Here is a 70775-nt window from a genome sequence, read left to right as displayed (position 1 = left end):
CAACGTAAGTGAACCCTATTTGTTCATATATTTGGATGTGACTGGCAAGGACCCTCTGACCATTATTACATATCTTTTGTCTCAAAAACTCAAGGTAAAATCAACATGTGTTAATCTCATTGGATGTTGAAAAATTGTGATGACAGCTGCTCCAAAGGAGTCCTTGTGCTTTGTGATATACGGGTGCCTTGGTCTTCATAAAAGTTATGGTCAATTTGAAAGCTTCACAACTGAGTCTGTGCTGGGATCATAAGGGAAGGCCTTGGAGAAGAATAAACTGGAAAGTAGTGAGATGATACATGAGGAAGAAATGGAGAGTGTGGTAGGCAATAGAAAGGTATGGACAAAGGAACAGTAAATGGGGGGGGGGGGGGGGGGGAAACACACAAACAACAGATGTTCTCAAACTCAAAACTTATAATATTAATAAATCATATATATATTTTATATATTAGCCATAATTTGTCATTGCTGATAATGTGAGATTGATATTTCCTTGACCAAATATATATATATATGTATAGTACCTGTGAAAATACAGTCTTTTCTTAAGATACTCACCTCCGTATGTATATAACAATTGCCTGCACCAACATTAAGCTTTTGACCCCATTGCTGAGTCTGGTGTTTTGACCGATATTTGTTTAAATTTGGTACTCAAACAGGCACACGTGTGGTTCTAACACTACAGTGGATTTGTGGGATTGGTGCAGGACTATTTTCACTCTTTATCTATTATGCAACCTACAATAACACAGCTTCCTGTACAGGTAGCGCTGAATGAAAAAAATGTCGGACAAAATAATCATTGTGGACACCCGGAGCTGTACAACACAGTGAGCGTCCAATATGAGCAAAAAAGGGGGCACGCTTGGAGAAACTGGCGGGAGAATGTATATCTGGGAAGTGTATTTACTTGTTTACAGCTGTTTTATTGTGATCCAAAATAACAATAGCATTTAGCATTAGCCAAAATTTTAGCAAAAACATTTCTTAAGAGGAGATTAAAAGAGCACAAGAAGCTGAAAAAAAGTACCATTTAAGTGGGCTGAACTTTGTTCTCCGCATTTGACCCATCCCCTGAGATATGTGGTGAGCAGCAGCAAGGGTCAGGTTCAATAATAATTTGGTGATCTAACCCCCCAATTCCAACCCATAATACTGAGTGTCAATTTAAGCAGGGAGGAAAATGGGTCCCATTTTTATAGTCTTTGGTATGACCCAGCCAAGGAATGAACCCAGAACCGCCCAGTCGCAGGGAGGACACTCTACCACTAGTCCACAGAGCTGGTCACGCCAGCTAGTAATCTCTCTAGACACATATTTTAAACACTATTATTTTTAATATATAATATATTGTAATCACTTATAATAATTAATAAATACATTTAGAATACAATAAATTGATACAATAAATATATTTCCAAGTGATCTATCAAGACTTACTTGCTATTGTAACCAATTTTATTGGTTGTTTGGCTAACCAATAAAATTGGTATGCCCGTAACCACCAGTAACTATTGGTAAATCAAGCCAATATGAGCTTAACCTACTAGATTGGTATTATTATTATTATTTTATTTTTTTTGCCAATCCATTTTTAGAGTGGACCATTGTGTCATTTTCTCAGGAAAGATGTGTGTTGTACACACTGAAAGGCAAGGTCAAAGTTTTCCAAATTATTCAGTCTGGGACTCTGAAAAAATGATCGGCATCAGTCTCCAAAATACCAGTTTCAAGTGGATGACGTAAAACGACTGTTGAAACAGCATGTTCAATAATGTCCATTGTTACTTGTGCAGGAAGCAGGTGAAATAAATGTAATGTTACAGGGATTTATTCAAATTAAAAACAGAAACAAGACCATTGAGATAGTATGGATGCAGTAGATCAGGGGTATATTTCACAAACCAGGTTTAGTGATAACCCTGGGTCAAGAAACCCTGAAATGTGGGAAACTCTGCGTCTTCCGTTTCAGAAAGGGAGTTAACTGAAACCAGAAGGAAAGAGGTAACTCTAACCTGTTTTATAAAAAAAAGGTCATTTAAGCTCTCGGTCAGTTACCATAGCAACATTGTCCATGAATCAAACCTGGTCGGTGGTACGTTTTTCACAATGAAAAAGTCCGCTGCGGCGAGTTTTTGTGTAAATACAGTTATAGTCTAGCGCAGGGGTGGCCAAGTTCAGTCCTTGAGAGCCCCTATCCAGCCTGTTTTCCATGTCTCCCTCCTTCAGCGCAGCTGAATCTAATGATGAGCTCATCAGTAAGCTTTGCAGAAGCCTGATGACGATCCTGATCATGAATCAGGTGTGTTAGTGGAGAAAAACATGGGAAACAGGCTGGATAGTGGCTCTCGAGGACCAAACTTGGCCACCCCTGGTCTAGAGCTTAAAGTCCACTTTTGTCACAAACATGGCATGCCCTTTTGACAATGACCCTGTTGATGAAGGTGCCGCATTGTTGCGCAGGGAATTAAATATTTGTTGTGAGATTGTTATCAGACCGCGCATAGATATGCTGGCATTTCCGGACAGTTATCTTTATGAGCGCTACCGTTTCACATCACAGTCCATCATCTACACATCATACACAACTTAATCCGTCCTTACATTTGCAACGTTACCGGCGCCGTAGTCATGCGCTCACATCACAGCATATATTGTGTGTTGCGCTCCGCTTTTTTCTTATAACCGTTTGAATAATATTTTTATATTTCATTTTATGTCAAGTGTGCTTCTCCCACGCAGGGTTGCACCTAAATGAAATGAATTAAAGAGCTACAATTCAGCAGGTTTCCCCTGTAATATTATTGTGATTGCAAAGGACTACATTTAAATTTACGCATTGACCCTCGCAGCAGCGTTATCCCATGCCGCCTTCCTCTATGGGGAGCCGCTGCGGCGTTGCACTTTATTTCTAAAGAATAAAGTAAAGGGGTAAAAAAAAAACAACAACGCGGAAGCAGATGGTGGCGCCGCACTGTGGTCTTTTTAGTGTAGTGGCAACGCCAGGTGAAACTACTCTACGTTGATATAACTACGTCAAATCAGCTGTCCTGGAACCGAGTTTCCTCTTTCAGGGTATGTCAACTCGCTGTTCAGGATTATTCTCGGTGTTTGTTGAACATGCTTGAACATGAAATGGACCCCAGGACTTCGTATTGGCAGATACTCAAAATCAAATTACTCAGGCTCGGTTTCAAAAACATTTGAACGGAACTTCCCTCCTGGTCATGTTAGGGAGGCAGTACCCCTATCCAGCCTGTTTTCCATGTTTGCCACAGCCAACACAGGTGTTTCAAACGATCAGCTAATCAGCAAGCAATGCATGAAGCCTGATAACCATCCTCAGCTGTGTTGGCTGAGGGAGACATGGAAAACAGGCTGCAATAGGGTAATCGAGGACTTGTGTGTTAGGGAACCCCAACACTTTTGCCCACATATCAGGTATCAGTTACGCTAATACACTTCTGATTTACAGATTATGAAATGCTCTTTTTGGGGAGGAACCCGGTTGCATAATCTGAACGAAAAAACAAAAAAGCAGTATTATGATGCTTTGAGCTCCAACCCATATCCCACACAGCAGGCTACAAAATAATTTTTGGTTTTCTGAAAGAGGACCCCTCCTAGTGAAGAAATCCATAAATTCATGAGCATTCACACAAAAAGAGATTGTTTTGAAAACAGATTTTAATGGATACCAATGAGGGGAAAAAAGTGCAAGAGGGACCAGTAAAAAAAAAAAAAAAAAGGGTAGAGAAGGCAAAATAGGTAGAGAGAAGAGTGACAGGAGACACACAAATGGTGAACAACAGCGTGAGTGCTTGGAGGGCCCAGCATGAGTCTGCTCTGAACCACTAACAAATTCCGTGCCTGAAGACACAGGCAGAAGAGCAGTCGTATCAAAATTCTTTGTTATTATCATGCACCCTCACAGACAGAATCAGGAGGTGATTTTGTCAACACATAAGTCACTAAATGCTTGGCTTTTATTTTATGACTTTAATTCACACTCCTCATGTTATTAAAAATGAACCTGATAAATGGAAGTAAATAAAGTGGACAGTGTTATTAACGAGTTGGTGCAATTAAGACAAGCTTTGATTGACTTGTTTCTGTGAAAGACATTTTAAAGGATTGAGTAAGTAGTTGATGTCATTTCTATAAAGACTAAATGTTTGATTATCATGGCTTGTTACAATTTTAAAATAACATCCACTATATTATTATGAATCTATTTACTGTAAGTGATGACATGAATGTTTTACTGTATCCATTCATACAAAGGCCTTGTCTGCCTCCCTTAGGCTGGTAAGTAAATTACACTCCTTAAGTTGTTGAGCGGTAACAAATCATTTTGTCTGGCCTTTAGAGCCACAATGACATCATCCAAAAATTATAGGACAGTACAGATTTTTTTTTGTAAGGTATATCTTTCTCTGCTGCTGTCAAGCTTCCTTTGTAGTCATTAACTGTTCCCTAAAATAATGGCAGAGAAAGAGAAAAGACAAAATTCCAGAACATTTTAGGTGTGAGGTACATTTCTGATACAAAGACAAAGAAACAATGTTAGCCATGTTGGTCTGGTCAGTTTAAGACCAGGCTACACATTATATTTGCTGAAATGAGAAAATACTAATTGATTATAGAACATTTGAACTCAACTCAACTTTATTTATAAAGCACTTTCACAGCGACAGATGACTGTAATGTAATTATTTAATGCAATGTCATGTTTTGAGCCTGGAATCATAGAGCGTGAACTGTTCTGACCCTTTCGGGACCCTTAAGGTGTGAAAACAACCTTTGAAAAGTATGTGGAGTTTCTGATTAACTACTTTCCTTGCTGCGACAAAATTACTTCTCCTACCAAACATGCACAACTAGTATTCAGGCCTATATGTTCTGGCTACATAATTTTAAACCGTAATTCACCATTTTAGGCTGTCATTAAAAACGTAACAAAGTTCTAAATAATTTATGCTAACGAATAATGTATTTCTTCAATTACTCCTATGGAGCTAATTCAAACAAATAGTTTCCATGGCCATTGCTTGTCAATTGTTAATTCAATTATTCGTCTTGAATCAAGTTAGGCAAAGAACTAATTGATTGTAATGGAAATGAGTTGACCACTCTTGTCATAAAATGCTGTTGCCGTGGCCCCAACCTCACCGTCTCTGCACTGACGGCTAATTGTTGGTCTGATTTGCTTGGCCCTCCAGTGCTGTGGTTCTTGATGCTAATGGGCTCATTATTGAACAACAATGTAGGCCTTGATAATTCAATCACTGTAGACATTAATGAACACACCATCCAATAACGAGCGTTTGCTATTTTAATTGTGTTGCTTCAGTATTTGACAGAATGGAAGGCAAATGCCAGCTAGCTATAGAGCAACAAACATTGTTGTGGAGAAATGTCTTATGTATAATACAACAACATCATGTAAAGTGTCGCTGTCCTGTGAAAAACATCAATTTTTAGTCTATTTTTATTTTTTTTATTTTTATTTTTTTACATTTTTACGTTTATGGGATGAAACTGAATGTCGACATCCCCAAAACATAAATACTACTACTACTAATAATAATAATAATAATAGTGGACATACGTGTTTTTCACAGGACAGCGATGACATACTACATTTAAAAAAAATAAAAAAATAAAATAAAATAAATAAAAAATAATAAAAAAGCTTTCTGTCCCAGAAAGTTGCAATGACCAAATGATTTTTTTTTTTTTTTTTTTTTTTCTCTAAGAGCTCAGTATTGTTCATTCGGAAATGTCATCATCATTGCTCTTTTTTTTTTTTTTTTTTTTTAATATATATATATATATATATATATATATATATATATATTTTTGTGTGTGTGTGTGTGTGTGGGTGAGTATGTGTATGTGCGTGCGTGCGTGCGTGCGTGTATTTGTTAGCTCACCAGAAAACCTATTAGAAAAAATCTCATACCGTTCACCTAAACCGAACACCAGGAGACCCGAGGGGACCGAAGAAAACCAAGGAAGGTGAAATCCAGCACCGACCAGACACCCCCCACCAGAACTCCTCCCCAGCCCAAGAAACATCCAGACCCCAACAAATCCAAAAAACATAAAATCAGGGAGGCCTCAAGAGACCAAAGTAGAGACCGAGAAAAGGAAGGAAGGACAGACGAAGCCGCGTGAGATCCGCAGACACCAGACTCCACCGATTCAATAACCTGAGGAGGAAACAGATTGTGTCTGAGTTTCGGTAGATGCTGGTGTGGTGGATCTGGCATGCATGAAAATCTCCACCAAAGAGGGGAGCCGTCGACCCCCGCCGGAACAGAGCAAGCGCAACACCTCAGGGCCCCCCAGGCCGCGGCAGCGCCAAAGGACGACCCCCGGGCCCCGCCAGGGCCACCGGCCGGAGAGCAAACCCAGGAGCAGGAGCGCCCCCCGCCCCGACACGGCCCGCGCCCCCGGCCCAACGCAGCAGGACGGGGCACTGCAGGCCCACCAGGCACCCCACCGGCCCCCAACCCCACCCACAAGTTGTGTGGTGTATTAAAATTGGAGGGGAGTTGTAGGGTGAAGACGGTGTTTCCACCCTACCCCACCCCCCAAAGTGTGTTATGTGCCCTATATGTCTATAAAAGTGTATTGTGCAAACCTAGTGTAGTGAGTTAAGAGGAGTGACCAGCGGGGCCCTCCCCAACCGGGCGGGGGCAGGAGGCGCACCGGCCCACCAAGCCCCCACCCACCCCACCAGGACCCCGGCGGGCATATGGGACCCGTCCGGCGGGGCGATAGGGCTCGCCCCCCGGATACTGGGTCCCGCCCGAGGTGTCAGGACGCCCACCGGAGCGGGGCGGGCACGACACAAAACCCCAGCCACCCCCTCATAGCACCGAGACCCGGGCCATGGATGGAGCCCCCGGCCCAGGGGAGGGGAAGGAAGGCGTACCGGGGAAGGGGAAGGGAGGAGGGAAGGGGACGACAAGAAGGGCAGGGGGCAGCGGCAGGGACGCAAGGAGAGGGGGAGAGGAGGAGGAAGGGTGACGAGGGAGAGGGGACAGGGAGGCGGAGGACGGGCGGGGAGAGGCGAGGAGGGAGAGGCAGCAAGGGGGAGGAAGGGGGAGGGGAGAGGGAACCACCGGGCACCCCGGCGGCCCACAGGCCCCGAACCGCGTCGCCGGGCCCAGAGCGACGGACCGCGCCGGAACGGCGCCGCCCCCGACACCAGGGAAAGCCCCGCAACGCAGCACCCCCCAAGAGACCCAGGGAACGGCCAAGACGCAGCCGCCACCCAGCAGCCAACAGAGGGGCAGACCCGCCCACTCCCCGCCAGGGGGGACAGCACCCACAGAACTAACCCACTGGCATGCCGTGAATCCGAATATCAATCCCTGGTGCCCATCGGAGGTGAATCCGCTCGATCCCGCTGGCAGCAGCCGGGTTCCTGACTATAGAAACACAACCATTAGTTACAAATTGCCTAATACAGAAACATCAATGGAAGTTATAACGCTGCTGTGGCTCTCGCTAACAGGCAGAATTAAAATCCAAGTTTAGGTTAAAAAATTCTATATACGTAGACCATGTTTCTTTAAATTTTGACATTTGGTTTTTATTTGAGGCAGATATTTTTTCCATTAAAATATGATTTGTGAGGAGGTTAGACCATTGGTCGATATTCAAAGTTTGTTTATTTTTCCAGTTAACAAGAATTGTTTTTTTTGCGATAGTAAGGGCTACAAGTATAGATTGAAATTGTTTATGTGGTAAGTCAATTGTTGTTAAGTCACCTAGCAAACACAAGTTTGGAGAGAACGGTATCCTACAGTCCAAGACAGCGGAAAGTTTTTCTAAGACTTTAGTCCAGAAACACATAACCGGAGTACATAACCATAAAGCATGAAAATAAGTGTCTGTAGTGTTTTGTAAACACTGGAGACAAATGTCGGAGTCTGAGAGTCCCATTTTCTTCATCATATATTGAGTAATGTATGTTCTGTGAATAATTTTATATTGGATAAGTTGTAAATTTGTGTGTTTTGTCATTTTAAAAACATTTTCACAAACTTGAATCCAAAAGACAGATTCCGGAGCTATAGACAAGTCTGTTTCCCATTTTGAGATGGGTAAAGACGTTTTATCAGTATATGAAAGTAACATATATTTTTGAGGTTTTTTGTTGTTGTCGGAGAAAGCTTGGTAATATCTTTAGCTAAAACAGGCGGTTGGAGCGTACCCTGGAGTGTTGGAATTTGTTTCTTTATCATACTTTTAACTTGCAAATAATGTAAAAAGTTTCCGTTTTTTATTTTATATTTTTGGAGCAAGGATGTATATGATATAAACATATTATCTGAGAAGAGATGGTGGAGATGTGTAATTCCTTTCTGCTCCCACACATTCAAATAAAACGATTGGTTGTTAATTTGAAAGTCGGGGTTATGCCATAGGGGAGAAAGCCCGCTGGGCTCCACTTGGGCTTTTGTCATTTCTAGTGCCTTCCACCAGGCAGTCAGGGTGGCGGAAATCATTGGATTTTTAAAGCAGTTATGTCGCTTAATCGATGTTGTAATAAAGAGTAAATCTAGGAGTCTGAGGTTATTACAATCCTTCTGTTCTAGTTCCAGCCAACAGTTAGTATCTCTATTGGGTTGTGCCCATAAAATAATATATTGTAGCTGGTTGGCTATATAATAGTGCATAAAATTTGGTGCCTCTAGACCTCCTTTGGATTTATTTTTCTGAAGAGTAGATAGACTAATCTTTGCTTCTTTTTTTTTTCCAGTAAAATTTTGTAACGGCTGAGTCCAACAACTGGAACCAGTTAGCCGTAGGTTTAAATGGAATCATTGAGAAAAAATAGTTTATTTTGGGTAAAACTTTCATTTTAATAGTGGCTATTCGTCCTATTAGAGAAATAGGAAGATTATTCCAGCGCTCCAAGTCACTATAAATGCTATCCAGAAGTGGAGTGAAATTTAAATTAACTAAATCAGTTAATTTAGGTGAGATTTTTATGCCTAAGTATTTTAAATTACCTATAGGAAATGAGTAGTATGGGTCCTGGCTTGCAGGGTTCCATGAATTTTCTGTAATAGGTAGAAGTGTTGATTTTGTCCAGTTAATAGAATAGTCTGATAACTGTGAGAATTTAGTTATTAAGTTAAATACTTCCCCTAACGAAATAGCAGGCTTTTCTAAATAAAGTAAAATATCATCGGCATATAGATTAATTTTATGTTCTGTTACCCCAGAGTGAATTCCTTGAATCATTCTTTCCTGGCGTATGGCTAATGCAAGCGGTTCAATAAATATTGCAAATAATAAAGGCGACAGTGGGCATCCCTGTCTTGTGCCTCTCTGTAGAGTAAAACTCTTAGATATAATCCCATTAGTAGTAACAGTAGCTTTAGGAGAATCATATAATACTGACACCCAGTGAATAAATGACTTCCCAAAGCCAAATTTATTTAAAACAGCAAAGAGGAAGGACCAGTTAACTTTATCAAAAGCTTTTTCTGCATCCAATGATATAATAACTGCCTTTTTATTATGCCGCTGTGACATACTAATAAGGTTAAAGAGCCTTCTAATATTATTAGTAGAGTGACGCTCTTTAATAAAGCCTGTTTGGTCGCTATGAATGATTGTCGGGATTACTGTTTCTAATCTAGATGTAAAAGCCTTAGTGATAATTTTAATATCAGTGTTAATTAGTGAAATCGGACGGTAACTTGATGGAAGGGTGGGGTCTTTTTCTGTCTTTAATAAAAGTTTAATTGCTGCTGTATTCATGTGTGGGCGTATGTGACCATTAGTTTTAATTTCTGTTACTACTCTTAAGAATAGTGGAGCAAGCATTGACCAGAAGTGCTTTAAAAATATAGCCGGATAACCATCCGGGCCGGGTGCTTTGCCATTTGGCATACTATCTAGAGCACTGTACAACTCGTTTATAGTAAGTGGTGCATCTAACATATCTTTATATTCAGTAGTTACCTGAGGTATATTTAAGCTACTGAGGAATGCCTCAATATGCTCTGGGTTAGGTTTATTAGTTTCTGAGAATAAGTTGTGATAATAATTATAAAAAATTTGATTAATTTCTTCTGGTGATTGTGTACATTCACCAGTTGTACCTTTAATAGCCGTTATAAGCGATTTTTCCCGATTACGTTGAAGTTGGTTTGCAAGAAATTTACCTGATTTGTTATTATATTCAAAGTTGTTGTATCTCAATTGTTGTATTATAAACTCTGTCTTTTTAGTTAACATATCGTCTAACTGTATTTTTGTATTTTGTAAGTCAGTCCATATTTGGTTATTTGGGTTTATTGCGTACTCATCCGTCAGTTGTTTAATTTTATCTTCCAAGTCTTTTTCTAATTTTTGATCCTGTTTCTTTTTATAAGATGAATATGATATAATTTTACCTCTAATTACTGCTTTCCCAGCTTCCCAGAGAAGAGCTGGAGATAGGTCTGGACAGTCATTTATTTCCAAAAAGTCTGCCCATTCTTTTCTTATAATTTTGTCAAATTCTGCGTCGTTTAGTAGTGAGATGTTAAAACGCCATGTAGGTGGTGGTTTAAAGGTATAATCAACTTGTAGGGAAAGGGAGACTGGTGCATGGTCGCTAATAATAATAGGATGTATTTTTGTAACGGTTTTATCAGCAATAGAATTATTTGTAAGAAAAAAATCAATTCTTGAAAAGGACCGGTGCACAGCGGAAAATAAGGTAAATTCCTTCTTATTTGGGTTTTTAAGTCTCCAGCTGTCGACGAGGCCAAAGTCATCCATATATTCCCCTATTACTTTTGTGGATTGTGATCGCCTTATACATGTTGTTTTATTAGAACGATCTATTAATGGATTTAAGGTTGTGTTAAAGTCTCCTCCAATAATAATAGTAGAGTTCGCTGCTAATTCAAACAGCTTAGAGAAAAATTCATGGAAAAAAGCCGGATCATCATTATTAGGGGCATATAAATTACCGAATGTATATATTTTATTAAATATAGTCACCTGAATAATAATGTATCGGACCAAATGATTTTGTTGACGCCCTTTTTCTCATGACAAGCAAAACAAGGCTCTTTGATGACTAAATCATGACAATTCATGTGCAGGGTTTCGTTGCCAAAGACAAGGCGGAAATGTTAGTGAGTGGTTCATATTGTGCGCTAAACAAATGACTCATGGTTTGTTTTGTTGGCCATGCAATGTTCTAGCAGCTTATCCTTGGGTGCTCCGTGGTTCGTGATGTCACAGTCAAACAAGTAAATATAAATGCTGGTCCATTATGTGCAATGTTGAATCGTATTTGAATTGTGCAATAATGTGGCGTAAATTTAGAAACTTACAAACATAAATTGTGTTAGTTTTCCTTAAGAGCTATGATATGTATTTTTCCCAGCATGTGTGTCCATGTTGGTCATATCTTTGTGTAAGAGATGGGAAAACCAAGTCAATAAAGTAAAAACCCTGCCAGAGTTTGGCTTTAGCCACGGGTGCTTCTCGTAATTACCTTGTTTACCTGCCGGTTGAGCACAAGCACTTGTAGCTAAAGCCCAACTATGGCAGGGTTTTTACTTTCTGGACCTGGATTTCCCATCTCTGCTTTTTGTTGGCAAAGTTTTGATCGATATGTGCTAACATTAGCATAGCTGCTCTATGTTAGCTAAGCTAGCTCGAGACGGGATTTGTACCTGCAATTTACACCTGATGCTGTTCCCCACACCAAAAACACAACAACAAAAGAAACATCACCCTCCCACCATGTTTGGTGGTCCGTAAATGTTCCTTTTCTGAAACAGTGTGGCGTAAATTTAGAAAGTTACAAACATAAATTGTGTTAGTTTTCCTCAAGAGCTATGATTTATATTTGTCCCAGCATGTGTGTCCACGTTGGTCATACTGTATCTTTTTGTTGGCTAAGTTTAGACCGATATGTGCTAGCATTAGCATAGCTGCCCTATGCTAGCATTATAGCACAGCTAGCTTGAGACGGGATTTGTGCCTGCATTTTAGACCTTATGCTGTTCCCCACACCAAAAAAAGCAACAAAACAAACGTCACACTTCCACCATGTTTGACTATCCGTGAATATTCCTTTTCTGAAACTGTGCTGCGTTCCGTCAGATGAGACACACAACTTCCAATAAGCGTTTGAAACCATTCAAATGCTTACGGTTATTTTGTTTTTCTCTCAAAAGTAACACGAGACTTTCCGCTTTTTGGTCAGCTATGGTTTTCAACTTGGAACTCTGCCACGGATATCATTTTTCCCCAGTCTCTTGCTTACTATTGTGTCCTGAACACTGACCTTAACTGATGCAACTGAGGCCTGCAGTTCTTTAGATGTGCCCTGGGTTCCTTTTTGAACTGGTAAATGAGTTGTCGCTGTGCTCTTGGGTTGATTTCTGTAGACTAAGCACTCCTGGGAAGGTTCTCATAGTGGTTCGGTGAAGATCGAACATTTTAGGAAATGCTTCCTTCGTAATCCTTTCCAGACTTGTAGATCAGTTACTTTGTTTTGCATTTCTTCTTGAATGTATTTGTATTACTGCAGTTTGTTGCAGCTTTTTGAGATCTTTTGGCAAACTTTATTTTGTCAAACAAGTTCTATTTATGTGATTTCTTGATTGAGCCGGTCTTGAAGTAATCAGGCTTGGATGTGGTCAATAGAAATGAACTCAACCACAGTTAATTCTTGATTAAACACGGGGTAAGTACTGCATTTTATGTTTATTTGAGATATCTTTCGCTTTATGTTTATTTGATGATCTTAAACATTAAAGTGGAAGGGATACTATGCAAAAAAAGGGGAGATTTTTAAGGGCAACAATTTTTTCATGGCAGTTTACGCAACACAGACGCTTAAAGCCATGAGTTAAGCATTCTTGAGCCACGAGAGGCAGTTTTTGGATGTGTAGACACTTGCAAACACAAACACACTCTTAAGTGTACAGTATAGTACCGCTTTCTTACAATTCACCTTTACCCCCAAACGACCCTGAAGCAAAATTTTGTAATTCATTCATCCAGACCTCCTTACTGTGTGAGAGAAGGCATACCTATTGTGCAGCAGCAACATGTGTACCCCAAACTATCAAGCACTTGGGCAGATTGCAGGAGACCTGAAACGAAAAGCCCTGTCTCCTCTACCACCATCATCCCATTCCCATTCTCCCCTCAAAAAAACCAACAACCCATAATGGGGTACTGCAGGCTGTCTATCCATTGTTGCCAAAAGAGGAGGGAGCAAGAGAGGGAGAGGGAGAGGGAGAGGAAGATGGAGGGAGTGAGGGAGAGAGGGAGGGAGAGAGAGAGAGAGGGAGAGAGAGGGAGAGAGAGGGAGAGTGAGGGAGAGAGAAAGAGAGAGAGAGAGAGAGACCAACAGTGAGCTCATCATCCTTGATTAGGCCTGTCACCACCAGGTAGGAGGCAGCAATTAGCCCTGGCCAGGCCTGTTCCAGTGAGACATGCACATGCACACATGCCCGCACGTGCTCCTTCACACACACATGCATAATTACGCCGACACAACTGACACTCACGCAGCCACACACTCATACACTTGGGAGACCGACTGAATGGGGCCGGCATCTGTTAGAGAGCGATTTGGCTGGTGAATTTAAGAAAAAATGGCTGGATGGATGCGTGGTGAGAAATAGTGTGGCACCATGGCAGGGAGGGGTGAGGAAGAGGAGGGAAAGTCATGATGAAGGACAGAGGACGAGGACGGCGGGGAAAGTTTATTTTAAAAGGTGGAGAAGAGGGGACGATGAGAAGAGAGGATGAGGGGAGGGACAACATTTTGAATAATGTAAAGCTTTGTGACAAAATGAACAGACAGAAGAATGAGCTTTAATGAGTGAAAGTATATGGGAGAGAGGAGGAATCGGGAAATAACTGAAGAATGCTGCTGAGTGAAATCGATTGAATTGGGACAAAAGAGCGAATGATGAAGAAAGACAAGAGGGGAATGAGTGATGAGGTTGGGGAAAAAAAGCAGTGGCGCGACAGTGGGAATTGAATTTGAGAGGACAGATGGAGTGGGGAAAAGGGTTTGGATTTTTTTTTTTTTAAACCAGGAGGCGAGATGGGGTGAGAAGGAGCGAGATGTCGAGACGGACAGAGAGGAGGAGATTGGTCGTTAGGTTTTGATAGCATGTGCCAAATCGATTGTAGCTGACTAATCCAGTTAGTTATGGCAGAGGCATGCAGAAGAGGCGCTTAAGGGGGTGTTGAGATTGTAATGTGGGTGATGGTTTGCCTATTTGTGATTGTGTTATGTCTCCTATCTGCATGTGTTTGATTGAAGCATGACGTCAGGCAAATCTGCTGCCATGGCATGCTGAAGTTTTTCTGTCTTATATCAAAACATTCTTACACAAATATCAAGTTAACAGAATGTTACGGCATCCGGATATGATTGCTCGGAAAAGTAGATAAATTGGTAACTTAAACTTAGAAGACTCTAAAGTAAAAAACAACAACAGATGACCTCATGCGTGACGACGTGTCAGCAAATCATGTGAGTTCACATTCACTCATGTTTGCCAGCACCCGCATGACCCTTGTGTGGAATAAGGGTGAAGAAAATGGAAGGATGGGTGTTTTTTTCTTTGTTCTGTGTGTGTTTTGTATTTTCACCAAAGAAGTGTGATTGTAGTATTACCAGTGATTCACATCCCTCTCTCCTTGCAACTCAATACAATATAGCTACATACAGTATATCAACAGCACACTCTAAAAACAGAATACAAATCGGGTTATTCAATTAACCCAAAAAAGTTGGGTCAAATGAATAACCCACAAAACAACCCATTCAACAGGGTTGCTTTGTGGGTGATTCATTAATTTTGACACAACTTTTTTGGTCATATAATTCAAAAATTTGGAACAGATCATTTTTGATCCAATTCAATTGGATTTTTCAATTAACCCCAAAAATTGGGTCTAATGAATAACCCACAAAACAACCTGCCCCAAAAATGCGTTGGTTCATTTTTGACCCGATTTAATCGGGTTATTCAATTAATCCAAAAAGTTGGGTCAAATGAATAACCCACAAAACAGCACATTTAATAGGGTTGCTTTGTGGGTGATTCATTTAATTTGACCCAACTTTTTGGGTTAAATATAAAAAAAAAAATTGGATCATGGGTCAAATGAATGACCCACAAAACAACCCAAAAATGTTGGGTCGGTTGATTTAAAAAAAATGTTACCCAATTTTTTCGGGTTATTTACTTAACTCAAAAAATTGGGTCAAATGAATAACCCACAAAACAACCCCAAAAAATCGTTTCAGTTAATTTTTGACCCAATTCAGTCGGGTTATTCAATTAACCCAAAAAGTTGGGTCAAATGAATAACCCACAACAAAAAACCCAAAATGCGGTTGCTCTGTGGGGTATTAATTTTATTTGACCCAATTTTGGGGCTAAAAACATCAAATGGCTATTTGGGTTAAATAGAGTTAGGTTGGTCCATTATTGACTCAATTTGGGTTATTTTTGAGCAAACTGTTTATAGAGCGTAATCTGTGTAATAAAAGATGCTGCATTTAGTTGGCATGTGAAAGAACTCACCTCAGAGGATCTTTATGGCTGGACTGTTGTATAAATGACCTTTACTCCAATGATGCAGAAGCAGTGCACATTTAACTTTCTTTCAGTACTACATACTTGTGGGTAACATTTACTTTGTAAATAAGATGTCAGAAAACATCGCACAACAACAACATTGATACAAGGGACTGACAATGGTCAGCATATGGAAACTACGACCTGCACTTCACAAAGAGCCACTTTTGCTGAGAAGTGGAATGAATGTTAAATCACTTCATCTATAATTGCCTGCGTTTACTTCTCCTTGGAGGGCAAAACATAAGAAATTCTCGCAGGCCCAATAAATGCTACCATTGAACGTATTCTGATTAGGGTCTGGGGGCTTAGGAAAGGACTTGGCGCTCATTTTTCACAAACAATTTTACCATGTTTTCTTCACAGACAGTTGGCATTAGATTAGGGCAGGCTTAAGAGAGGCATGGCTGCTAGCAAATTGTGCAACTTGAAGGGCAAATGCCCCTCTGAATTTATCAACTTATAGCTCCAGTGAGCTGCGAGGAATGGTGATGACCTTAAGATACCCTCCTAAGGATGGTTTTTACCGTCATTCCATGTTGCATGCATGTTACAGGGTAAGTTGCATTTTGTCAGACTGAGCATTATGTCCCCCCCCCCCCTCACAACCTGCCATACAATTTGGTAGTGGCTGTTCATGTACGCACTTTTGCGGTTATATTCTTGTGTATCAATATTATTATTATTATTTTTTTTTAATATTGACACCTTCTTAAAAATAATTGTCTCAGTCATTGTTTTCAATTTTTTCAGGAAACACCCAAAAATTTACCATTTGCATCATGAGGAGATGATTTAGGCTTTTTGGGGGTTTTTTTGCGAGAAAAAAAAATGACTTAGGCAATTACCGGTATTTTTTTTAAAGAGTTTGACGATATATATTATTTTAACACACCATCAGCCGGTAAAAAGATTTATTGCATTTTTGAGCATTATGGTAGCGACAGAGCAAATTTGTATTCATTTCATCTTCAATCAAAAAAAAACCTTGAAGCCATGCATGCAGAGCATCACAATCATGGACCGTAGCCCATGTATTATCTGAGGAGGAATACCATAACTGATAGCTGCATAATGAGAATAACATTAATACATATACAAATATGACATGGTTATGGTGGTGTTACTCTTTTGCAGTCATTTATTGTGGCCGTGATTATTCTATAATATAGCTGAAGCATCAAAACACTAATGAGAAGTTTGGACTGAAAAGGTCACGCATTAAATGGAGAAAAAGCCGTTTAACTGTATGCCATGGAAATAATCGGCAGGGCAGTAAAGATATCAAATATTAAATCAAAATTCCAAGCCTATCGAAATGTTTTTTTCAAGATGAAATGCTGTAATTTACAATGGTGCTCCTTAATACACTTTTTTTTATTATTGAATAACCAATTTTCTTCTAACATTTTAATGTTCACATTGTGCAATACGGTAAAGCCAACGATACCAAGCGTTATGCCATGACGTGCCGAAATGTGCAAACTGGTAAGAGACTAATTCACTAATGTTGTGCAGTTGTCAGGAGTTGTTTCCCGGTTCATACTGTGTCCCCTTTTAAAGCACAAAGCTTGAGCCTTGTCTTTCCCCACCTCCTTCCTTATGTTTTTTTTTTCATCTAAGAAGTCAGGGCGCTGAAAGGCAACCCACCAGGCTTCTTTGTTCATTCTACCCTTGTTGGTCATTGTTGCTTTCATGTTTCTTGGCCAGGTTGTGCCCTTTGAAGGATCAATAAAATAATCTGAATCTGAATCAATTTTTATGAATTAGGAGTATTACAGCTCAGAAATCAAATCATAGATAAAGCATAATAACTTCATTTTTAAAAACAAAAAACATGCCAACAAATATTGCTAATGTTTAAGTAATTTTCAAAAGCTGTTCCTAAATATGTGTGCAAGTTATATTGAAATTTATGATCGATTTTGGCTTTGGCTCATAATGTACATGCTGAAGCCTGTTGTTATAGCAATCTGTATTCAGGGGGCCATCTGGGATCACAAAATCAGAATCATTGTAACTCTACATTCCATAAAGATATCACATCATCATTCATGTATGCACACCGCCCCTAAAGCACAATCTGGAGCTGTTCCAGAGGTTGTTTGAGTTGATACATGTGATAATTCGCTTTCTTTGGCACGGTGCAGTATTTTAGGATTTGATGTAGAACACTGCTACACATCGGAGACTGCAAAACTCAGTCATGCATGTTTGGACTCAAGACAGTTAAAGTATATTTTCATAAGGTTGTATTGTCAACTATTATTACTATTCTGCATGAGAAATCCCCAGGCATAATAATAGTTTACTTTCTTTCATACAGTAATTCGATTGTTGCCTTTTTTTCGTTATATATCTTGTTTAAAAGGCAACATTATTGTGAAATATAGTTTGAGAGCAAGAGTGTCTGAACATGCAAAATAATATAGTATTGATCTAATATTTAATAGTGTTACTACTTACTGGTATTCCATTTTAAACACAGAGGTTCTTCAGTAATTAACTCACGATTATTCGCAAATTAATTGCACATTTGATATCTCAATTTCAATCAAAATGTACAATGAAACATTTTTTTTGTAATTTTTCATAGTCTTGTTAACAAAAAAGTGGGAAGAAATATTAACCTAATAGAAATATGGTTGCATTTTTTTTTGTCATTGATACAGTAATGTCATTAAAATTCATAAGATTGTTTTCAAATCGGTTGGGTCCCAAACACATGTGATATCCAGTATTACAGGATTCTGTTAATACAAGCCAACATTCTTTGATGGTTCTATTTCATACATCATTTTGATACAAGATTTGTTGGAATCTCACAATACAGTATATGTGAAGGTTTTGTGTGATGTGTAGGGATTTTTGTGCAATTTCAGAAGTATATTTTTCACATGAATTGACATGACTCCATATTGTAAGAAAAAAGGACCATAAGAAAAAATAAAGAGAAATGAATCATTGTGGTTGAAACATCTCAGTTCTTGAAATGATGACACTTGTTTGGCTGGAAAAGTACTTAGCCTAATCTCTGAGAGGAAACTACCGGTACATGAATAAAAGCAAGGTAAATCAATCAAATCAAATAAATTTGCTATTGAAAAACCTTGCAGAGTTCAGTAATCAATGGATAATTTCCACCTTTTCATGTCCTGTGGACTGTGGTGTCAAATGCAATCAAAAGTGTCAAAAGCTTAGTGTGCGTATACACGTGTATTTTATCCTGGCACTCAATATCCACACTCCTCGCTCACTGCACCGCACTGCACTGAACAACAAACGGAACCAACCACTGTGGTGAGAATCCAATTTTCAACACCCAGTAGGTGACATTGTGCGCCTTATGGCAACTTTCATCATGCCCATTCCATTTGCATCATTATAATTAAAACACAATTTTCACGTTTTCTCATTAAACCAGAGGTTAAAATGAGGTCTTACAGGATTTGGATAGATAGACATACATTTGTATTTACAATACAGAGATTTGTTATTGCTGCTCATAATCGGAATGCTTTGCATAATGCCAGCAAGCATGCAACATATGCCTAATAACAAGTTGCAACTACATCACTATACTTTAAAAACTAATAACTGCTACAATATATACAGTATTTAATCTTTTCCTTCAAATTTGTTTTGTTTTTCATGTGCGCTAATGACATGGCATCTCTTTGCAACGCCTCACTGTGGCAGACAGCGGTCCCTCAGTAATTAAGTGCAAATGCTAGAGAAAGAACGAGTGAGAGAGAGAGAGAGAGAGAGAGAGAGAGAGAGAGAGAGAGAGAGAGAGAGAGAGAGAGAGAGAGAGAGAGAGAGAGAGGGAAAGAAAACGAGAACAGAAGAGGCTCAGCTGGTTCCTTGAACATGAAAATAGGTCTAATTAACAGCGCTGACTTCACACATGAGATTGACTCAAAGGGGAGTGAATTTCAGGCAATTACTCATACAGCAGAATATCATTTAAACACAATTCATTTGAAAACTTCTCCCAATTTAATACCCTTTAGTCCTGGGCTGATTTAAAAAGAAAATAGATGTCCTACATTTTGTAAACTTTTCATGCGTTTCTCGCAGTTTCATGAATTTTCATGCCTTTCACGTAGTTTGTCTCAATTTAATGACATCATCTCCTGATGTGAAACTTTGAAATTGTGGCTAATTTATAGCTCAATTTGGGCCTGACCGATCAATCGGCCGACCATTTCAACCGGCCAATTATGGCCTTCCAAGCATCGGCTAAAATCATCGGACGTTTGCTGATGATTTTTTCCTTTATGTAGCCTCCTCTAACCATTTACAGCAGTTGCACAACTGTGACACTGCTCTTATTATTTATAATGAATGTATCTATACTATAACTTTGTATACCTGAATACTAATAACATTTGCTGATAAGGTCATTCTATGGGTCACCTGTCATTTATAGCAAAGCAAATCCTAATTTTGAAAAGCAAAGCAAATTGTGGAAAGAACTGATCTTGATGTCAGTATTTTACACAGAACCTAAAGTGACAGGTTGTTTACAACGTAAATCATAAACACACACACACACACACATATATATATATATATTGAATCATTGATGAATAATAACTGGTTATCTTCCATAGTGATTATGATGTGTTAAGCGATTACATTGTACAAAAATGTCGTATTTCCCTTTTGTTTTAGCTTTCTGTAAAGTTAATTATAACATTTCAAAATGGGTTGTAACCAATGTGTGTGGATTCCGCTTTGTCAGCAAGTTTATCTGACAAGAGATAAACACCCAAATCCCTTCTTTTTTACAGCGAGGTGTGATAAATTGCTACTCAGCATCCCGCCAGCGAATAAAATAAACTCGGCTTTTTCTGTCCGTCCATGACGTGCCTTTCTGTGTTTTGCAAGTATACTCCATTTTTTTTCCTCCACACATCTATATTTCCTTGCATTTTAACCCTATCTTCCCTGAGTAAAGAACATTCATATCTCACCTTTCTTCTCCTCCTCCCACTTTGCCCACCAACCCCAAGCCAACATTATTCCAGCAGAGGAAGCGGCGAGGGTTAAAAGGCGACCGCGGCCTAGTCTTCGAGGAATTAAAAGGAAAGAGCTCGGGGAAGCGGGGGATAAAGACGGGGCCTGTTTAAAATTCTGACACCTCTCTGCTATAAAGTAGGATTTCTGAGCCACTTGGGGCACAGGGAGGAGGAAAGAGACTTAAGCAGATGCAGAGGGTAAATGCAAGGCTTTGTTATTTCTGACAAGCACACAGAATGGAAATGTCATTAACTGACTGCAAATATTCAAACTCCATCGCTCACCCTCTGATGGAGGTTTTTACCATGTTGTTTTGTCTTTAGGCATAAGCAGAGATAATCCACATTGTGCACAGGGAAGAAATTCTTTGAGTCTTATATCAATAATTCAGGCATATACTGTAGGTAAAAAAAGAAGAAGAATGAAACGCCTTCCCGCATAGAATTATTCATTTCCAAGCTTGTTGTTAAGTTTGAGCCTTTTACACTTACAGAACTTTTAAATGGGAGCAATGTCTTACATGGTGTAAAAGGCACAAATGACAAAAACGTATGCTTAAAAGTTGAAACTGATGAAATTGTCATAAGAATATTTATTATTTAAAATGCTTTTGAGTCTTGAATGGCGCCTTCAGGGGTTCTCTTAAATAATTGCAGCACACTCAAACAGATATGAATGATTAGCAGTGTTGGGTCTTTTTGATTAGAATAAATAATACATTTATACCAGTAGGCCTATCATGTGCTCTGATGTCTTTTGCATCAAGGTGCAAACTTATTTATAATGTAACAGTCCATTGAATGCAAAATTTGAACCTACTGCTCTTCTTTAATGAATGTCACAGTAATTGTCATTTGGCTTTCAAGTAACTACATTTTTTTTCCGTGAGATGGGAAACCCATAAAAGTTATATTCGTAAGTAAAAGCTGTAGTCGAGAGAGCTCTTCTTCAACATGGTCAATTTCCACTAGTTTCATACGCAGCCATTAACCTGTTTTACACCGCTCACCTGTTTTCCTGGGTTTGGTCACGTGACGTTTGGCAATGTGAGTCGAGGGCTGGACGTCAATTTCTGTCGACAGCAAGTGGCAGTAGAAAGTTAAAATGACTGTGCACCTTGATGGATGAAAATAGGTGGATTAAGTCACAATATTAATCAGAATGCCCTGTTTTACGGAAGCATGGAACCGCCAATGTGGAGAATATTTTTTCGACTGGCATTTGAACGCATTTGCAAGTACGTTATGCTCAAATTTAGCCTTTTTTCCCATATTGTCACAGTGCATTGACTTGCCCATGCGAATAGCCCGTGGCATTACGGCAAGAGACGACAAATGGAAATCGTGCACTGCAGATATAAAAATGTATCATAAAAATTACCAATACACTTTTACTTACTTAATTTCTGAACGTATTGGTGTAATTTAGGCCAAATATTTGCAAGTACTTTTGAACGCATTTATATATGTTAAAACTAGGGGTGTCAGGCGATTAAAATTTGTAATCGTAATGAATCGCATGACATATATCGAGAGTATCAATACCATGACAAAGTGATATAGTATCCGGATACGGCATGTTGGTATCGATACTTTTCTATATATCGATACTTTTGACAACCCTAGCCACTAGATGGCATAATTGCATTTGTAAGACATTGGTGAGAGCTAAGTGCATTTTTCTTTTCATATTAAGAGCTATCTAATCTTTAACATGCAGTAACGTGTGAAATTCTGCACATTTTTCAAATTGTAGAATACAAATTGACCCCAGTCTCCACAAATACAGTATATGCATTCTTATTCTATTTATTACAGCTAAATTTTGATGTGAACGTGTTTGCTGCGTTGCAAATGGAATTCCCCCAGTACAGGCTTTCCATGTAGGCGGCGGTCATTAATCGTGCGTTAAAAAAAAATTGTGCCGTAAAAGGAACTTTAACTCTTTGACTGCCAGCCGATTTAAGCATTTTGACTGATCTTTCAAGGTCCACAGAAAATGTTCTGTTTGGACTATGGAAACACACATACTACTAAATGAAAGATTGAACTTTCATTTTTCATTAGAAAAAAAAGTTTGTTTCTACCTTATTCCGTTCTTTAGTAATCAACAATAGAAAATGGTTAGTTTCACCCAAATGCGCTTGTTTTGGACCAAAATATGGAGAAATCAAGCTTTTAGTGAAACAATATTATTTCATGCACTCTAGTGAATTTTACACTTCTTTTTGTCCATGAATGATGCCACAAACACCTAAATAGTGCTTTACTTCTATAAAACACTACCACCAAGAATGAAAAAGTGTTTTTTGATAGCAAAATACGTTTATTTACATTCAACAGTGTAACAATTTGACAACAATTTGGCAAACTATTTACAAATGTGTGCAACTGTGGTACTATTTACAATTATGTGGATGTTTCAACGACAGTTTTCCTTTTTGTGAAACACTCCCCTGCATCCAAGGAGACGCAACAGGATTTGCACAACAGATTAGTTTCACTGCGATTGCCTCTTCGCGTGCAGAAGCTACACTTTCTTGCAGGCCGTTTTTTTCCGGGGAATAGCAAGTATATACTGCAGTGTGTGTTGCCATCAAGTCTAATATCAGGATCATGTTACGGTTACGTTACGGTGGTGTTACGTCTGGCTTCCTCATGTCCTTCAGTTGCTATACCGGGTGGTAAGAGATGTTCTGATCCATCTTATCCACTCCATTCATGGTGGCATCGTAGTCCAGAACCAGTGTCTTCTCCGTGATCAGACTGTATCCGCTCCTCCGATGAATATGCATTGGACTCTGGGTACTCTTCATTGTCCGATCGAATGTCCGCTTGTGCAGCTCCGGCGATAGCAGCGCTAGCCGGTGAGGCTTACTACGTGATCATAACGGTCGCGTCAAGGCTTCCAACTTTGGCGTCAAGCTCGGAGTCATCATCATCGTCGACATCAATGCGCTTTTTAGTATTGATCGATGCTTTCCGTCTTTGAAAAAAATGCTCAAACGTGAGCTGCTTGCAACCGGTCGCCATTGTTGCTTCATCAGCCATTGTTGCATCATCAGCCATTGTCCCCTCAACACTCTAGCTCCGCCTCACGTCTTCTACTGACGCCCACGGTGGGCGGCCCACCCAAAGTTGTCCAAAGAGAGTCATCGCTGCCATCTAGGGGCCAAAACGAGTCATTAAACTAACTAGATCTGTTTGATACTTGATACACAGCTGCCCAAGGCTTTCCTCCACCCGTTTCCAAAAAAAAACAAAAAAAAACATAGTGAACGTCTTTTAACGTCCTCGGCGCCCCTCCGTAGGTTTTTACTAAACGTTTTATAACGTTTATGGCGGTCAAAGAGTTAATATAGGCCTAACTTAAATTAACGCACTAATTGTGACACCCCTAGTTCAAACATATTTGCACGTAAGTTTGAACGAGCCAGTCAAAAATGTTTTCTAGACATTGGCAGTTCAACGCTTTCGTACTGTTTAGACTAGTGGGGGCACAGAACATATCAAAAATCAATTTTGGGGACTTGACTATCTGCTTTTTGTATGTTTTCCCGCCCCAACGTATGTTAACAGTACTGGAGACCTTGCACTTGAGGTTGAGACTATTCTATTCAACTCAGACTGTCACTTTAGTAATTGTCTGAGAAAATAAAACCCAAGAAATACTAGCACAATAGTGCACAAAATAAAGATGAGAACAAAAAACAAACAAATACTATATATAACAAGCTACATATAGTTGTAAATGTAATAAAACATTGCAAAACCCCCCGCACATAGAGTGAAGCAATTGGAAGTAGATACTGTACACACAATAAACCAGGAACAAAAGAGGCAACCCGAGCAGATGACAACATTTTCAGCCAGCATCTTCAAGGACAAATAGAATAGTGCTGGCAGCCACAGAGCACCTGAGGGCAGCCAGCAGAATCACTCTCCACCACCAACAACATATATTTGTCATTTAGCCTGTGGCAATTCGGTTCCCCTGAGACATTTGGAATGCCTCATCAAATGATGCCGATGTTCCCTTTCGCTGGCTTTGTGTTGTGCCCAAAAGCTGCAAGGCACATTCATCTTTGGAATAACCCAATCCCGCTTTCACTTCCTCCCCTTGTGGCTGTGTTGGGAGGTGTGCTGATGTGGGTTATTTGTCCCCTCATGCTTTCAGGGAATGGTTATTGAGGTTAATAGATTTCATTTTGAAACATGAGACAGTGAAAAGTATATATATATATATATATATATATATATATATATTAATCAACAAATACAATATGAGACAAATATAGTCATTGCTGATCTATTTAAAGTGATACATATATTAACTGTACAGTCAGCAGCTATAGCGCATGCAGCCTATTAAAAAGAATGGAAAGGCATCAGTGGCATGCATGGATTCCTTTATGAGCCTTGCACAGTTAAATTGGTGACATTTGGCCTTTAATGGGCTTCATGAAAGTTCAAAATTTTCAAACTACTGAATGAGGACTTCTATTGAATGCCCAACCAGGAGAGCGTTAGTGACCGCCGGTAGTCACTGAACTGAGGCACCTGTGAAGTCAATTATTAAGGTTCCCATCAACAAGTCATACCTCTATGTTTTCAACCTGCTTTTTTTTTCTTTTTTTTCTTTTTTTACAAGCACAGCTTCATACATTAAATATGCTAATAGTATGACCCCATTGTGCCAGTAAAATTGCAAACGTAAATATATATATATATATATATATATATATATATATATATATATATATATATATTGGAGCTGTCAAAGGATTAAATTTAGAATTACGATTAATCACTTAATTAATAAGGCTTTTTTATGAACATGTTTTGCCCATCAAATTTGAAGAACACCTGTTATGTGTTAATTCTTTGGACATTTAATGTTATGAGGACTTCTTCAAAAAAAAAAAATGTATCCACTGCACACACTCATCCTCCCTTTTCATCAAATTCGTCAAAATTGCATTGAACAAGTTGCACCAATTTTTAGACATGGTCTGCCAGCAAATTGTCACTTTGTGTTGTCTCTCTTGGGCACATCTCCAAGAACGCACCCTCGCAGATGTTCCATCTAGAGCTCTAAGTGTTATCTATGAAGCAGATGCAGTACATGCTCAAATGTAAAGGAGGCGATGATGGCACTGTGACCCTGGACAGAGAGATGATAGGAATAGCATGTCAGAGACATGCACACAAAAGTGATTATTAAAAAAAAGAAAGAATTGTTGGCTTTCTGAGATGTTTATTATACAAATTAAAGTTGAACTGAATCAACGCTCTGCCTTAAATATTAAGTACATCTTAGAAACAGCCCCCCCATGAGGGCTGCCACTGACCCCCCTGTCCCTAATGTAAAGTCACCACTATATTGACTTTTCCATCACTAAGAACCGGACATCGGGACCAACTCCGACTCATTGATTCAACCATCTGTAAAGTTGCTGAGGGGAAACATTTACCACGTTTTATACTCTAGCATCACTTCTCATGCTTTAATGTTCCAACATGGGTCTTTGGTATTGATCTACGAGCAATCTGATTGGACGAGGCGATTAATGACCTCAGATGAACGAAGTAATTCTCTGAGGTCCGTCCCTTGAAATGCCACGAGATTGCATCTTGCCCCTCTGCCAGAGCTTCATCATCAGTACAGATAATAAAGGGGCGGGAGGAAAGAGCAAACGATGACCCCCTGTGTCACAAGAGAGCACTGTAAGTGTAGATCTAAGGTAATTTTTTGTAAAGAGCATGGTCTCTCTTGCTCTTTCCGTTATCCATTCATTCCCTCACTCTGTCTACATCCTGATCTCTGTGTCCTGGCTTCACTCCCTTTCTTTACTCACCCCTCCTTTTCCTCCTGCTCAAGTCCTCAATTATTTTCAGAGTGCCAAGCAAGGCACTGCGGGGGCACAGGGGACCATTTGGACTTAGTACATTAAAGAATTCATGATTTGAAACCACCATAGCCCACCCTGACGACTTTATGATATGACTTTTCAGTGCCCGAAGCTCCTTCCTGTCCCCCCACCCTTTTCCACCAGACTGGCTTTCATTCCCCCTTGACGACTGACATTGATCTATCCTTGAGTCTTTTAGCTCGGGGACTTCCGGACCGTAAACTTCTGACTCCTGACCATTAAAAGAAACAGAGCCGCTGATATTTATGAATCTGTCCATAATGATTCCCTTGTCCGTTTCCTGTGTCACAGTCTGTAAATTGGCCTGTTGGTAACATGGCACAAATAGTCACACATGACAGCAGCCCGTCTGAAAAATAGATGGAATGTCCCAGCGTAGCAAATAAGAAATCAATTGCAAAAAAAATTCCATGTCCAAAATTGGTCTTTTCCAATAAAGGTATATCCAATGTTTGAAATGTATATGGCGACAATTCTCCAGAACAGTGGTCACTAATTGGACAGTTGACATCTGCTTTCATTTAAGATGAAGGATAAAGATCGACCATGTCCTTTTGATACATTAAAAATAAAAAGTCATACAAAGATACATTGAAAAAATAGCCCTCACATCAATACAAAAACATTTTGACCATCAATATGTTTAATGATCGTGTTATGCCAAATCACCAAAAACATTTACCAAGAAGATTTAGATTTTAATGAAACATGTGTTGGTCGTGATGGGAAAACACTGAATCTTAAATTTTAGGTCAGTCGGAGCAGGAGTTAGGGAGCAAATTTTCGGCAAGAAGGGCGTGGCTGCCTTTCTTTGAACCCTTATATCTCAGGAACTACTGAGTCAATCTTCACAAAACAGGTATCGTTGGAAAGGAAATTCAACAAGGATTCCAATCGACAATCATTTAGAAGACTATGGTGCAAAGTTTAGTAACTTGACCTTTTGATTTATATTTTGATCTCAAAATTGACTTCATCATCATGTGATCTTGACAACATTTTTCATGAAATGTAATCTCTCACAACATGTTATGTCAAGTTTCAGAGATGCACAATGTTTTTGTTTTGCAAGTTGCAACAATAAGGAGTGAAATTATCAATACCCTCAGACTTTCATTGAATATTCAACATTCAATTTTCAATGAACATTTGACCTTATTTGACCAGCATAAGTGTTCATACAAGGTGGCAAAGGGTGGCAACTGCTACCTCCACCAAATGCCTCGCCAGCCCAATTGCCACCCCTACTGTTGTCAATGAGTCTATGAATACTAAATTCCAATTTTTATTATAAATGTTCCGGACGTTGTCTCCATATTTTTTTAATAATCAGGCGTAAAACTTGCCAGGGGATGCAGAATATGAAACCTGAATTGTACATGCGTTTGTGTGCGTAATCATGTAGGGGGGTTATAACTAGGGCATTAATCATGTATTAACGCAAATTAATCACACTATGATTTTTGCCCGCTTATGATCCATTTAATAAATGTTTGCGTATGACATTCAGAAAATGTGTTCACACCAAACTATCGGGGTCATTTTTTTTCCTATTTTAAATTATGCAAGTAATTAACTGATTGGAAAAAGAGGAGGATGAGAGCGTGCAGTGAATCAAAAAATGTTGAAGATGTCTTTATAACATTAAATGTCAAAATAATTAATCGTGATTCATCAAAATTCTAAGATGTGATTAATCTGATAAAAAATATATATTTTTATTTTTATATGTTTGACAGCTCTAGTTATAACCTGTGCCTTCCCACCTGAACCACCCCAGGTAAAACAGTTTAGACTCTAAACTGTTTAGTGCTCTTGGTGTATGGTGTATTTGAAACACCAACACAACACACCACACACATAACAATGTTTTCATTGTTATTTCGCTGAGTTTTTGGTTAAATAGCATTCAAATGTACTTTTTCAGTCATAACAAGAATGTGTGATCAAAAAAGAGTGAAATTGCAATGACTGATCAGCACTTTTACTGCTTGTGTAAACAGCTAGCTACTCCTAGTAAATTGGAATGACAGTAAACCAGTCAACAAATTGTGGTATGTAAACACATTTAGAAATTAGGCCTGTTGTTAAGCCTTTTCAATAGACTTAAGATCAGGGAGTGTTCGCACACTAGGTCGCAATATCATTGTTACTTACCTCTGCTCTAACTTAAATGAAACATTTCATCATTCATTTTCAGGGACATAAATGATTTTCAAAATGTACAAAATAATGAAAATATAAAATTTTAAATGAAAGTTTTTAATGTACGGAAGCGTATTCCATTCACTTGGGAAAAAACCCTCCTGTTTTTCTGACAATTTTTTTTCAGGGAGCTTTGTTTTTTTGCGTGTAGTTTTTTCTTTTTCTGTTTCAAATATGTTCTTCTTCTTCTTTTTTGTTGTATAATCAGAAAAACAGGGGAAAAATGTATTAAATATTTAAAAATCAGAAAAAATACTCTGGTTCTCTGAAGCTGTTTCTCAGTTTTTTATTTTTTATAACCCCAAAAAAAAATTTATTCCAAAAGACGGAGAACCAACTTCTGTTTTTAGGAGTAATTTTTTCTCCCGTTTTTTTTTTTTATATTCCTCCCAACCCCCCTGTTTTTCGGAATATTTTTTATGACAGAAAAAAATGCAGAAAAATAGGGGGGGGGGGGGGGGATTTAAACAGGAAATAAAAAAGATATACTTTTTTTTTCAAGTGAATGCAATACGCTTCTGTATTAATTGTAATTGGCAATGAATGTACCCTCAGGTGCTTTGTGAGTGCATGCCAGTTGGCCTTGTATTGCTGAATCAGCAAATAAAAAGCATTTACTTAAATGTAGCTCTGTCGTTCCATCACTACACCAAAAATTTGAAGCTCAGAACAATCATATCATGAAACTAAAATTTGATTGACAATAAAAAGGAGGGTCAAACAAAGCTTAAGAATTTAAGTAATAGATAAATAATTAAATAAACAAAGCTCAGAATAGTATATTTTGGCGTTAAAAAGCACATAATTGAACAGAATTTCGTCGCTGTCCTGTGAAAAATACTGATGTATTTTCTTTCTTCTTTTTTTTTACATTTTTGGGGATGTCTGTCTGCATTCAGTTTTATCAAATAACCATAAAAATGTAAAAATAAAAATAAAATAAAAAAAGACAAAAATGGACATAAGTGTTTTTCACAGGAAAGCGACAATTTGTTCAGTTCTGTATATGTTCAGTCAAGAGTTTCCTATGGGGTGGTGGTGTGGCAACACGTTACATCTATGGCAGCTGCAGAAGATAAACAACGATGACATCATCATTTTCCTATTACTGCATATGCTGTACAACTGCACATAAACTAAAGTCCGCATTAGCTTTAGGAGTAGGCAAATACTTTTATTATAACAAATATTTTGTAAATTGAAATTTGAGTGTGAATGATTGATGACTTTTAGTGAACAAGCAGGTGTACATCATTAATGGTGCAGTGGAGCAGAGATGGGAGCTGCCACATACCACTGTTAGGAAAAAGTACAAATCAAAATGTAATTTGAGTAAATATTTGAACTCATGGCTTCCAAAAACATTTACAAATCTAAACTTACTGCTGGTTTGGTAAATAATATACAACATTCTATTCCTATTACATTTCTAGTTACCAAAGGGTTTATAAGTCAAGATGTTTGTAGAGCAAACATCATATAAATGCCAGAGGGATAGAAGTGTCATGCATTAAGTCAGGCAGTCATTCAGCATTTACCTTTCCATTCAAGCCCTATGGGGCATCTCATTTAAATGCCTCTTTTCAGGCATGCTGCATATCTATGATTAGGTTAAGATGCAAGATTCTTGCAATACAGTGGTAACATAGTGGCATCTTCTGGCCAAACTGAGTACTTTCATCCCCATTCCAATTCACATCTATAAAGATTGGCTGCAGGTTTGAGACATCTGGTTGCAAATAACATTACTCCTGGGAGTCTTTGTCAACTGTCCAGCCTGCTGTTTCTACTTCACTGAGACATTGTGAGCAAAATAAATAAATAATGTTTGTAAAAAAACAACCTGCATTGCAATGTTGTAGTCAAATACCACATGCCCGAGCGTGTCTCAAATGTAGGAGACATTATTTCATGGCTGGAACGCCTCATTCAAAACAAGCTGTCCTCAACGTGGGCGGCGTGCTACTCTCAGTGTGAGTTCCCTAATGGCCGTAATTGAGGACAAAACCATTTATTTTTTACAGGGGGTGAGGTACGTATACAGCTACAATTAAGGAGAAAAAACATCCTGGTGCTTGTCGAGGGCAGTAATGTGACTCTGGGAGTGATGGACGCTTGGGGAATGAGTCTCGCAGACCAATGGGAGTATCTTATTATCTGAAGAAAGTGGGGGGGATCAGACATTGGGGGGAATTAGAAGAGGGAGAGAAGGAGTATTGAGTGAGAAGAAGAAAATAAATGGTTATTTTATTAAAAGGTTGAGTTATTGTTTTATACATTACACAGATTTTGCATCACAGTATATCTCCTTATTGCTATTGATTATATACATGTGCTCACAGGTGTTTGCACGTTTACATGAATACATTTATCTAATGGAGGATATTGTGTCCCTGCAGGGTGCCATGCAATTAATGTGTCCCTGGAAACACACATACAGTATATGTATATACACATTTAACACTTGTTGTTTGAAATCTTGCCTCCATCATTTTTTTTGTTGCAATTATTACACTCCTGAGTGTACAATATGTCAAACACACGGTGTGGGTGGTCAGTAATAAGCACATTTCAATTACTTTGACAGGGGACAGTGGACTAAATATTATTATTGTACCTACATAGGAAAATACACAACCTTGTTTTCATATGTCTGCATGGGTTCAAACGTAGTAAAAAAGGGTTACTTGTGGATAATAAAAAAAAAAAAGCTGTGGCAGGGGCATGTTTACCACCACATTGAATCACCTTTCATTTTTAACAACACACTGTAAACGTTTGGGAACTAAATGTTGAAATTGTATTGGTGGAATTTGTTCCCATTTGTGCTTGATGTACAGCTTCATTTGCTCAGCAATCCAATTGTCTTATTTGCGCTTCATAATAAACCACACATTTTCAATGAGAGACAGGTCTGGACTGCTGGCAGGCCATTATTTTACCACAAAGACACGCTATTGTAACACACATGCAGAATGTGGATTGGCATTGTCTTGCTGAAATGAACAGGGATGTCATTGAAAAAGAAATTACTTGGACGGTAGCATATGCCTGCACTGTAACAAATTGACGGTAGAATTTACAAGAAAAAAATGGCAAAAAGTTGCCAGCTAATTCTTGTAAAATCTTATTTAATTACTGTGAAAATCTATTACAGTATATTACAGTATTTTATTTTACAAGTATGTACTGTATATAAGTTACAGTTAACAGCAATACACTGTTTCTTGCATTCTAATTTACAGGAATTTTAATTCCTGTAACTGAATAATACAGTATGTCGTGAAATCCATCCATCCATTTTTTTACTTTCTTCTTATTCCTCAAAAGGGTCGCTGGGGTGCAGGAACCTGTCCCAGCTGGCTTCAGGTAGTAGGCAGGGTACACCCTGAACTGGTTGCCAGCCAATCGCAGGGCACACAGAGATAAACAACCATCACCTAGGGACAATTCTGAGCACTCAATTAACCTGCCATGCATGTCTTTGGAATGTGGGAGAAGACCAGAGCAGCCGGAGAAAAGCCACTGTGCCACCCTTGTTGTAAAATCAATTCTCGTTCTACAGCCGAGTGCATAAAGAAATGTTAGCTGTAATGTTGCCTGTTTATCGGAGAAATGCGATGGGAAGACGATGAAGACTGCCCATCGCGCTTAAATATTACTCACCAATTCTCTGATTTCTTGTCCTTGCTACAGTCACAATACAGAGTCCGCTATTTGTTTCTTCTCTGAAAGAGGTACAGTATTTGACCGCTAATTATACAGCTTTACATCTTTGTTTTTACCCATAATGCATTGCTGTATACAGTTAAATACTGTAAAATAAAATAAAAAGATAATGATGTAATTTTTTACTGTCGATTTTACAGACATTTGTTACAGTGTGTACAGGTACTGTATGTACCTTTTAGCATTAACGGTGCCTTCACAGATGTGCAAGTTTCCTTGCCATAGACACAAACACCCATGCCCACCCCATTACTTTCAGACAGATGCTGCCTTTTGAACTTTGCGTGGATAACAATCTGGACGGCCTTTTTCCTCTTTGGTCTGGAGGACAAAACATCTATGATTACAAAAAACAAAACAAAAAACATATTGTGGACTCGTCAGACCACAGCACACGTATCCACTTTTCATCAGCCCATCTCAGATGAGCTTGAGCCAAGAGAAGATATTTTTTATATATTGCTTTTTCTCTGCATGGTAGAGTTTTAACTTGCATTTGGAGGAGTAGCGATAAACTGTGTTGACTGATAATGGCAACATCATTTATACCATGATGCTGATTTTTAATGTTGAGTGATTGGAGGTCACGGGCATTCTATGATGTTTTTCCATAAATTCATCCATAATCCCTTTCTGTGATCTTTATCTAAATAATCCAAATTTCCAAAAAATGAGAATAAAATGTGAAATGTCACAAATGTCAAAACTCTATCCAATGTACATACCCATGACATTTAGCAAGGTTATAATGTTTATCACCATGCCTGTGTGTAAAGTGTATGTGTCCATGTACTGTAGATATGAATGTTTCGCTGGATTTACCATTTAGATAAACTGAATATTATTTTGTGCGTTCAAGCTTGTATTTATTGTGTTATTGCTTGTGTATGTCGGCAGACAAACAAAATATACCTGATCGGCAAATGCACTGTGCACTGTCTGGCATGCAGACCAGTTTATGTGCAAACACTGAAGATAATCCCCATATGGATTCAATGTGATAGGAAAGGCTTTCATTGATATTATTATCATCTTCCATAAACAGAGAGCATGGCAGCAAGAATGAGAATAACATTCATTGGATGGAGCAAAGTGAGTCACTGCTAAGTAACATCAGTCATCTGCTTTCTTATTTCTGAAATACTGTATAGATTCTAATCCATTCTTGCCATGTTTGTGTGAGAGAGGGAGGAAAACTGCCTGCAGGTATATCAACTCTCTTTACCCAAAAGCAAATAACATTTATAATCTATGTAAATGCAACGGGACCTGAGTGGTTTCTAAGCGACACATGAGTGCTCACATAGTGTGTAGACTGAGACGACCGGGAACCAAGAGATTTGTGCACCTTACTGTGTATGTGTGCATATGAGTGTACTTTTAGATGGATAGATATTTAGTTGCATGCTGCTGAGGAGTAAATAATTATGTAAATAGTTAATCAATATTAGGTTATTATATGAAAAATGTGTTTCTCAAGAAAGTATAACTCCAATACTAGACCTTCTTTAAACACAATATAATGATCCCAAATGTCTCATGCAGTTTTCTTTATCCATCCCCCTTCTTCTTCCCTCTCGTTATTCACTTCATCTCGCTCTTCCGAGGGGATCCTGAGGTATGAGTGACCTAGAGCTCTATGTTCGTAGACATCGCATTCTGCACGGTGGCACAAATGCCGGTGTACTGCCCAGGGGAGCTGAAAGCATCACTGCGCATATACTCAGTGCCAGTTTGTCGATGCCAAGGTATTGAGTTAGGTCGAGGCATAGGAAATGAATGAAATGAATTAAATTAACTGAAGTCCTTTATTCATGTTCAAATGGGGGGGATAAATAACAAACACAGCACTGGCTTTTGATGACAAAATAATGTCTTTACATATACAAAACACCATGAGCGACATCACAACATGGCCCGTGTTGCGCACCAACGTTTTTTTTTTTTACATGGTGCTCGCATACTGAATATTTACTGCCTTTCAAAGATGGTCGCACACAAATACACACCAAGATTTTAAAAACTAATGGTAATTGATCTGTTCAGTTTATTAAACTAAGAGATACCTTCTCATTCAAGATTAAAAAAGGTATAATAAAAAAAAAAAAGTTAAAATAGCTTTTATTTTATTTGTATTTGATTGATTTGTATAAAATCAAAGATGCTGTGATTCTGGATTCTATGACTGTAAAGCACTTTCTGAGTCCTTTCTAATATGTGCTACAGACACAATAGAGTATATTGTAGACTTACTTACCGTACCGAGTTGAGTCGTGGAGATATAAGAAAGCATCGTTGGTAAAATGACTACTTCAGTCCTAAATGACTAAAGCTACTACAGATCCATTCCTTCATACATCACGTTCCTGAAAAAAACTCATATTTTTCCACTCTGTGTTTTTGTTCTTTGTCCTTTTCTGTTTTTCTTTCCTTCTGTGGGTGTTGCTGCCTTCTATTCATCTAGCTCTCGTGCTCAGCCTCCCCCCTAATATGCCCCCCGCAGACATGTTTGGGACTCTACAGGGAAGGAAGCAATCTTAGATTTATTTTACCTCCAATTTCCAATTTGAGAGACCCCTGCTGCTGGAGGCGATTCTTTGGAAGGTCTGACAGAGTGAATCGTCCAGTTAAATTAAAGGACATCTTTAAAAAATGGTGAACAATTCCGTGACCCGCTATGATGGTAAATAGAGTAACAAGCATGTAACACGGTTTGTGTTTTGTATGGGCACATGGGCAAAACAATCACTTATGATACTAGAAATGGAATCACCCTAACACTTTGAGATTTGTTGCCTGACTTTGCTACACTTAAGTTTTAGTAATTAAATGAAAATGTACGCATGAAGCACTTGTGACATTTTTTGACTCCTCTAGATGACACTTGGGTTAAATATGCAGTGGAATTTTAAACAATTTCCATTGCACTAGCCTTTATACATAAACCAACAGCACCATCTCGAGAAGTAAAAAAAAAAATACATTGCAAGTGCTTCATAAAGCTTCATGAAGCTTCATTTTCCCATCGGTACTTGGATAAACTTTCTGCAAAAAGAAAAAAAGAAGTTAAAGGGATACTTGACTCATTGAACCATTTTTAGCAGTAAAGAGTTAATATTTTGTCCGGAATTAATTTGATAACTTCAATATTTTTCTTGTATAATTAGAAACTTTAAAAACACATTTTTCCACGAGCTGTTGACTGACGATGACATCACCTGTGCTGAGGAAGTAGGTAACGACCAATCAAGGCTCACCTGTTTTCTGGGTTTGGTCAGCAAACTGAGCCATGATTGGTCGTTACCCACTTCCTCAGCACAGGTTATGCCATCTTTGGTCAATAGCAAGTGGAAAAATTTGTGTTTAAAGGTATTAATTGTGCATGAAAAATAATGAAGTTACCAAATTTGCTGCTGAAAATGGCTCAATGAGTCAAGTATCCCTTTAACTATTATAACTTGCCTATGAGGGGACCAACAGGCATGTGCGTTTGTGTTATAGGATGCAGTACAGTCATCGAATGTATTGAGAGGAATTGAGAGGAATTGAGGGGACTCTCGGCATCGTGAGCCGTGTGTAATTGAAAGCGCTCTGGTGAAGCCAGTGAAGCGTGTGGTGACAATTACTTGCCAGTCTGCCTATCGACTGAAACACATACACGCATCTGAACTGTAAAACTACTGAAATATTTCAAATATAGCAACTGGTCATCGACATAGTAACGTTTGGATTACAGACGCTCCTGTAACCGCGGTAACAGCGAGCAAAGGAGGGCCCCCTTACAGATGCTTTTGTTCTTAAGTGCATCCCTTGGAGACTTGCACACATGCAACTCTAATCCCCTGCTTGAAGCTTTTTTTCATTTAAATTACCAATTACAGAGATAGGAGGACAGAGAGAAATGAACACCACAGAAGAGAGAGGGGCGGGGGGTGCAGTGGAAAATCAATGACAGATGGAAGTGCAAAACATAAAACAGTTGAATCCAGGGGTACTGCTGTGTGGGATGCTTCATTCACACAGAAGTAATTGAAGATTTTTAAGGCTGCATTATGATCAAGTCAAGCTCACTCTAGCAACAGAAACAGGATGCATTTTTTTGAACCACAACGTTAGGCAAACAGTCTAAATGTGCACAGTCTAAAGATATCGATTTAGTCTGGAGGTGTGCGGGGGTAAGAATCTAAGGTGTCCCTAATGTTTTGTCTAAGATGGCAGATGAATTGATCCTGCGATTAATATAGCACTCACTGCTGTCGACTGAATTTGACGTCAAATTGCCCTCGGGCTCATATTGAAAATATGAGGCTCACCTTTTTTCCTGGTTTGGTCACATGATGTTCGCAATGCGAGCCCGAGGGCAGTTTGACGTCACCTCAATTGACAGCAGAGGTGGTATTGAGGTGGATGAAAATTAATGGCTATGAGAGCACACACAATATCGGGTATTCTTGCTACATCATGAACTACAAATCAGCAACCAATAATGTGTGCACATCGCACGCTGGCTCTCCTAGATTGGTTTGTGGAGGAGGTACGTGTGTGTTTTTGCGTTAATATTGTGTGATTTAGCAAGATTTATTGCCGTTAAGTAATGTTGTGCCTGGAGAGCCGAACACAGAATATTACAGCTCAAAGCTATACATCAACCCTGCATACGTACGAGTGATAAGAACTTAGTACAAATGTTCAAATGATGAGATTAAAATAAGGCCGTGTTTGTATAGTGCTTCCTATTATTAACCATAAACTGTGTACTGTGCTTGTCATAGTTATATGATTATAAATTTATACTACGGGTGTCAAAATTATGCATTCATTTTGAGTTAATTTAAAGTTCCTTTAACGCCACTATTTTTTTTTTTAACAAGCGATTAATGACCGCCCCTTACTTGGTAAGCCTATACTGGGGGAATTCCATTTGCACCGCAGCAGACACGTCCATGTCAAAAATTTGCAGTAATACATTTAATAATACTGCATATATTTGTGGAGACTGGGGTCAAGTTGTATTTTACAATTTTAAAAATGTGCAGAATTTCGCTAAGTTAGTTCATATTAAAGATTAGATAGCTCTTAATATGAAAAGACAAATGCACTGAGCTGTCACCAATGTCTTACAAATGCAATTATGCTATTTAGTGGCAGAAAAATGACCTCAACACAAATCAATATCACACTTGTTTTTTACAGCACAGTACATCTTTTTAATTTTAACTCAATTTTATGAGTTATTATGAAATTACTGTATCAATGACTGAAAGATGCAGCCATATTTCTATTAGTTTAACATTTTTTCCTACTTTTATGTTAACAAGAGTAAGACACTTAGAATAATATATTTTATTGTACATTTAATTTTACATTTAGAACAGATAACATTTGCGATTAATCACGAGTTAACTATTGAAGTCATGTGATTAATTACGATTAAAAAATCTAATCGCCTGACACCCATAATGTATATGTATATTGCCATAGAGATTTACAGTGAATAAGTACACAACAAAAATGTATATATTTTATTGTCATTTCGCACAAAATTGGAATGACAATTTACATATGGAACTGTATTGGCCTATAAGTAAGCCCCATTTCACACTAATCATCTTTAATGTTTTAAATGCTTTTGTTATAAAAATAAAAAAAAATCCTTCTGAAGAAAACAGCTTGTTACATGACAGAAAATTACTTTCAAATTCTCAGCAGTGTTTCTGCAAAGAGAGAAAATGTCACAACAGCTTAATTTCTGTGCAACTCTAACTTTTGACAGTTTTTCCCTGACAAAATGAACACATCTATTGGAGCATCACAGTTTTGTCCCCTCCGGTCAGTAGAATATGAAATACTGTGGAAGTCAGACTTTCCAGCTCTGGCAAGATGACAAAAGAATCAATAAAATGAAGAATGGACACCATAGCCAAGGATAAGGTTCTTCAGATGGATAGATAGCTTAGGCCTACATCTCATTTATCATGAGTTGTGGCAAGGACAACTGCAGCCAAAAGAATGTAGACGTGATTGAAACAGCTGTAATGCACTTTGGTTAACTTGTGACTTTTGTCAGCCAACAAAGAAGAAAAAAAAGCTGAGCCATTTCGCAGTAAACTATCAAAATATTGGTTAGATGAAACAACACAAAGATGATTAAAGATAAAAATGTGCAGTTTAAATAATTGAAAGGGAATTTGATGTGTTTAAAATATTGAATCAAGAATATAGATATATAACGCCTATCAGAACAATGTTTTAATTGCCATAGCAGTACATGCTGTCCAGTAGATGTCAGCATTGTTACCAATGAAGCTTTTGCTCTCTATACAGCTCTCTGTGTACAATCTTACAGTATCTTAATTATAGACTTCAAATTACGTATTAGAAGATGTTGAGTCTAAGCAGAGTAAGGCTAATCTCTTTATGTCAGGTATAGGTAATAAAAGCATGGTTTTTTTATATAGAAAAATGTCTATATGGAATGTTAAACGAGAATGGCAAATAAGATTGTTATGTATACAATTATTACATTTAGATACTAAGCGCATCTTTTTTGTTATTGTCAGTGATGATTCTGAGCTGTTGAAATTGGGGCATGACATCATTGTTAGGTTTACAGTAGAGAGCAGCACTTTACATCCTATTCTGTTCCATTATCATAATCGATACAGATTTCCAACCACAAATAGTCACAATCCAGAAACATACAAAAGATACAAGTGCAAGCATACCGTTAGTGTAAATTGTTTCTTTGCTCAGACACTAATAATCCCTCTAGAAGCCCTGAGCCATATCTTCTTTTTTTTTCTCTCCCTGTAATGAGCTGTGATCTGTTATCAGTCATTACAGGAAGCCTGATTATTCAACTGGTATTCTGCACACGCTCACAGAGAGCTCCCTGAAGGTGACCTTTTCATGTCACCATAGAAACTGCCTTGCTCTACTCTGAGATGCTCACCATGTACTGTACACAGAGTAAGAGAGAGAGGGAGACAGAGACACCCACAGGCAGGCGGGCAAGCAGAGACGGGAGAAAATTAGTTTTCTTTCCATCTTGCACATACAGTGGAACCTCGGGCTTGTTTGTAACCCAAAACATTCATAAACCAAGGTAATAAAACCCATTGAAATGAACTGAAATACAATTAATCTGTTTCGGGCCCAAAATTAACTCTTTGACTGCCATAAACGTTATAAAACGTTTAGCATAAACCTAGGGAAGGGCGCCGAGGACGTTAAAAGACGTCCCCTATGTTTTTTTTTTTTTTTTTTCAAAAACGGGTGCAGGAAAGCCTTGGGTAGCTGTGCTGAAAGAATCAGGCTGATCTGATTAGTCAAAGACTCGTTTTGGCCCCTAGAGGGCAGCGATGACTCTCTTTGCACAAGGTTGGATGGGCCGCCCACCGTGGGCGTCAGTAGAAGACGTGAGGCGGAGCTAGAGTGTTGAGGAGACAATGGCTGATCCAAGCCACAATGGCTTGACCAAGCAACCGGTTACAAGCAGCTCAGCTTGAGCATTTTTTTCAAAGACGGAAAGCATCAATCAATACTAAAAAGCGCATTGATGTCAACGATGATGATGACAACGAGCTCTACGCCAAAGTTGGAAGCTTTGGCCTGTTACTATCACGTAGTAAGCCTCACCGGCTACGCGCGGCTAGCGCGGCTAGCGCTGCTAAGGCCGGAAAACGCGCACAATAGCCGGCCGGGTACTTCTGCACAAGCGGACATTCGATCGGGCGATGGAGAGTAGTCGAAAAGCATCGACCAATGCACATTGATGATGATGATGATGGTCAACCTCGCCGGAGTTGGAAGCTATACGCGGCCGTTATTCTCTCGTCATAAAGCCTCACCGGCTAGCGCTGCTAACGCCGGAAAACGCGGAGCTGCACAAGCGGACATTCGATCGGACAATGAAGAGTACCCCGAGTCCAATGCATATTCATCGGAGGAGCGGGTACAGTCTGATCACGGAGAAGACACTGTTTCTGGACTACGATGCCACCATGAATGGAGTGGATAAAATGGATCATGCAAATGCTGTTGCGTCTTCTTGCACGCAGGAGAGTGTTACACAAAGAAAAACTGTCGTTGAAACATCCACATATTTGTAAATAGCACCACAGTTGCACACATTTGTAAATAGTTTGCCAAATTGTTGTCAAATTGTTACACTGTTGAATGTAAATAAACGTATTTTGCTATCAAAAAACACTTTTTCATTCTTGGTGGTAGTGTTTTATAGAAGTAAAGCACTATTTAGGTGTTTGTGGCATCATTCATGGACAAAAAGAAGTGTCAAATTCACTAGAATGCATGAAATAATATCGTTTCACTAAAAGCTTGATTTCTCCGTATTTGAGTTCAAAACAAGCGAAATCGGATGAAACTAACCATTTTCTATTGTTGATTACTAAAGAACGGAATAAGGTAGAAACAAACTCTTTTTTTCTGATGAAAGATGAAAGTCCAATCTTTCATTTGGTAGTACGTGTGTTTCCATAGTCCAAACAGAACATTTTCTGTGGACCTTGAAAATCAGTCAAAATGCTTAAATCGGCTGGCACTGGCGGCATCCCTTTTCTGAAAACGTCTGGCAGTCAAAGAGTTAAGTGACACCCAACTTTCTTATGGAATGGACTGCTATTTATATAGCGCTTTTTAGCTATAGTGCCCAAAGTGCCTTACATAGCCTCACATTCACCCAGCAAATCCGGGTTCAGTGTCTTGCTTAAGGACACTTCGACATGGTCACCATGGGAGACGACCACTCTACCACTGAGCCACACCGCCACAATTATTGTGTGGTTACAAATGTATATAGTACAATGTAGAAAAAAGTGAAAACACCATTATGGAGAAATAAAACACATACTAAAAAAAAAAATCATGATCATGGTCATTTATTGCTCATTAACTTTAAGTAAGGAGGCGTGAAGGGGAGGAGAGCTACAGCTCCAACAAGAGTCTTCTACAATACACATATGGACTAAATCGTTAAAAATTCACCAATAAAAATCAGATATTGATTTTGAATTGTTGTTCAACAGAAATATGTAAATAATAATAATAATAATAATCTTATGAAGCAGGCATGTACCAAAATTATGGAACCCCTGAAAAGGATTCAAAATAATTTTACAACAGGGACAGGTTCAGCCTAGGCGTGTCCTCTAATTAGCATCACGGGTGTCTTCAAGTCACTCTATTTAAAGGGTGACAGCCTAGTCACTGTTCTGTTTAGTGACATTTGCCACTTGGCCCCTTACACAAAGAAGTTCAATGCAAGACATCCACATTTTTTACATTATAACGATAATGAATAAACACATAGTTCAAATAATGAATTTCTGAAAGCATGAATCAGAACTAAGCATTGTCTTTTTAAAGGCAGAACTTCTCAAAGTTTGCACTAGCTAACCCTATAAATCAGGGGTCACCAACTCCGGTTCTCGAGGGCGCCTATCTTGCATGTTTTTGATATTTCCTTCCTCCGACACGCCTGATTTCGGGATTAGTATCAGGCTTCTGCAGAACTTGCTGACAAGCTAATCATTTGAATCAGGTGTGTTGGAGGAGGTAAACATCTAAAAGGTCTTAAACTCATGGTTTAGAGGTTTCCCTCCTCCAACATACCTGAATCATATGAGCAGGATCATTATCAGGCTTCTGAAAAGCTTGCTGATTAGCTGATCCTTTGAATCAGGTATGTTGAGGTGGAAAACATCTAAAGCATACAGGACTGTGGCCCTTGACAACCAGGGGTGTCAAACATACGGCCTGTGGACCAGATCAGGCCCACCAAGGGGTTTAATCCGGCCCGTGAGATGATCTTGTAAAGAAAAAAATTAGGAATGTTGAACCAATTGATCCGACGGCCAAAATCAAAACATAAATTTGTAATTTCACAAACAATCCTCAGATCAGCAACGCAACTTGTACACAGAATTGACCTGGATGTCATTATTTTACACACAACCTAAAGTTCTGGTTTGTTAAAAATAAATAAAAAAATAAAAACATAAACCAACATAAATAGAATATAAACATGCTTAATATAACATAAATTCAGCTACTGGTAACACAAACACCGTATGACATGGATTTAACAATTTTTGGAACAAAATATCTACAGTTGAGACCCGCTCTTTATTGTTTTTAAGTTATATACCATGATTTTACTGGTCCGGCCAACTTAATAAAATATTTTCCTCCATGTGGCCCCTGAGCTAATATGAGTTTGACACCCATGATCTAAACCATGCAGGATAGGGGCCTTCAAGGACCGGACCCTGTTACAAATGAATACATCTACACATTTTTCCAATTCTCAAAATTAATTCTGATTGGAGTTGTATATATTGCTCATGACAGGCTGCTGTTAAAGCAACCCCCGGATGACGATGTAAACCGTAGTTACTTGCTGAACACGCTTTTTTGACAAGTACTAAGTCAAAGCACAAAAAGACAACAGCAGATTTGGAACCTTGCTCCACAGAGACTCAGATCACACCACATGAGCAATCCCATAGCAACTCGACTTAAACGGAAGACATCTGTCTCCGCAGATATGTTCCGTTGTTGTAGTTGCAGTGTCATTGACTGCAATTCTGCCAAGTTATAAAACAACAGAAACAGGATATGAATGTGAACAGAGGCTGCAGTTTAAACATATAACAGTACTTGGAAAAGTAGTTGGCCATGAAACCTATTAGCTGCTTGGGCCACCTTCAGCAGCAACATCTGAAATCAAGCATTTTCTAAAATTGCCAATGAGTCTTCCTTTCAATAGGATTCAAGTACGAACTCTTTCTTGGCCACTCTAAAACCTCCATTTAGATTTTTTTTAAGCCACTCAGATGTTCACTTGTTTGAGGTCAGTAAGTGCTGCCCTAACATTCTACCTCAGCATTTTCTGGTAAAGAGCTATTTTCATGGTTCCATCAATCACAGCAAGTCGTCCAGGTCCTGTAGAAGCAAAGCAGTCCCAGAGACCACCACCACCTTGTTTGACTGTTAGTGTGATTAATATAAAAAAAATTATATTCTTCTTTTGTTTTTTTAAAGGTTGTGTTACATTTACGGTAGACGCAGTAACACGCCTTCAAAAAATACAACTTTTGTCTCTTCAATCCATAGAAAAATTTCCCCAAATTCTTCAGACTCATTCAGATTATTATTTTTTTGTCTTCAGTTTCTTTTTGGTGAGCAGTGTGTTTCGCCTTGGGGCTCTGCCATAGTTATCGTTTTTGCCCAGTCTCTTCCTTATTGATGACTGAGTCAAGATCAATGACAGACGAGGGAGGGATGCAGTTCTTTAATTGTTGCCCTGGATTCCTTTGTGACCTCCTGGATGAGTCATCACTGTGCTCCTTTGGCTGATTGCCACTGTTCCATGTTTTTCATTTGTAGAGAATGGCTATCACCAAGGTACACTGGAGTCCTAAAATCTCCTAATGGATTTGTAACCCTTTCTTGACTGATCCATGTTAATTAATTTAGCTTTTGAGATCTTTTGGTTCTCTTTGGTTCATATAATTTAAATTTTTGTGTGATGACAGTGAGTACATGACAGGGATGAACACAATAGACACACAAATGCATGAATTTGTTTTTTTTAATACATTACATTCAGTTAGTTGCAGCAGATGTCTGCAATCAAAAGACAAGTAAATGTTATCAGTTGTGGAAAAAAACTGTCCCTTCATTGCTTTCATTTTGTCCAAGAAGCTCTTGTAGTGGGAAGAGAACTTCTTGGGAAGTTGTGGGGAAAGGGCAATAATCAATAGTGTTGAATTAATGAACAAACAAATGAATGTGCTGGGGGAGGAATACACTGCCCTGAGACTGACAGTTGAAACAGTGCTATAGATAGTATAAATCTCTCTATCTATCTATCTATCTATCTATCTATCTATCTATCTATCTATCTATCTATCTATCTATCTATCTATCTATCTATCTATCTATCCATCTATCCATCTATCCATCTATCCATCTATCCATCTATCCATCTATCCATCCATCCATCCATCCATCCATCTATCCATCTATCTATCTATCTATCTATCTATCTATCTATCTATCTATCTATCTATCTATCTATCTATCTATCTATCTATCTATCTATCTATCTATCTATCTATCTATCTATCTATCTATCTATCTATCTATCTATCTGTCTGTCTATCTATCTATGTGAATCATGCATCCTGTTTTGTTGAATTTTGAACGCGTACCAGTGCTATCCAGCCATTGCCTGGTTATTTATATACGGCTCTGAATCATGATGTTGTCAAGGAGTTGGCACATGCGCAGCAGCAGAGAGAGAGAGAGAGAAAGAGAGAGAGAGACTTTCGAGTGATGGGAGCCGGCTGAGCAAGCAGCAGCGAGTCATCGCTCTCCGTGCTGCTAATGACAGGTAAATTGCTTTTTTTAGTTTTTAAAATGCTATTTTGGAACCAACATTTGTGCTCATTTGACTATGTTATTACTCTTGATGTCGACGCGCGCGTGTTCAGATAAAAACGAGTGCGTGCGTGCGTGCTTGCTTAAATCCTAATCATCTCGTCCACATCTGGTTAGTGCGTATCTGTCGATGGAAATGTCCGCTTTAAACTTGTGTGCTGTCACTTAGTCGAATAAATTCAAAACTGCAGTAACACGAACGCGTGCATGTTAAATAAAATAAAAGTTAATCCGCAAATATTTGGACGTAACCTGCCCGAAAAAAAACGGCTGACAGTTTCCACTTGCTGGGAATTAGTCAGTCGAGCGGATTTCGTCAAATCAGTTCATTCTTAATGTCGTTGAAAAGCGTGTGGTCTACGTAGGCTATGTCTCATCGGGGTTGGAAGGACGACGCATGCTCGAGGTCTGTTCTTCTCAGACGAACGTCACGTATTACGTACGCGCGTGTGTGTTTTCATGCTGGGGTAATGGCGCTCAGCACCAAGGCCAGCTCACACACAACGCTGGATGGCACTGGTGGGAACGATAAAGTACAACAAATGTGTTGTTTTTGCTTAAGTAGTAGATTGTTTAGGTATTTTGTAGTCTACTTTATTTTATTTTATTTATTTATTTATTTATTTATTTTTACTTTTGCTCACTACATTTGACAACAGATTTGGACACCTTACTTTAAATAAATAAATAAATAAATAAATAAACAAAGTGGAAATGCCAATGTTAATACCAAATTACTTTTGTACTCAGGTACATTTCAGAGTCAGTATACCTTTTTATTTGTATTTGTTATTTTTTTGAAGTACCAGAGTTGATAAAGTATTGTATTTTTTGACACAATCCGTATTTCAACTTAAGCACTATGCAAGTATTTTATATATATTAATCAAAATAAAGGTTAATGTTCATTAGGGTTAGAAGTGTTTACTGCTGTTGTTGAGAAGCAATGAGGCATCCATTCCTGATCAGTTTTGTAAGCATTTTTCTCATTTATGTGTGGAGGAAGTGAGTGATGAAATTCATTCAGATTGCAGAGGGTATTACTGTACAATGTACGGTGTGTCTCATGAGTAATTCTTCGGAAAGACAAAAAGAAGGATATCCCCCACGCCAAGCATTTTTTTTTGTTTTCATGTATGATGAACGTAGTTCTAGATGTGCTCAAACCCTCTTGAATTAAATAAATTTGAATTAAATAGTTTCACATTGTGCCGACTGTGAGTTTCTGTTAAGCTTTTCGTTTACGATCTTGTAACAAAAAAATGCAAAATGGCATTGATGTCAAAAGGGTAAAGTTTGGTGGAGGACCCAGTCGCAGGGAAGCAGGGCAAGGAGGCGAAGGTGAAATGAAAAAAGGGACTTTAATTTCTACAAAACAAAAGGCGAACTCCAAATTACAAGGTAAAACAAAACATGGGGAGGACAACAAGGCAAAAACGGGCAGCATGACATGAGGGAAAGACAATGAACCGACACAGACAGAGGGGAGACAGCAGACTAAATACACAGACACTAACGACACAACAAGACACACCTGGGGCATGACACAAGTGGCCGAGGGCACTGATTGGATCACACGAGGAAGGGCAGGATTACACACTTAACAAGACCAAGGGAGAACACACAAGGAAAACAGAACCTAAAACATGACAATTGACATGCTAAAGGTTAGCATTGAAAGTTGCTATTTTATACTACTTTAAGCAACAAATAGACATGAAAAGCGATAAAATATCACTAATCATATATATTCTTTATCTTCTGTGAAAATTTTATAACTATTACTGCATCTTACTGATTCACTTTCATTTAGTGTAAAATTATCTACTATTCTTCATTCTTTGTGTTTCAATGACTTGCACTGCTTCCGAGCTGCTGGCTAAGATGGGCACGCCAGAAAAGAGCAGCACAATGAATTGGATTGCAGCATTAAATCAGGATTCACAAACTGTTTAATTTTCTAAATTCAATTGAATTGTTTTTATAATTTACAATATTGTACAGTCATATTTTTTTTCCTCATTAAAAATATAAACCATATACTAAACAATTGTATTTCCATTCAATTCAGTGGAGGAAGATGATTTGAAATGTGAGTGTTTTGATTTACAAGTGGCATCAAGGGAACAACTTCAACTCGTATCTCAAGGCGATCTGAGATTAAAGATTGTAGCCTTATTTCTTCTTTCTGTTGCTAACATTGAAAGATTATAAATATGAATAACAGAAAAACAAACACAAATACAAGTATGTACGTAGGTGAAAGTGAAGAATGTTAAATGTTGATCTGTCATTTATATTGTCTCGATATTCAGGACTATTGTCACCTCGTTTCAGAGAGGATCATTTATGACCATCTGATCTGGATGTTAGTGATATAATCTTAGGAGCAGGTTTGTTAATGATGCTTTATGTTGGAAGACGATGTCATTAGTCTCATTCAAATGTCATTTCTGTATGTGAAAGATTTAAAGTGCTTTCACTGACACTTTGTCCACTAAGCAACTACTAAATTTAGTGAAATAATAAATAATATAGCGCACATGTGAGCTTACTCCTCTTTAGGTTTATACAATACTGCAAAAAGTGTAGTAGTGCACGGCTCGTTTATCACTAAATGAGAATGCATTTGCATGCATAGCTTCAACGTGTTATATAACTTTATGTGAGAGCGTGGGCGTAAATGTGTTTATGAATGCATAAATGTATTCATATGAGCATGTGTATCATGCAGGGGGTGAAAAACTCAGTGGGCGGATTCATTCATGCATTACCATCTGTATTTGTTCAAGCAGGCAGACAGATGTGAAGGATGGCGTCTTGCTCCGAGATCTGTGGGTCGGAACACGGCGAGCAAGCCCAAGCCAGCGGGAACTGCCAGCAGTATGGCGTCCGCTCCTACTTGCACCAGGTAGAACAAACATTTTTCCTCAAGAGAAAGCGTGAGAGATGGGTTTTAAATGAAGAATTATGTCTATTCATCCAGTTTTATGAGGAGTGCACAGCCTCCATCTGGGAACGTGATGAAGATTTTCAGATTCAGAGATCGCCTAGTAGGTGGAGCTCTTTACTCTGGAAGGTGAGATTAAATATCAGTTTGCTCACGCCATATATATATATATATATATATATATATATATATATATATATATATATATATATATATATATATATAGGGTTGGGATGGTTACTTGTAAAATGTATTCCATTACAAGTAAAAAAGGTACTTAGTAACATAATCCAAGTACCATAATGTAATCTTATTACTTTGGATTACTTTTGGATTACTCCAATACCGAGCATGCTCATAAGGACAAAATAAAAATAAATATCACGACAATATATACGTATAAATACTCTATACAATGTGCCCCTGCTAGTTGCGGGTGATAGGGACCCGGGCAGCCTACAAATAGCACAAAATCCTTGTGTAATTGACATCCATTAAAAAGCATGTAGGCGAAAGATAGGTTGATTGATCGAATGAAGGCCATATGCTGTTTTCGAGCTGTCACTGAAAAGCAACCACATGTCCACACCTCACAGTTTAGACAGACAGTCAGATAGATAGATAGATAGATAGATAGATAGATAGATAGATAGATAGATAGATAGATAGATAGATAGATAGATAGATAGATAGATAGATAGATAGATAGATAGATAGATAGATAGATAGATAGATAGATAGATAGATAGATAGATAGATAGATAGATAGATAGATAGATAGATAGATAGATCTAGATACGAGGATGACGATGCGCGACATCAACTACAAAATGAACTTTTTTCCCAGTCGCAAGTTTAGCCGCGTATATGTTATGTATGATGTTTAAATAGTGAATTGGTGGGAGAAAGATTTGTTTGGAAGGTGTAACTCAAATTATGGTTGTAGGCTAGCGGGATAACAAAAAAGCTGCATGCCGCTAGACTCTCGCTTTCGGTCCTTCAGCAAGCCGAGTAAATTCCAAACAGTGAATACCAGTCGCCATTTCCTCCTCTCGTCCGTGAAGCTTTTTGAAACTGCCAACTGCCCGCGTGTCGAGGACACGACAGTTCCCCAACTTCCCGACATGTACAGCTCCAGTAGCAACGGTCCCTCTCTCTCTCACATACATGCTCTCTTGCTCTGTCTCGCGCTCGCTCTCTCTCACACCCTTTCTCATCGTAAAAAAATTTAATCCCTCAAAGTAATCCTAATTTTTAATAAATGTACCTGTAATCTGATTGCATGTTTTTTTCCTGTATTTTTTTTTTTCAATTGTGATTACGTAACGCCGAAACATATATTCCGTTACTTCCCAAGGCTGTATATATACAATATAAAATATAGCTGCACTCCAAAGAGCCATGGCCGTTTCTTTACCATCAGTTCATCCATCCATTTTCTGAATCACTTATCCTCGCTATCAGCCATTTAGCTTAGCTACTGCTCGGCTCGGCTCGGCTGCCCCGCTCTTGTTTACGTTGCCTCCGCCACCTACCACGCTCACCAGAGCTGACAGCAATCCACAGAGGTCCCGCTGGTTGAACTTGCAACATCTCGTCTGGGATGTTGAAAGTGCGGTAAAAGTCGCTGGAACTCGTCAATTTATACTGTACTTCAATGTTGATTAAATCCACACGATTATAGTATCCAGCAACAAAGGTAAAAGGTAAACAGGAAAAGGCACAGCGGTTCCACGGCTGTCGGGCCAAGTGACTATGGAGGGAGCTTCGGTTGTGGCTCTCGTTCAAGTGAATGGGAATCAGCAACTGGTGCATTCACTCACGCATTTTTTTACCCCATGTTTCAAAATTTATAATAAATATTGTTTTTAGAGTTGAGGAGACTTTGGCTGGTTGTTGGGTTGTGTGTGTACAACCTCTTTTTTTTCCCGTCGCCAAACCATATTGACAAATGGCTCACTGTTTACTCATTAACTTGCGGCGCCATTTTACCTCCCACTTCATGCGGCAGCAGCAAACTCTTAAAGGGTCATTAATCAGACCAACGTAAGTGTATGTCAGGTGGCTTAAAGCGATACAAATGACGTATCCGGTGGTTATCGTGCATTCCTAATTCATACATAATATGCAAATATTTCCTCTTTGTTTTTTCCATCCTCAGGTCTGTCTCGCGTTTGGCACCATCATCTTGTTTGCAGGCCTGATTGTCATTATCGTGGGATATGCTACTCCAGCTAGGATTGAAGCATTTGGTGAAAAGGATCTTCTTTTTGTGGATAGGTATACCATGCCGTGGTGAACAGACGATATAATGATGATATAATATGACGGGATGCATGTTGCTGTATAATATCTCGACATTTCTTGTTCTTCAACAGCCAGGCAGTCAGTTTTAACCGTGCGTTGGATGTTTGCAAGCTGACTGGGGCTGTGCTGTTCTGTGTGGGAGGCACTTCCATGGCTGTGGGTCTCCTGCTGTCTGCCTTTGCCAAAAACTACTCCAAAGAGGAATTATATCTGCAGCAAAAGTTTAAAGAGCGGTTGGCTGATTTGCATTCAACAGTCGGTAAGGTTTGATTCTCTATCAAGAGACTAACTTCTGTTTAAGTCATTAACTGCCATTGACGGTTATAGACGTCAAATATTAATTTTAACTATTTCTATTAGTTTAACATTTTTTCTTTTACATTTTTGTTAACAAGAGTATGAAAACTTAGAATTTTTTTATTGTGCATTTAGAACAGATATAAAATGTGTGATTAATCGTGAGTTAACGCGTGAGGTCATACAATTAATTACAATTAAAAAATGTAATCACCTGACCCTGCAAATTTTTTAATAATCTTTTCTTTTCTTTATTAATCGCGTCAGGTGATTAAAAAAATAATTTTAATAACTTCAATAGTTAACTCACGATTGATCCTAAATTTGATATCTGTTCTAAATGTACAATAAAAAATTTGTTTCTAGGTTTTCATACTCTTGAAAAAAAAAGTTAAACTAACAGAACTAGTTCAAATGAATTTTTTACGTCAATAGCCGTCAATGGCAGTGAATGAGTTAAAATATGACTCACACAATACATAAACTTTTTTCACAGGTACCCCCATAATGAGAGCACCAACCCCTGGGGAAGGAAAGGTGCCAGTGACACTTTCCAAAGTCCAGAACATCCAGCCGGTAACCCCAAAGTCAGAAACCTGACAGCAGGCTACTTGAAGGGGAAAAATGTGTTTGTTTGCTGAGTGATGGGTGTGCAGCCTTTGAGTGAGTAGACTGCGTTTATGTCCATTAATGTAGATATGTTATCACCTAAAAGGTCATCTTACATGACTGATAGAGCCAACTCTTCTAAAAAAAAAAATCTAAGATTACAAAATTGACATTTCGTGTGTATTAGCTTTTTACCAGACAAAACACAGTTTGTGAGCTGTAGCCATACAAATTTCAAGTGAGACAAAGTAAGTAACCCAAGAACAAATCAATAGAACACAGCCACTGAACAAGTGAACATTTGTCTTTTAAGTGGATTCTCATTGTGTCGAGGAGGAATGTAAGGCATTATCGATGTTTAGCCGCCACTTCACAATGCCCAAAGCGTCAGACACAATAACCAATCACAGCTGTATGACATATACTATAAATATAGGCTCATAAAATCACCAGCATTACATTATACTGTCTACATTTAAGAAAAAGCAGAGTCTATGAGAGTCTATGTTAGATCATTGTGAACATTAGGGCAAATTAGATGAGTGAGACAGAACGAACTTGAAAGTGTGACATTTACTCCTGATATGTTTGACCTTGTCGTCTTGAGTAAAGATCCCTGATGAAAGGTACATTGGATGGGTTAGAAGCTCCGCCTCACTGTCTGTCAATTAAAAAGAAAAGCACAGATTTTGACACATCTCATCAATTAGATATAGTGTTGGGTTATTGTACTTTTAAAAAGACACAGTATTTCTGTCATATACTACCTTTTGTTTGTATTACAGCAGGGATGAAACATGGGTTAAATTATTTCTGCGATTAGTTTGAACTTCATGTTTAAACTTGTGTTTTCCTTATCTTTGAACTAAAGTGGAACCTGAAAATGTAACCACCCCTGAGGTCATACAATTCCCATATCCCCAATTTAACCAAAATAGAACCATGTGTTGGTCAAATTATCCCAAAGATCAAGAATTGCAGTATGCTGTCAGTCCATGCTATTTTTACAGCCCTAGTTTTGGACTTGCTGTTCTCATGCAAATAAGATAAGATAACTTGCCACTCTATGGCGCAATTCTGGCTTTTCGTTACCAGGACAACCAGGCCTGGAGTTGTTTTGAGCTCCAAATCTGAATTTTGTTTGAAAAGAAAAGCACTTTTTAAGGAAAATTGTATTGTCACTCAAATTTAATGTCTGAAGGATTTGTTTACAGATACATTTTCGTAAATGGTCATCTTACAATTAATTGACTTTGTGCAATTGTTCACTGGATCAAGTTACACCATTTTAGGAAAATGTTTTATGCTCTTCTGGATTATAGGAATAAGACACTATCACCAAACATTTAATTTATTTATTTGTGTATCAATGGTGTAGGACTCGCCAACAAACTTAAATTTGTGATTAAAATATTCATGTAAATTCACCTTTTACTAGCTGTTCACTACCCTCTTCATTTTGTTTTTCATTTTAAAAGTGATGATTTTGTTATGACTCTTTTTTTTTTTAACCACACAAACCACAAAGCTATATGATCGATATTGTAAATGTTACCCAATCACATGTAATCTGTAATCCTGTTCAAAAAACATAAAACAGGATGTTTAATGAGAGAGTCAGCAGGTGATCAATAAATGTGCTCACTAGTAGTCTCATGCTGTAAAATGTGTTTGGTATCATTCATTTACTGTCCAAAAGCCGCTACATATTGAACACATATTTTTATTCTTGAACACATATTTCATTCTTTCAAGAAAACTGTTACACAAGGTTTAGTCTAGACATTCAGTGTGTCTCCTGATGTAAATGTATTCTCCAAGGGGATTGTGCATAAAGAACAACTGAAGTCAATATCAACAATGTGGTATTATATTATGTAGTATATTTTCAAACATAATAAAAGTTAAATATGCTGGCCAATGTTGTGCAAGAGTGTATTCACCTTTACGCAGAACCTTAAAACGGACAAGCTTTGTGCTCTCTCCGCGTCTCTCTCTCTCTCTCTCTCTCTCTCTCTCTCTCTCTCTCTCTCTCTCTCTCTCTCTCTCTGTCTGTCTTTTTATATGTATACAGTATAAACATACGTCTATGCTATTGGTCAGTCCACAGGTATGGGTGTTATTTTTTTCCCAACTTATTGACCAATCTAAAGTGTTGAAAATGATTTGCTGTCTTTGATGATGTAATGTTAATCGTTGAGCAATCATGCAGTTTTTGGGGTCGGTCGGTCCGTCCATCTCTCTCTCTCTCTCTCTCTCTCTCCCTCTCTCTCTTACTACTACCACTATACAACTCTATAACATACGTGAGCTGCTTTCATGAGTGTGGAGTACAGTTTTCACTGTAATCCATCAGCGGGGTCATTTCGAAAGGCAATGTATAGGATGATAAGTGTGCTATTTGAGGCCTCATTAACACACCCACATGTGCACACACTGAAAGGGACCACTGGACTAGATAGGACAGAATTAATGACATATCTGGAAATAGCACCCAGAGGACCATCACCTTGAGCAGTCAGAAGTGAGTCATGGAGCAAACACACGTACGCGCACACACACGCGCGCACAATTGCGCACTAATGACTCATACACACCTGGAGTCCTGGACAGGATGGATGCCAAATAATAAAGAAACTTTGCTGATGAGAGAAAGGGAAGCCATCAATATGTCATTGTATGTAGAGGCAGGTACTTGGATTTGATGAAAAACATTACAAATTCTTCCATAACATTCTATACTAATTAATGTAATGGGAATAGTAACGCAAGTTTAATTATACAGTGACGGTCATTAATTATCACCTTCTAATGAATACATTTGGGGGTAGTTGTTCGGTCTGATTAGGAAATTGATGAGTTGCAATAAAATTAACATTTTTCTTGCGCCGAATGAAGGCAAATTTACATACTAATGACCTTGATTTACCGTATAAAATGAAAAATGTTGAATATTTGTCAGCAGTGGAGTTAATTATTACATTAGTGACATGATGATTTAATCATCAATATGTGGCATCTACATAAATAGTGGTAAAAAAGTTAGAAGTCAAATAAAAAGAGTGGAAACACCATGTGCCCAGGATACACAGATAACAAATGAATGAAGATTGTTATTTTAATTACGGGTGGACTTATCCAGTCAAGTTGTAGTTATTCCCGAGGAAAAATAACAATGGTTATTGAGCAATTGCAGTCCATTGTGGTAAACGGGTTAAACATCAACCTGTAACAACAAGTTGTTATTGTTTACCATTTTTGTTCATAAAATTCACATTTGGTTGAAAATAGACACAGTGGGTTAATGGTTTTAATAAGAATAAATTTAAATGAAACTACCAATACAAGCATATATTAACAAACAAAGTTGAATATTTCACTGTAATGTTATGCCCTTATGAAATCACTCGCTAAAATGAAAACATATTTGGTGTTTCCATACATCCTGACGTTATTCAGCTGTTAGACATAGCTAAAAAAAAATTGAACCATTTTTAGTAGAAGGTATACACCATTATAGTCATCCAGTACTACATTCCTACCGTGTAACGTTTTCTTTTTTTCACAAATCTAAACTATTGAATGCATTCATTGAACTAATTTGATGACGTTTGTAATTATTACTGGTTTTTATGTCAATCCCATTATTTATTTTCAACCTCACTTAGATCCACGTTATCTGTCTTTGATGTGGACTCTTGAGATTGAGAATCGGTCTTCCATCTTCAGCTCCATTTCTTAGATATTGCTACTCCTATCACTGCTTCTTTGGTCTAACTATCAGACTACACAAATCGTCCCTTCACTTGTTTTCTTTCTCTTACTGATCACTTACCACTCTCCTTTTTATCAGCGGAGTCTTTGGCATCATTTCCCTCATTTTGACCTTCTTTCGTACCGCTATTGATGTTGTTTAAATGGCCATTTATTTGGTCCCCAGAAGATGTAACAGATGTATTCTCATTTGGAGTTTCATCTTTACTCTCATCTGAAGTTTCATCCTTACTCTCATCTGCAACCTCAACATTACTCTCATTGGTGTTCTCATCCTTATTCTCATCTACAACTTCAGCCTTACTCTCATCTGGAGTCTCGTCCTTATTCTCATCAACAACTTCGGCCTTACTCTCATCTGGAGTCTCGTCCTTATTCTCATCAACAACTTCGGCTTTACTCTCATCTGGAGTCTCGTCCTTATTCTCATCAACAACTTCGGCCTTACTCTCATCTGGAGTCTCGTCCTTATTCTCATCAACAACTTCGGCTTTACTCTCATCTGCAACCTCAACCTTACTCTCATTGGCAGTCTCATCCTTATTCTCATCTACAACTTCCGCCTTACTCTCATCTGGAACTTCATCCTTTCTCTCATTTGGAGCCTCATCTGCAACATTATCCTTACTTTCATTTGTGCCCTCATTATTTTTCTCACCTGTGACCTTACCCCTACTGTGATTGGCATCCTTGTGCTTACTCTCATCTCCGACCTCATCTTTACTCCTATTGGAACCCTCATCCCTACAGTCAATGGCAACCTCATCCTTACTCTCATCTGAAAAGTCATCCTCATATGAAACATCCTGACTGACATTTGCTGCTACGCCACTCACATCTTCATTCTTGTCCTTACTCTCATCTACAACTTTCTCCTTACTCTGGTCTGCGTCACTCCCACTCTCATCTGATGTCGCCCCACTCTCATCTGAAGATCCCTTACGTTCATGCACTGCCTCGTCCTTCACCTCTTTTACCTCTTCTGGCAGCTCTTCATATACTACAGTTGCTTCTCCCTCGTGTTCATTCTTTGCTGATTCATTTTCCTCTTCCGCACCTCCTTTTGTTAGACTGTTTGTCTCCTTATCTGCCTTTTCTTGGATAACAGAAGTGTCTTTTTGAGAGCTTATTTCAGTAGAGACCTCCTGCTTTTCTTCTTCCTTTTTGCCAATTTCCTCTAATGATTTGGTGTCATCTGATGTAAGGTCCTGCAACACAACAGAAATGGTTTGTTTTGGCTTAATGTGTGGCTTACTATTAAATACTGTACTGTATTACGCAGCCACTCAAGTCAACAGCGTACTGCGACAAAATAGTTATTTGAGTTCCACAATGACAAAAGCAAGACTAACTCACTCACTGATCAGTATAAATCTGTGAAGTGACACTCATTACAGAGTTAATAAAAAATGAATTTAAAAAAACTCAGCCCTTCTTTAAAGCATACACATCATCTGACGGCTGTTCAGTACCACGGCTGTACCTAAGAAAACATTAGACAAACATATTTGTAATAGAGTCAATACTATAGTCAAAACTCTACCTCTTCACTTGACTGTTCTGGGGATTTAACATCAGCATTCCCATCATTAGTTTTTGAAGCCAAATCATCTGGGGAGAAAGATGTAAAAGGAAAAACTTCAGTTGTGCGATGTATTTCAAAATATATATAACCCACATTCTTCAGTCCATTGGAAGTGTCGATCAACTCTGAACATCATCTATTTTCAAGTTAAATTAAACATTTTAAATATTTGTCAGACACTGTGATTGACTTGTTAAAAACAGGTTTGCACAAACACAGCGCAAGAGGGACATCTGGTGGTCTCAAAAAACACAACGCCCTCCTACCCCTGCTTGGTTTCATGCAAGTAAACAACCTGTCCAGACAATGGAACTGTTCAAGAGAGAGCTGTAAACATTAAAGGCTCGTAGGGGAGCTGAAGGTCGAAGGCAAATAAAAACATGAAATGTCATTTGACCGTTGTCATCATTGTCTTCACTAATGCTTAAGTCAGGCATATGTTACAATGACATTAAAGATTCTATCTATTAAATAGTAATGTTATAACATTTCCTTTAAGGCGATAGCTTACCGAACCTCCCACAATGAATGAAGAAATCATACTGCAACACAATGCTTTTCATTTAAAGCAATCATTATTACAATGAAGGTTTGTTGGAGTGCAAAATTAATACAAAATATTCAGCTTTCGTGTGCCTGAAAGTAATTAACCTAAACTATCATAAGAGGAATTCAACTTAATGCTTTTACAAATACCGCCATTTGGAAACATTGTATATGAATGGGAAATTAAAACCCGAAATAAACAGCAAAAGACGGGGAAGAGTCAATCATGTCATGTCTTTCTTCATTTAGCAATGGAAGCACAAACGAGATTGGAAGAGTTTTGAATGTAAAACTGATTGGAGTTTTGCTACGGTGGAAGATGAAACATTATGGGAATCAGAAGGCACCTTCAATGATATTTTATGGAAATAATTTGCATTCATCTAGAGTTGGAGCAAAATGACTGATGGGCCAATGAAGCTGTGGATAAGCGGGTATCAGGTACGAAGATCAGGTCATTAAAAACAGGACAATTAATAACAGCGATATACTATTGCTAGCAATTAGTTGTGTCCATGTGTCATTTTCTTTCATTATCATGCAAAAGCATATTACCTCACACACGTTATGTGGATGACAGTTTAAGGAGAAATAAATGAAGTCATTTCCCCGTACAGATTATGTCTGACTTTATGTTTTCCACTGTCCATAATGCTTTTACTAGCAGTGATGTAACTGTATTGGGAAGAGAAGGGAAAAAAAGCCAATTCTACATTTATCACTTAAGCCTCATAGTTAACACACCAACGTCTTGCTGTAGCACTTAATGAACATTAAATCACTCCACACGGCACAAAGTATATTTCTTATTTACGCCCAGTTGGATTGCTCCAGCAAGCACATAGCTGAGTTATGATGGCGTGTAAAACATGAGCACAAGCTCCGAATGCCATTTAAGACATGTTGCCACTCAGCAAGCGAGGCTCCATTCACTGATCATAGTCCTGTTAAAACCAGTATAGCCGAAATTCACAAGAGACTCTTTGCTTGTTTATGGCAATTTGACAAAAACAAAACTGTCCCCTAGATAATTATTCTGATGGATTTGCTGAGCCATCTGTTACAGTCTCTTAAAAACACACCAAAGGACTGTTGAATTTTAGTATATGAGTTGTACTTCATAGGATTGTAATAAATAACATAATGAGCGCATTCTCTTATTTAGGCTGTTTTAAAGTTTCATCGTTCTTCCTGTCATTAGCTACATCATCTTACATTTCTAGTATTGTATTATTTAGCAATATGATAAGCCCCATAAACAGAAAAGAAGATTAAAAGAAAGATGGGAAAAAAATCACATTCATCAAAGGTTAATTAAACAATATGTCAATGACAAATTCCTCTATCAAGTGTGATGTGTGAGGTTAAAAATAGTGACTTGTGAAGAACCCAACTCATCACGGTAATGTTACGAATAAAGTTGTAAACACAAGACATCCTTTTGACTTTTCACAGTCCACTTGTGTTGTGTTCAGCTTTGGCAGCGCTGCACTTGACTGAATTTGCAGCTTTCTAAAAGTCGAGTGAACTTTTATTTCTATTAATACTAATTAATAGTATTTTAGGTCAATCGGAGCAGGGATTTCGGGAGTTACGGCCTGCCGAATTTTTAAATTTTTTTGCAAAAGGGGCATGTTTGCCTTCCTTTGAACCCTTATTTCTCTGGAACTAATGGGCCAATCTTCACAAAACAGAGATTGTTCTGTTGGAAAGGGAATTATAATTTTGAAGACTGATGCATATTAGTAACCTTTTGACCCCTTGTTTTAGTTGACCTTGAAATCGACCTTGTAGATCACGTGGCATGAACAAAATTTTGCATGAAATGTCATCTCTCACATGTTCTCTAAATATATTTTTTTTAAATCAGAGATGTACATTATTTGTTCAGCAGCAATAAAGAATCATAGTATCCATACCCTCAGAATTTCAGACTATTCAACTTTCCATGAACGTTTCTTGTAAATGATTTGGAATATTAGTTGAATTTCCTTTCCAAAAAATATGTTTTGTTAAGATTGACCCAGTAGTTCTTGAGATTTAAAGGTTCAAAAGAATCGCCTGTTTTTGCTGAAAATGTCCAAATTTGGCAAGCCGTACCTCCCAATTCCTTGCTCTGACTGCCGTAAAATTTTAGATTTGGTGTTGTGCCATCACTATCAACAAGTACACCAAGTTTCATTGCAAATAACATCTGATTGGTTCAACACACTGGATGATTTGGCATAGAATGACCCTAACCCATCATTTACAAACATACAAGGTGTGTCAGAAAAAAATCCAGCACCGATGTCGCTAAAGATACCTTTTAAATCCAAACTATAGTTTTCTCCTTCAAAGTAGTTCTCCCATGAATGTAACATACGTCCCTGTCTTGTCTTTGTTCACCCACTTGATCTAGTGGAAGAGGGTGAGCGAGTGGAGCGGTTGCTCCAGCATGATGTTTGACGGCCAGGAACTATCAGATGCTCAGGACATTGTGAGCAGGTGCAATGTCACGGTGAAGCAACCACGAGTTGGCAGGACAACTCTCGCCTCTTCTCATAGTCTCATAGTCTCATAGTCTCATAGAAAGCCCATAGTCCAGGAATTTTCCTGACACACCTTGTATGAACCCTAACCATGATATAAACATTTAACTCGACATTAAAACTGTTTAAACATTCAGCGCAGCGGATACCTTGCACATTTTACATGTCTCTGCAATCCGCGCAAAGCAGCTTGGATTTAAAATGACAGACGTGAGCAAAATGTGCGTCTGTGAAAGTGTCAAACCCTACACTCTGCATGTCACAGTTAGCACCCTTATATGTCGCTGCCGAAACACTTGTTAACAGATTAATGTGGCAGATTAGCGCTACCAGCCCACACTTTAATCCCCTAATCCTGCATCAAAGGGTCATAAAGAACCTTTCCCTGCTGCAGTAAAAAAAAAAAGGGGGATGAGAAGTCCCAAATAAAGGAGGCGACGACCACACACACACACACACACACACACACACACACACACATACAGTATGCACAAATAAAACGTTGCTCACACAATCCCTAAAAAACATCTGTGCAACAGGAAAATCATTTAAATATTGCCATCTCTCATCCTTGAGCTTCTGAGCCTCTTTTTGACACAGCCACAGCATATTTGTCTTTGTGCACATGCCTCCTGTCTCCCAGCGCTGTTTTGCTCTGACAGGCATTATAGATACATATGCTAACATGGATAATTCCCCCCTGGCAGCATCGCCTTCGATGACACGAAAGGCTCTGGGTTGATCTGGCTAGATAACACACACACACACACATGCATTCTCTCAATGAGCGGCCTTCCCTTGCATACGTTTCACTCGCTAATAATGCCTAATAATGAACTACATTAAACCTCAGATTTGAATTATAAGAGAAAACATTTCACACGATATAATGTGAAGCTTCCAAAAACAACAAAGATATCAAAAGATCTTTCGCCAAGTCTGTCCAATACATGTTTTTAAGTTTTTGAAAATACTGCAATGTTTTGCTGCGGACGTGGCCTCAATCTCGCCTTCAAACTTTGCTAGCCGCCCTTGACTGGGAAAGGAAATAACATAAGTGGATATAATGGTGCTCCATCATGTGACATATGGTAAATTGAGTTTGCTCCTGCCGCATTAAAAAGATGGAGCCGCGTGCACGCATGAAAGGGAGGCGGCGGGCTTTTCAACATGAGGTTTTGTGTGAATGAATACCCTTAAGGTTTCTATGCTGGCCCTGATTTACCTGGCTCTATTTGAAAATCCCTCTACACCTCCACTACTACCTCCAAAAGGTCTGACACAAAGGAAAGGGGCTGTAATGTTCACAAAGAGAAAGAGAAAAAAGATTCTGCTGAAAAGACCTCAACTTGGACGATGACTAACTGGGTCTCAAGCAGCTCACCTCCTTTAATTGCAAAGTTATCATACGTAGCTTTACTATTAATGTGCCGCTTGTTAAGTGTTATTTATTTATTAGCTTGTTTGAGTGATTTATGAATCACAAAAACAAGAACAATAAAGTATCAAAACAAAACAAACATTTTTTTTTTAAAGCTTGTTTACACAAGTAATGTACTGAATGTAACAATAATGCTCATGTGTGAGGGTTATTAAAGTGTTCTGTCACTAACTGCCAAGGATTACAGAGTGGTATAAGTGATTGATTTATGCCGAGTCAGAAAAAAAACAATTATACAGCGATCTGTTTATTTTATAGACAGTACATCTGCGGTGGGGCGCACATGCTGGCGTATGACAAATTTGGTGGCAGAAATCCTAATTTAGGTCTGTTCAAATCAAGTCTAAGTGTTGGCACAGTGTAGGCAGCCGGTACAACGTGATTCTGGTGTATTTTGATTACGGCGTACACAGCAGAACAGGAGGCATAAAACTGTCTGAATTATTGCAGAAACCAATTCATTGAATGAACAAATTAGTATTATTATTATTATCATCATCATTATCATCATTATTATTACCTAAATAATCCCACTGGGCGGCACAGCTATAGGGGGCAGAGACTGTAGAGGATGGGGCAAGACCCACTTACCACAGATGTGGGCGTTTCCGTGTCAAGAGTGGCACGTGACTCGCGTGCTAAACTTAAAGGAAAGGAAAGGAGCCACTTTGACTGGCCATGACTGAAATAGGTTGTGGCCACTCCCGCAGCAGCACTGTTCTCACTTTCTCAAATTGGCTGTCTTGCACTCAATCTGGAAAATTACCAACACCTGTTCTAACCCACCTCCACATACAGTTACGCTTCACGCCGCATAGGATTTATGGTGTTCATGAAAGTAGTCCAAAGAGTCCAAAAAAAAGGAATTAATAACTCTTAAAATAATAATAATAATAATAATAATAATAAGTATTGTGGGAAACCTTTGGTATATCGGGTAATGTCTCAACTGCTTTTTTTTTTTTATACCAACATCACTGCATGCACAATGACAACGGGGTGTGTTACACTTCTTTGTTTTTCCCTCAAAAGCTACAACAAATGACTTTACAGTAATTATTTCACCAAAAATATTGGGAGATTAATTGCTATTATTACTGCGTGTCCTTTTTAAACCAGGTAGAAAATTGCATAACCATACAGTACTTGGTTGAAACATAACATTTAAACGACAAAAATACAGCAACCTCCACCCCATATTAAAAAAAAATAATTGTTCCTCCGAATCCCTCCCATCTCTCCCTGACTGGTCTCCGAGTGCATTAATTTGCACATACTACACTGTCTTCCATGATATACAGTATGTCTTAAATCAGAATATGTGGAACATTTTTCAACTTCTTTCGCTAAATAACAGCACACTATTATCATTAGCATGCTTCTCTTTTACTGCACTTAATCATAGCTAAGTGTTTTGTGTTTAGGTGGTCAGAGAACACCACTGCCCTCTGTTTGAAATGGAATGAGAGGAGCTAGCTTTTGTGTTCGGATGCCCGTGAACATCCATCCATCCATTTAGCCTCACATTATAACTCATTTTAGGCCACAGAGAAATGGAGGAGCAAAGAAAGGGTTTTATACAGTAAATATTCAAATAATTCTAAAAAGTCTATTTTTGTTTAAGTGTTAAACATGTGCATTACATTTAATTTAAAATGTAAGGTCTTTTTTGGGGCTCATTTTGTCTCCATAATATAAAATATTAAACAAAATTTAAAAATATAAAATAAAATGTAAAACTCTATAATGCATCATCAAAATGATTTTTCGGCTAAATTAAGGCTATTTTGCCTGGAGGGTGAATTGAATGTTCAGCAATTCCAGTCATGTTCAGAGCAGATTTAAGAAAAAAAATCCATTACGTTTGCAGTCCAATGAACAGTGGACATTTTCCTTGCAACCGTCTCGTCTTGCCTCGCCTATCCCTCATCATGTCCATATCTGAGGATCTCTCCTTCGAGTGAAAGGCTCTTTTGTTGATTCCAGAGCTGCAATTTGGTCCCAGCAAGGGGCACAGGCAAGTTCATTTCTGCTTTGATGACTCTAAATTGAGAGATTAACCAAACGATAGGCAATTATCCAAAGCTCTTACCATCTCCCAGCCATCCATTTTTGTCCCCTCCCTCACATCTTCAACTGTTCATCATATTTGATTGCACATGTTCTCTCTTTTCTCGCTCTCTTTTACTTATCTTGTATTCCCACCTTTAACTGACTCCCTTATGTTCACCTTTCATAGACAAGACATTCTTCACTTTATTTGTTCTGCTGTCATCTTTAATTAAGTTTGATTCAACCAAACTGGTCACATTTTGGGTGGAAAAACATATCAGTACTGCTTTTTTATTCCTAAAATAACAGCATCAGCATCATCTGGTTGTCTCCAGATAGAATATGAAAGTTGTTTTTGAGGGAAAAGTTGAGGGAGAAAGAGAGCGGGAGACACTCCATGACCTTTGCTGCATGAGTTGTTGCGCTACCACCACCCTTTTCCTTGTGTTCTCTGTCACTTGCATCTGTGTTCACTCTAATGAAGCAGAAAAGTCTGAAGCTTTCCACATTTTTTTTCTTATTCCCTTGGTTCCCACCAGATGACAGACAGTGAATAATGGCCACACGCACAAAAAGTGACCTCTCTGTCAGCGCCTAAGTTTCCTGGTTGCTTATTTCTTATTTATCATCTCAAAGATTCCTATTTCCCTTTTGTCACCAATCTATGGACGGTATTATTTAAAAATATATATATATTTATTTATTTAATTATTTGTTTGTTTGTGTATGTGTTTATTTATTTTTACTGAAACATGGATTGTTTCAAATGAAGTAACGCACTGATTTGTTCAAACACCAAAAGCCTGGTGAAAGATAAAAACAAGCAAGAATCTATGACAAACCACTAGGTGACGTTAAGTGACTCCTCCTGCAATGGAGGTCACTTAAGGTCAGCCAAAGCCTGTCAGTCCTCTTATCTGTCAACTTACAATGAGCGTGCTTTAACCGGAAATTGTGGGGCTGTTTACGAGATCAGAGCAAAGTGAAGGTGACGTAATGTGTTTCTTGTAAAAGTGTTTAATGTCATCATTGCCTACTGCCATCATCTGCCGCAGAGCAACTGCGCCTCTTAGTGGCCATTTAAGGAGGCAGCAGGTTACATAAGATTGCGAGGGGCTGGCATTACGTCATTGTACTGAAACCATTTGCGCATCTATTCCAAATCCTTGATATCCATCTTGAGGTTCGTATAATTGTCCTTACTGGTAGCCTACTACTACTTACTAGTGCTACTATAGTAACATTATGCAATTCTACAAAGTAATATTTGACACATCACTATTGTGAGGACAAAGAGTGTACTGGTACAATGACCTTAAAACGGATATTAAGTTCAAACATTTTACAAAATGTTGGTGTCAAATGTTGTTGGGATTATAATCAGTCTTTTTTTTATACTACTACTTGTGCAAAGTAGATTACTTGATAGATAATAAACAATAGTAGACAAGCACATGAAGCAATAATCACTCATGTCCTATATGAATGAATGAATGTATTGACCATCTTACTGGCTATTTGACTGGCTAGTTTGCCGAGTGTCCTGCATTTTCTATTTTTAATAATTAAACTAATGGAAGAGAAACTATATGTAATTAAATAGCATTTTCAATCCGTAAATAATAGATCATACTCAATTCCGAGATAATGACATACAAATATTTGAATGTTGTGTTTGAGTATTACCATCGTCACCGAGGGTTATGCTCTGTCCACTCCTCTTCAGCCTCAAAGAGAGGAGTCTGGCCTGAGAGATTTCTCTGACGATTGAGGACAGGTGCTCTCTGCTGCCACCAATGTTGTTTAGAGGCAAGGCCTTCGACTCGCCATCTCCACTGTCAGTGCTCCGGACCACGGACTTTCTCTGGAGGGAGATTAGATTAGATCAGGATTACATTGACTGTGAGAGGCAAGGTAAATACACATTCCACCATAATTGTGAGAAGAAGAATGTAGTCTGTATGGAAGTGATGTTGGAAAATTCGAGTTAGTTTTGTAAGATTTTTTGGTGTGAAATTGTGTCTAAAATTCATGTTCAAATGATTCAAAATCAGCGTCATAAACAGCAAGTGTTTCTTACATTTCCATTTTGCTTCAGGGATCTGTAGATGGGCGGCAGAGTGCCCATTTTCATCCTGGAAACACAAAAATCAATTTGTGCAATATTGTTGTTATTATTATTATTATTATTATTATTATTATTATTATTATTATTATTATTATTATTATTATTATTATTATTATCATCATCATCATTGTTATTATTATTATTAAAAGTAGTAGTAGTAGTAGTATAAGTAACTTGTATCATTTAAATAGCAGCGTCTATTATTTAGCGCCCTCTCATGGTGAACTAATAGAATGCAACGATTTTGAAGCACACGCAGCTACGGTGCCTCAGAGAGACCACACTTTGCAACGCTACCTACCGCCAATTACTACCAATGGTTATTTGTAGTGAGTGAGCAGCCCGGTGAGCAGGAGCGGCTAACAAGAGTGGCTAGCAAGAACTAGCAGGAGCAGCTAACAAGAGCGACTAACGAGAGAAGCTACAAAATCTAAGGAGACCAAAACAGAGGGAGACGAACGGCGTTAGCCCGAATCAAGCAAGGACCAATCTGGAATCTGAACATGTCAGCCCCCTCTAAGGCGTGGCGCGAGTCACGCCACCTATGTAATATAATTAGTGATTACTACACCTTCATTAATATAATAAAAAAAAAATTATGTTGATTTGATAGAACATATATTGTTTTGCATATATCGTTTTTAAATAAATTGTTAGGTCACCACTAGATGGCGCCAAATAATTCACACTGTATCAGACTGTGTGAGGCGCATGGCAGTGTTTACCCATTGAGCCGCCGTGCCCCTCGAGGTTTGCTGAACAGCAGGTCGGCGTAGGAGAGCTTCTTAAATCTCTCTCTGCCCACGGCCACGTAGAGCTGACCGCACTCCAGCTGAGTGCCATCAGTCACCTGCTGGCCTTCATGAGTGTAAAGACTAGCAGAAGAAGAGAGAAAGAGTCCAATGGATACAAAATCCCAGAACGCTAAGGTAGGTTTGCAAACATTTAGTCCACCATGTGTCTGTAAATAATTCTTTAACACAAAGCAAAGTCAGAAGCTTGGATGACACCAATTTGCAGTTATAGCAATACCTTCTCACTCCGCCAAGCACTCTCAAACCCATCTTCTCTGTGATCATCTCCAGTATTCTTTCAAACTGGCTCTGCATCCTCTGGTGAATGAGGAGCCTTATGGCAGGATCCATAGTCTCCCCATTTGCCACCACACTGAGGGCAAAAGTATGAGAGATGATTTTGGAGATGGGTTTATTCAAGAGTTCTGTATTAGCTGATGTTGATATTAGAACAATGTTATTCCAATTATATTCCATCCAGTACGAATTGGCATTATACTGAAAATGGCACAATCGCAAAATAAAAGCAATGTACAATGTAGTGGCACAACAAAAAATGTGACATTTTGTATGAGAGGTACTGGCGCTCACAAAATGGGACATGGCTCCTTAATTGGCTTCAAGAACCGAGCAGACACAGAAATCCGATTTGGTGGAAGAGGTTTGGCCTGGAGAAAAAAACAAAAACATTATCCATAGTGTCAGGTTGACTACCATGATTTTTACTGTAAAGGTTTAAGATCATCTTTGAAGAAAAACTGTGTTCATTTTAAAAAAGCAATATAAGAAACACAGCAGCCTCCTATTCAGACAGTTAAGAGTTCTTACCACTGATTGACACAATCAGCCATGTTAAACTAGGGCAGGGGATTTGCGGTCCTTGTATAGACGATTGGCTACATTTATGTTAACGGGTAATCAAGTCACCAAAAGTGCTCAAGGTTCTGTGCTAAGAGACATCTTGCAAATAGGGAATAAGACTAAAGCAGGTACACAAAGTGATCTGAAACTTTCTTTCTTTTTTCCATTTTCCAGACCGCTTATTCCTCGCGGAGGTGCTGCAGCCTATCCCAGCTGAGTTCGGGCAGTAGGCGGGGTACACCCTGAACTGGTTGCAGGCCAATAAAGACTCTAAATAAGATTCTCACAGTCTAACTGTTTGGCTTACCTGCAGTGGAAGTGACTGCAACAGCCTTCTCTTTCTAGAGCCGATCTGTAAATAACTGCACACAAAACAAGTACAGTAGATAATTAATGTAATAATCTGAGATAATCCATTACTGTCAAATACAATATATTTTGTTTATGCATACATAACTGACTCACCAATAAAAGGAAAATAGAGTATGTTATGTGCCTCAGTCAATTGACAGATAGATCATCTTAAATTCTGTCCAGGCCCAGAGTTAGCAGAGCAGTCCCAAATCACGATGGCACCTCCACAATACTTCACAGTTGAGATCAGTTTTCTCCATTTATACCATGATGCGCTCCTTCTAAATAACTCAACTTTGGTTTCATCTGTCCACACAATAAGTTTGCCATTCTGTGCTGTGCTCTTGCAGTCATCTTTACAAGACAGTCACAACCCAAAGGAGAATAGCAATAGTGCTAAACCTTCTCCAATAATAGAACATCTTTTGTAGCGTGGACTAATGTACTTAATGTTGTGTAATGATGATCCCATCTCAATTTATTCACAAAATGACTTATTCAGTTTGAAATCTGGGCCTGTTTTATCAAACACAAAGCTGACTTAAGGCTATGTTCACACTTTACAGTACGGGTGGGAGTCTTTGAATGTCTTACGATTCGATTTGATTCCAATTTTTGGGTCTGCGATTCGATTCAGAATCGATTTTCGATTAAGAACTATTTTTGATTCACAATGATTTGATTGACAATGATTTTTGCTTCAATCTATTGATGTGCAAGGAATTGTAATGATCTACTCCAGTCTGACTCGCTAATGCTAATTAACGCGCTACTCGCAGCCCTTTTATCGCTCAAAAGAACGGCTCCACGCTAAAAAAAAAACTTTTATTGGAATAACTTGATCGTGACTTTTTCTTTCTACTCTCTAATGTGGCTACAACTTAACAGTGTATTAGACCGCGTGGAACCACACTGCCCCTCAGTAGCCAAACCGGGTACAACAAGAACAGCGCTCCAAATAAAGGCACACACAGACAAAGACAAGACAGTATCAAATAATTTAAATAAAGTCTATTTTTGGACATTTAAAATCGATTCTGAATCGTATTAAATGAGAATCGTGATTCTTATGAGAATCTATTTTTTGGCACACCCTTACTTTACAGTGCAGGATATGATGCCCAATTCCTTTTTTTAAATATATATATATATATATATATATATATATATATATATATATATATATATATATATATATATATATAAACATATAAATCTGAGCTTGTTTATATAGTCATAGGTATATTAGTAATGAATAAATAGTCATTTTTAAACAAATTAAGTGAAATATGATCATTTCCACAGTAGCCCTGATGATCTCTCGTGCACACTAAGTTACCACAACATGCTGGTTGGGAATCACTATGCAAACACTTTACATCATGCATTGAGAAATAGGCTATTACATAGTGTGATAAATAGATAAATAAATAAATAAATAATGTACATTTGTTTTACAGCAAACTACCTGATGCACTGTGGCCTTCGAAAGCACAAATCTCATTAGGCTATCTATAGCAAGAGTCGTGCACGCATCTCCCCTGACCTAATTTGCCCAACGCTGTGACTCAGCATATGGCTGCAAAAAAAAAAAGAGTCACAATTAACATCCCTTTGACAAGAAATGCAAATAAATGTTAGGCTGAGCATTTGACAACAATGTTAATTGAATTGCACGCTGGCTTAATTTCCATCAATTGCAAGTGTTGATGATGATCTTACGGCTCTTGGTTGGTAGGCTACTTATATATATATATATATATATATATATATATATATATATATATATATATATATATATATATATATATATATATATATATATATATATATATATATATATATATATATATATATATATATATGTGTGTGTGTTATGCTGACTGCTGTAGTAACTGGCAATGATAAGCAATTACCTACTAGAGCTCCAATATTTATCATATGTCTCATTTTGGAGAATTTGGGGACTAAAAGGGCCATAAATAATGAATAAATGATTTGATGATAGGTCACCCTGGAGAATGTAATCGGTAGACGGTCTCTAAGTTAGACGGTAGGAGTGAATATCAAACATCGAACGTCAAGCCAACTTTTTCTCCCTATGTGTGCGTTAATTCCTTATGACAGTCAGTGACATAAATTTGGTCGCATTTCAAAATAAAATCATGCAGAAGCTCAAATGCAATACATATGACTTACTCTAACTTTTTAAATCTCTCCCTCCCAGCCGCGACGTACTGCTCTCCACTCTGCAGGTTATCCAGGCAGTCCACCTTGTGTCCTCCACGCGGGGTGTAGATGTTCCTCACGGCACCAAAAGGCGCCTGGATGCCCCCCGTAACCTCCCTCAAAAACGTCTCAAAGTTACACGTTCTCCTCTGGTTAATCACGACTCGACGGGCTTCATAGTACTGGTCACCATTTCGGAATATGTAGATATTCTTCACCACCGGTTGGGACAGAAAGTTCGGCTTCTCCGAGCCCATCCTTGTGCGTCAAAGTACCTTCCTCCTGTGATTTTTTTTTTGTTGTTGCAAAATGCGTGCTAATCGATCACAGCTCAGAAACTCATTCCATCTTGACCTCTTTTTTTTTTTTTTTTTTTAGTACGATTAAGCCATGCATGCAAAATAATTTTTAAAAGTCACGTCTAAACAGACGAGACAACCATATTGCTTTAATTAATGTTCAGTTGCTCACAGTGAGCTGCGCCAAAAGGACATCTACTCAAGGGTTGCCTCTCATGAGAACTCATCTGTTGGGATGTATCTATGGGAACAAACATGACATTTCCCCGCCGCAATCAACAGGTAGTCTATCAATAAGATTAGCTGGGTGGGTAAAAAGGTCGCAATTAAGAGAACACGGGCTCCAAAATGCGCAGCAAACGACAGCAAATGTGCAACGTGCCGTGGAAGCGACCCCTGCACTAAAATGCGTAATGTTATATTTAGTTGCACCCAACGCCGCAGCACAGAAAGTTAATTAGGCATCAAGAGACCCAGTGGAAGCATGGTTGCCAGTGACATCCGTAAAGTGGGACAAAAACATGTTTGTCCCACTTTCTTGTTTGTCTGCTATAATTGTGAAGTGTAGCAGCGGAAGATGTGCGCATATGTGTCCTTAAAATACTTCTTTTTTTTTTCTTCTTTTTTTTGCCAAGTAGCACTTTTCATGTTGCAGTCATACAACATAAAATCAACTGTAACCATGACTTTTTATGAACAGGCTCACGCGATCGTATGAAAGCTTCTGTAATAGTTCCCCGAGGTTTATACAAAAAATCATTTGAAACGTATTCTAATTTTGGACACTCTCTGTCAATCAATTGGAAGTATGACGACTTTAATGCGGTATCACTCTCAAATGATCTCTATACTACGGGCGTATAAATTATTTTTGTGTCAAAATAAGCTTTTGACAAATATAACATGCAATTTTATTTTAAAACCACTTGGCGGTGCTAGAGTAAAGCACATTATAGGGAACACACTGTACATGACTTGTGATGCATTTATATATATGTTTCCCCTT

At 38.3% G+C, this 70775-nt stretch overlaps 2 protein-coding genes across 2 annotated transcripts; one reads left to right on the top strand and one right to left on the bottom strand.

Annotated features, from left to right (window-relative positions):
• The first annotated feature begins 44843 nt into the window (after positions 1–44843).
• nrsn1 (neurensin 1) lies at positions 44844–53096 on the top strand. Its single transcript, XM_086078973.1, has 6 exons — positions 44844–44965; positions 47808–47923; positions 47999–48091; positions 50124–50242; positions 50341–50528; positions 51063–53096. Exons 2-6 carry the CDS (start codon positions 47825–47827, stop codon positions 51164–51166), a joined length of 603 nt encoding a protein of 200 aa, XP_085935099.1. The 5' UTR covers positions 44844–44965; positions 47808–47824; the 3' UTR covers positions 51167–53096.
• On the bottom strand, positions 52893–70233 carry LOC147172045 (uncharacterized). The gene is made up of 9 exons (XM_086078972.1): positions 69441–70233; positions 67195–67249; positions 66618–66694; positions 66265–66399; positions 65958–66107; positions 65185–65239; positions 64791–64968; positions 56493–56560; positions 52893–56157 (listed from the first exon to the last, which is right to left on the bottom strand). The coding sequence occupies exons 1-9, from the start codon at positions 69725–69727 to the stop codon at positions 55003–55005; spliced, it is 2160 nt and encodes a 719-aa protein (XP_085935098.1). The 5' UTR covers positions 69728–70233; the 3' UTR covers positions 52893–55002.
• Positions 70234–70775: the final 542 nt, after the last annotated feature.

This window comes from Leptonotus elevatus, chromosome 6 (assembly GCF_054856555.1).
Source record: "Leptonotus elevatus isolate MCC_2025b chromosome 6, RoL_Lele_1.0, whole genome shotgun sequence".
In the NCBI taxonomy this organism is placed as follows: Eukaryota; Metazoa; Chordata; class Actinopteri; order Syngnathiformes; family Syngnathidae; genus Leptonotus; species Leptonotus elevatus.
Note: the sequence above shows the minus strand (reverse complement) of the source record. Positions and strands in the feature narration are given on the sequence as shown.

Coding starts and splice junctions, on each gene's coding strand:
- nrsn1 (XM_086078973.1), top strand. CDS start 47,825: ATGGCGTCTTGCTCCGAGATCTGTGGGTCGGAACACGGCGAGCAAGCC. Junction 50,243..50,340: donor GATCTTCTTTTTGTGGATAG/GTATACCATGCC, acceptor GTTCTTCAACAG/CCAGGCAGTCAGTTTTAACC. Junction 50,529..51,062: donor TGATTTGCATTCAACAGTCG/GTAAGGTTTGAT, acceptor CTTTTTTCACAG/GTACCCCCATAATGAGAGCA.
- LOC147172045 (XM_086078972.1), bottom strand. CDS start 69,727: ATGGGCTCGGAGAAGCCGAACTTTCTGTCCCAACCGGTGGTGAAGAAT. Junction 66,108..66,264: donor GTGCTTGGCGGAGTGAGAAG/GTATTGCTATAA, acceptor TTCTTCTGCTAG/TCTTTACACTCATGAAGGCC. Junction 56,158..56,492: donor CAGAACAGTCAAGTGAAGAG/GTAGAGTTTTGA, acceptor GTTGTGTTGCAG/GACCTTACATCAGATGACAC.